The sequence below is a fragment of the Nyctereutes procyonoides genome, unplaced genomic scaffold (assembly GCF_905146905.1).
Source record: "Nyctereutes procyonoides isolate TBG_1078 unplaced genomic scaffold, NYPRO_anot_genome, whole genome shotgun sequence".
In the NCBI taxonomy this organism is placed as follows: Eukaryota; Metazoa; Chordata; class Mammalia; order Carnivora; family Canidae; genus Nyctereutes; species Nyctereutes procyonoides.
In genome coordinates this window covers 35,194,242-35,266,330 of record NW_026575030.1, presented here as the reverse complement: position 1 = coordinate 35,266,330, position 72,089 = coordinate 35,194,242, and the positions used below count along the sequence as shown (strand labels likewise).

Genomic DNA, 72,089 nt, shown 5'->3' with positions numbered 1-72,089 from the left:
GCCTTCTATGGCAGTTTCTTGTTGTGGTGAGGGTAAAGAGAAGTCCTAAACTCATATGTTCCACCTCCATAGGACACTCATCAAAATCAAACAGCCCCATTTCACACAAAGAAGACATATGGAAAATACACGTATTTGGAAAGTATTTCACAGAGTAAATAAACCAGCGAAGTTGACCCATATGTGAGACAATTTGGAGGTTCGTGCCCATATTGTTGACCTGTGATCAGATCACATGAAGTGCAAGCATGTCTTCTGGTTTCAGACAGGGGAAGTGAACTGCCTTTTGCCTGTTTCTCTAGCATTACTCTAGCTCTTACTTTTCACCCCACACCTCGTAACCAAGAGCAATTTGTCCTGAAGGTTTTTGTTTGTCTGAGTCGTTGGGTTGGTTTCGGTGTTTTGTTTTTAAAGATTTTATTTATTTATAAATAAATACCTATGTCCAGAGACATAGGTAGAGGGAGAAGCAGGTTCCCTGCATGGAGCTTGATGCAGGACTCGATCCTAGGACCCTAGGATCACACCCTGACCCAAAGGCAGATGCTCAACCACTGAGCCACCCAGGCATCCCAGCTTGGGTTTTTGAGATAAGAGCTTTTAAGCTCACATTTTCTTTCCCTTGACCCACTCAGCCCTGCCAGTGATTGCAAGTTTGCCTTTAGCACCATCCATGGAAAGAAGGGCCCTTCCCAGTTACCCAGCCACCCCTCCCCACTTCACTGCCCCATTCCTTGGAGAGTCTATATTTCTGGATATAGTTTTGCTTTATTTTATAATAACTCATTCTTAATTTTATCTACTCACTTTGGCTTCAGATTGATTGATGTTCTCAAGAAAGCAAGTAGTGAGAATAACCTGGGAAATATCTCAGTTAGAGAAAAATATCATTGCCTATGACTAGATCCGTTGAGCTCTCTGGGTGTTGCTGAAAAACCATCTATTTTCCTGCCCACAATGCATCATTTGTCATGGCACTGGAGTTGGAAATTCCATCAACACACACAGGCAATGACCCAGAAGGGGTTACTATTGACTCATATAAAACACTCTTTCGTGAGTTACACATTTCGCTGCCCACAAAATCAAAAGTTAATAAAAGATCTACCAGGTCCAAAACATGCCTCAGGGAATGACATGGTGGTGCATGTGAGCACGTGTGTGGGTGTATGTTAGCACGTTGAGAGCAGGTCAAGACAGACTGAACTCCAACTCAAGCAACACTAGCTCCTGTTTACTTTGCAAAGTAGTCAACACACCAGCAATTGTAACGTCACTAAAACCAAAGTTCCCTGAGTTAAAAGTTCATTTACAAAAGCATTTCATTAACAGTTTAGTAAGACCATGGGATTTGAGAGCTGGTCCCGAAGTTCAGTGTCTCTTTCTTCCTTTCCAGCTGACTTTCATTCCATCCTGCCCTCTGTCTTTTTACTTCTCTGTTCCCTTTCCCCATGGCTTTTCACCTTTCGTAACCTTTCATTTTTGTAACTTCCCTTCTTTTGTCTCTCCTTTCTTTGATTTCTTTTCTTGATTTCTCCTGTTTCGTTCTTTCTGTCTCAAACCCCAAATTTCTTCTCTCTCATTCTCTCTCATTAATTTTAATCTCAATTGCAGCAAAGTGAGAGAGCCTATTACACTAAATATAGCTCTTCTGTCTTCTGCCATAAATTTTTGGGTCAGTGATGAAGATTTAGAGTGGGAAGAAAAAGATAACTATTCTATAACAAAAATTATTTACTTAGCCCAGAGAATAAAAGATTCGACTTTAAACATATGAACCTAAACATGACATGTACTTGAATCACTCACAAAATTATACAATTTCTCCTACACTTAGAGCGATCTTTGAAAATTTTGCCATATTGCCAAGATGCCTGTATATACTTTTTCCTGATCCTCTTTTGTATTAATTAATGGATTAATCCCTAGTGACCATTTATACTTTGTTTTAATACTTAATTTATGTGCTTGAGCATTTATTTCGTCTTTTTTTTCTAAAGACCTAGACATGTTACAGGAAGTGACTAAAACTCAGTGCAATAAAAATAGTAAATAATAACTGTTATTCTTTAATTGCTTATGCTGAATGCTAAATGCTTTGTTTTCAGCATCCCATACCGAGTATTTTTAAGCTTGTAGCAGGACTGTCATGCTTATTCTCCATCTCTGGCACCAGGCATCAAGTACCACTACAAATAGTAGCGTCACCTCACCTCTCCGGGAAATAGCTAGCTATGGCCCATCCTGTGAATTTGCTGGGCATTTTTGTGTCTTCTACCCCTGCTAAATCCCACATTTATTCACAGACATACAATTCCTTCCCTCATGTATCTGCCTATGAATATTCACAGCTATGGCTTTCCAGGGATGGCAGGCTCTTATTGGCTGGAGTGCCCAGTCTGTGCTATATTTTTTTTTTCCTATTTCTTAGTGAGGCTGTGAGACAACAGACCTGTTGTCTGACACATAGAACTCCTGTCCCCTTTCTTGGCCTGCTTTTGATCTAGTTGAAAAATAAATCAAAGATGATCATAGAAGGCAATCAATTCCCTTTATTACTGGGAAAGGCTAACTTGGAATATATAACAGTGTAAGATAGAAAGGGCCTGCTGACTGGACCCCAGAATTTGGCAAATTTCGTCTCCGGTTGCAGGTTGTGGAACCAGAAGAGAAAGTGTGATCTCTGAGGGCAGCTAACTCTCAAGAGGAAGAAGTAGGAGCTGACTGGACATGCCAAGTTTTGCCTCTTGGACCTACCAGTTACCTGGGGCACTGCCCCTTCCGAGGGGCACTGTCTACAAAGGGGAGATGAGTGGTTAGAGGCTACTCTAAAAGAGCTCCCTCCACAGAGAAGAAAACAGGACTCTGCCCTCAGACTCTGTCCTTGGATTCTGTATCTTAACATTTCACATCAGGCTTTCTGGAACCTTTTTAGCAGATAGGTTCCTACCACGAGGATCATCTTCATGGTCACGTGCACAGTATAAAGACTATTCAGTTATGACTCCGCTATCAAATTTAAAGACTCTTTTTCAGCCCTCCCTGGGTGATAGCAAAATAGGGAATCATTCCATTTCTAACTATACATCTTCCATTACCAGCATGCTGCTCCTCAGCCCATGATGGGTTCTCATCTCTGTGTGTAACGTGAATACATTTTTACTTGTATTGCTTTAATTATTGGCTAGGTCTATTCTGACTACTCTTTCACTTATTTCTGTCTATCTCAGTGCTGAATTTCTCAGCATGTGAGCTCCTTGACAGTACTAGGAGCTGTACCCATTAAGCAAATTCTACATGTTTTGATGCCCTAATATCATGCAGAGAAAGTAGTTTTCAATTAATGACCTATTGATTATGAATACATTCCAGTTAAAAATATCAGAGCTACAAGACATCTTAGTTAGCTTCTTATGATCCAGCCCTGTTTTACAGAATAGGAAACGAGGGTGGGGGGTAGGAGTAACCAACTAATGACCCAACTAATCACTGGCAGGGCCAGGATAAGACTTCCCATCTCTGATCCTTCTTGGTTTGTGTGGCAAGAGCTGTGATCTCCAACGTCTCCATATTCTGAAGTGTCTGCCTCATTTTGACTTACAGAATTTTCTGCAGAGGATATTTGAGACACGTTTAGATAGCAGAACTAAGCTTGACAGATCCTATTAAAACTACTATGATATGGGATGAAAGGAAGGAGGGTGTGTAGGGAGTTGGAAAGAAAAAAGAGGGAGATTTTTTTTATAGCTTATGATTCTAAAGTTTAAAAAAAGACATTAACCTGGCTGATACTGCCTACATTAAAAAAAAAATTTAAAAACCAACAAACTAATAAAATTCAGGGTTCAGTTTTCAAACCCCAGCAGTGTTATATAGGCTTACAAACACAAACTCTGATCTTGCTCTCACTAACTTTCAAGGTTTGTCAGACAGGATGAAAAAGGGAGGAGAAGTTTCTCAAGCAGAGAGGATAATAGCGTGCCCTTCTGTATTACTTGCATTTTATTTCCAGCCCTGCCAATGACTTACTAGGTGACCTTGAGTGAGTCATTTCATCTCCGTGTGTCAATTTTCTCATTTGTAAAGTAGGACAATAAATACTACTTTCTGTCTCTCTTGTGGGTGATGCTATTATCACCATCAATTAATATTTATTGGATGCCTGTTGGGCGCATAATGCTGAGGAAGGCGATTTGTTCATGGGCAGGGGGGTGGGGAGGGGGAGATTATATCAGTGAAACATTTTCCATGAGCAAAAAGAGAGAAGATTTACAAAAGACAGAATTATTAGAGCTGAAAATAGCTATGACTTATATTTTAAAGCATGCTTCTCTGTCAAGATTTATGTCATAGCATTTTTTTTTCCTTAGCGATTATACAATGCACCGGGACAACCACGGTACAGAATATTGGTTTTACTTTTGGATGATTCCAAGTAACACTACCTTAAGTGGTTACTTTAGTGGTACTTTATCTTGCTATAAATTATATTGTAAGCATAATTTATGTAGAAACATTTATTAGAGGGGCGCCCGGATGGCTCAGTCAGTTAAGTGGCCAACTCGATTTCAGCTCAGGTCATGATCTCCAGGTCATGAGATTGAGCCTCTCTTCTCACTCTGCGCTCAGCAGGGAGTCTGCTTGGGTGTCTCTCTCCCTCTCCCTCTGCACCTCCCCCTGCTCCTTCACACTTTCTCTTTCTCTCTCAAGCAAATAAATAAATAAATCTTTATTTTATTTTTATTTATTTATGATAGTCACAGAGAAAGAAAGAGAGAGAGGCAGAGACATAGGCAGAGGGAGAAGCAGGCTCCATGCACCGGGAGCCCGATATGGGATTCGATCCCGGGTCTCCAGGATCACGCCCTGAGCCAAAGGCAGGCGCCAAACCGCTGCACCACCTAGGGATCCCCAAATAAATAAATCTTAAAAAAAGAAATATTTATTAGATATTGATATTGGATCTTCTTTGCCTAAATGCTCTCTTCGTTTTGAAGCCACCCCCTCCTTTTTTTTTAACAGAATATGAACACACTACACATGTCACACTGTAATTGACACCTTTTCTTCAAAGAGAATGAAGAGAAATCTGAGAAGTCAACTATGAACACATCTCAGTTAAAACCAGAACTTCAATGCTGGTGGTTCTGCACCAGCGAGCCCAATGGATGAGTTCTCTATTCTGTTCCAGTCAGCCCTGTCTTCCCATCCCTGGTGTCACTCACCTGATTCAGGCCCTACTTATCTCTCCACCAGACCATTATGAGAGGCTCCAACCTGTGTCTTTCACTGTCTTCCTTTTACCATCTGCTTTCTAACACCACTGACAAAGGAGTTTTCAAAAGTATCTGTGAATGGGTAAACAAAATGTTGGCATATAGGTACAAAATATTATTCAAGTTTCAAAAGGAATGAGACGGTTATATATGCTTCAACATGCAAACCTTGAAGATACTCTACTAAGTAAAATAAATCAGACACAAAGGGACAAAGAGTACATGATTCCTCTTACATGAGGTACCTACAATAAGCAAGTTCATGGAGATAGAAAGCTAATGGTGGTGACCAGGGGCTGGAGGAGAGAGTGATGGTAATTGTTAAAGGGTACTGAGTTTCCATTTAGGGAGAAGTTCTTGAGATAGTGATGATGATTGGAAAACACTGTGAATGTGCTTAATGCCACTAAACTATGCAATTAAAAATGGTTAAAATGGTTTTATATAATGCATATTTTATCATAATCAAACAAAAAAATTGCAAGTAAATCTGGTCCTATCATTTTCTTGTTCAGAAATATTACTTGAAGAATAAAGTCCAACCTCCTTGATATGACAGTAATAATCCTCCAACATTCTCTCTGACCACATGCACACCTCAGCTCTACCCTGCCATCACATTGGCAAAGTCGGGGTCACCAAATCTGAGCCTTACTTTGCTTCTCCGTTCCTTGGCTCGCCAATCTTCTTCAGCCCAGAACACATGCTCTTTGCTTCCACTCCCTTCTTCCTAACTGTGGAGACATTCCATAAGCATGAAAGCTCAACTCAAAACCAATTTCTCCATGCTACCTCCATGCCAATATCAGAACTAATCACTCCTCCTTCAAACTGTGTGGTCATAGTATATTTCCTTATAAATTATTTATGAACTCTGAATATCATGTGAGTTCCTTAGCGGCAAGGGTTGTTTTTTTGTTTCTCTTTCTATGCAAAGAGGATTATCAGAGCAAGTAGAGATCTCATGGCACAAAATTTGTGTAAGCTTAGAAGCCAGTTTCTTCTTCTATTTGTGGACTCACTTGCTTCATCTGTGGCTCAGGTCTGGTGATTAGCAGTTTATCCTGACATCAGTAGGCACTCATAATGCATTGTATTAGTAATCTACTACGACCTAACAACCTCTCCAAACCGTAGCAACTTAAAATAATCAATGCTTATTATTTTACAGTTTCTAGGAATTTGGGAGTGGCTTAGGTCACAGATTGTGACTCAAGCTCTCTCATGAGATAACAGTATAGACGTCAGTGAGGACTGTTGTGATCTGAAGGCTTAACTGGAACGAAAGCATCCAGTTCCCAGGTGGTTTGTTTGTATGACTATTGGTGGGAGGATTCAGTTCCTTGACAGGCAGGTCTCTCTTCAGGGCTGCTTGAGTGTCCTCACAACATGGTAGTGGTCTTCCATTAGAGCAAGTGATCCAAGAAAGGCACAAGGCAGGAGCTGTAACACCTATTTTGTGCTAGCCACAGAAAGCACACACTGTCATTTCCACAGTTCCAGGGGTCTGCCCTACTGAATGAAAGAAGACCACAGAGGATATGGATACCAAGAAGGCAGTGGTCTTTGGGGGACATCTTAGAGGATGGCTTCCCCAGGCATGCTAGCTTAGTTATATTGAATTAGATGACCTAGAAGCAGGACACTATTGCTTCTATCATCTGTTACTAATATCTTCTGAAAGTTGACTTTTGCCTTTCTTTTTAAACCATGAATAACTAAAATTGGTAACTTCCTATTCATAGAGAATATGTGTAAGTCATTTTTATACCCTCCATCACTAGTGTTTTGTACCTAGAGGCAGCCTGATTGATGTATATAATAACATCCATAGACGTTGTCATTTTCAATAAGTAGGTAGTTAAAACTAGAGCTTAGCAGGGTAACAAATTAAACTAAAAGTAATAGAGCTAATAATTAGAGCCCTGCTTAGTACTCAAGGTCAAGCTTGGAAAAGCATATCATGGGAAATGTATAAGTAATGATTGTCTCTTTTCTATAAATGCATAAGACTAATATTATTATTATTATTTAGTAGTAGTACTACTACTACTATTACTGCTGCTGCTGCTGCTTTTCTTTGGCTCCAAGCCTTCCCGTCTCTTAGTTATAATATCGCACAGTGGCTTTAAAGGGAGAATTCCATCTCCCCTTCCTACTAGCTCTGTGGCCTTGAACATAGTATTTAACTTTTCCTGTGATATAGTTACCTTGTCTGCAAAATGAAATGATTGACAGTGCTGCTCCTTAGGTTTGTTGTATTAAATAAGGTAGTTCAGGTAAAGTATTTTTTAGCACAATGCTCAATAAATGTCAACTCTCATTATTATTTGTGTGTATGTGTGTATATATATATATATATATATATATATATATAGACATTGATACACACACACACACACACACGCACACACACAAATAATTTAGCCACCTCTAACCATTGTCTTCAGATATCTGTTTTACAGATTCCCAGTGCCACACCATTCCTCCAGCTTAAAATCGAAAGTCTTTCTCCTTCTCCTATCCCACTAAATTTAATCTTTTCTTTAAGGAATAGGTTCAGCAATTTTTCTGACCATGAAAATGTCTGTTGGTGCCCCAGAGCCCCAAAGCTCAATAACGACACCTTCTCCTAAACTCCCTTGGCACAATCAAATCCTATGTTGCCTTGTTTTATTTTGAATCTTAGACTCCCTCATACTCTTCCCCTACAGAGGGGAGGTTTCGTATCTTATAGTTCACTATAACCCTGGTCAATAGAGTCTTATTAATGATGAAGCTTGGAGTACCGAACATAACATTTGTAATAAACGCTTATCACAAGCAATGAACAGATTGTATTGTTACCACAAATAGGTCAGGAGTGTATTCTTCCTTGATATTGATTCAGATTACAACTCTGAATTGGTTGTGTTTTATCTGGAAATGAAAATACAATATAGACTTAAAATTTCAAGATACTAAAAATGTCTAGGTTTTAAAAACAATCATTTTTCTTCCTTAATCCTGGAGTGGGAAGGAATACAAAATGCAAACCTCTTCAATTCAATGACAGACCTATCAATACTAACAATTTAAGCCATGGTGCCAGATTTGGAAGCAGTCTACTTCAAACTGAAAGATATGTTTCTCTTTTGGAAGGCTCGGAAAGGAAGACTAAGATTGTTGACTGCCTGGTTTGAGCCAAATGGTTTTCAACCGTTAATAGAGCCAGTCCTTTATGGTAATCCTATATTATTGTGTTACTGTGTTATTAGTATGATTTTTTTTACATGCAAGAAAATTACAGCTAGGAGAAATTAAGCAACCTGTCCAAAAAAAAAAGTGATAGAGCTAGAATTTGAATCCAGGTGTGTGGGCTCCCATGCAGGTACAGAAGGCTCTAAAAATTTTTTCCCATCTAGCACACAGCACTAGCTTTGATGCTGCACTATTTTGAGGACGTGTAGGGTGATGATAGCACAGTGATAGAAGAAGGCTGAGAAGCAGTCACCTTTCTCCGTGTATAGCTTTCTCAGGGCTCGCTCCTCAGGCACCCAACCTCCCAAAGGCCACAGCTGTGTCTCTTTAAAAAGATAAACATTGAGATGTAAACTACTGCCCTAAAAGATGCTGTGCTCTTGGACTCTGAATTACAGGAGCGTTGGGAGCACCATTTTTGTCGGAGGACCCAGCAAACCAGTTCCTACATCTCAAAAGACATATATATTTGCAGAATTACTGGGACCCAGATCACAATCCAAATATGTGGGGAAACACGCTGGCTGATCAGGTATTTGCATTAGAAACAACGCACCATCTCTATCTTGCTAAGTAGGCACTGCCACAGCAGGCATCAGCACACCACCAGCCCAACCTATGATTTTTTTTTCTCTCTAGCCACTCTGAGCTATACTTGACCTTTCCTCACCATAAAGTGACTTTTGTGCAGTAAACATCACGTCTTCCTCCAAGACTAAAATCAAATGCTTCCCTCCTTTCTGAAGCCTTACCCTTCTTTCCTGGGCGACATTTGCCCTTCTTTCTTTTCTCTCCTTTGCATGCCATTCACGTGTGAATAGCTCTGTAACTATCACCCTGGGATTAACTTGCCTTGTGCACCCAGCCTCCCTTACCTCGGCTACAGAAGTAAGGTGCACAACTTATCCATCAAGGTCATTATTCTCAAGAACTATCAAAATGACTGTTACTCGGTCTAATCTCAGTAGATTACTGCACGTTTGTGTAGGTGGATGAAAGAATCACAGTCACATTTTAGTTCCCTTTCAGTTATTCAACAGCTTATTTTCCACTGTGATAATTATGCAAACCCTTAATGTCATTCCTTCATTTGCTTGCCTTTGTACAGTTTTCTATTCATTTGGAAGTCTCACTTCAAGAGAAATAAAGAAGAAATATACCTTAGCCAGTTTTATTCCATGTTTACTTTTTTGATGAAAGAAAACACTGAAACTCCAGGCCAAATGAAATTGCTGAATTGTCTGAGTATTTCAATTATTCATGATTTCCCTCTTAAAATTGAGCTGTTCAGAAAATAAAATATAACAAATTAATTAATCCCTTCACTTGTTTGCCCTTTTTCTCTTTACTCATGTATCAGGTTCTATCATTACATTAGAGGGTTGTATAAAGTCATTTAAAAAAAAATGACTGTCTTTGTTTTTCTGGGGCGGGTCCTGTCCTTACTCTGCATGGTTGAGTTTTAACTGGTCTACCAGGATTGGCTCATTGCTGGTTAGCATTTGCTGATGCAAACCACCAGCTTGAATAATACATTTAGTTTTATGCATGTTTTTCTCCAACAAGCATCATTTAGAGATATTAAAACCAGACATTTGTTTATTTGGCAAATTAAACATTACATAAGCGGGTAGACTGTGTCTTCTTTATGGAATACTGAAATTTTCAAGTGTACTCCTGCCTATAATTATAGGCCAGTGCTATGATCAACTGACAAATATAATAGGACGCTGCCACATTGGTTCTTCCTACAGTGGCCCCAAAATACTGGGAAACACTTAAGCACCAAGTATACAGGTCACTAAAACTATGTTAACCAAACCTTATTTGGTATTACTCTTCCACTCTACTTCCTAATCTTTTAGGATTATCTGTACAATAACCCAAACACAATTGATATAACATACACTCTCCATACTCAGAGATCATGACTTGAAGTTTCTTTTGTTGCAGGTTCATGAAACATGGACTGCTTTGAAAACAACAGCAGAGTATTATCTGAATATGAATTCCTTCACTCTTGACGTATCCACTGCCCAGTAAATGTGCTTTGATGGTTCAACCAGGAGAGCAAAAATAGGGGAAGTCAACATGGCAATGAACTTTGGAGACCTGGAGGCAAATCCATGCCACTCACAAGATTATTTCATACCTCTGTCTCATGGAGCTGTTAAAGATTATTTAATATGTCCATCTCATAGAGCTGTTGAAAGGAGTAAATATGAAAACCCAAGTAGAATTAGAAGTTCTCAATAAATTACAGAAAAACTAGAATTAAAAGTCCTCAATAAATTATAGCTCTTAAAATGAGAACTAAAATAACATTTATAAAAAGGGGGCTTTTATGGAGAAGGAAATTAAAAACAAAAACATAATGTCATTAAAACTCACTGTTGATAGTTTACTTTCCATTGCTTCCTTTTTGAGAGAGTTCACTATTTAATTAAAGGAAGAGAGAACTCTCAAATGGAGTTGGTTCTCTCCTTTTTCTTCAATACTTTTCACTTTCTAAAGGCAGCCTATTTTAAAATAGTGCTTTTGAGAATTTTCCATCAAATGTGTATTGCTGAGGGCAGTAGAGAATATCATCTTAACTCCTATTTGGGAGCAGATGATGACTGGGAACCCATTGGAAACATTCATCTGTAAGTGCAAAGCCCTTAGGAGTTTTGTAAAATTTTGCAAGTTTTGCATTCTAGTCCATAATATATTGATATTTATTTCAATTTGAAACAACACTTTTAACTTGCTGGCTAGGGATATTTATTCTGGTTTTCAATAAAACTGAAAAAATTGACTCTACAGAAAAGTGAACTATATTTATGCTATAGTTTTCCATATGCCCATAAAATACCATTTCAGTACTCTAGTTGGGGACTGAGGAGATGATATGACCGGTCACTTAGATTGCCCGCCAAAATCACAGACAGATGGAAATTTTGCTTTCTCAAAGTCAGTTTCTCTCTATGTACCTAGGTCAATTGTTCTCTGAGGGATTTCTTTTGGTAAACAGAAGCATCCCCCAAGACCATAGTGGGTCTTATGTGGTTTTACAATAGTCCTAAGCACTTTTTCAGCAGCAAGTATGTCAGAAAAATCAAACATTAAGAGGCTGCAATGTGAAGACTTTAACCCAGCACTCTCCTCTTCAAGAGGACGCTGGCAGCTATTTGGTATTCCCCATTTCCTATTCCATGCCCTAGAGGAATTTGCAGTGAGAAAGTTGAGGTTGATAAATAATTTATCCACTTAACTGTTACCCTTTTCCAATATATAAACATAGATTTTTCAATCAAAACACAACTGGATGGACAAAAGAAAGAAGATAAATCATTTGGGTTTGCAGTAAGAAAGTTGAGATTGTATATTAATACATCTCAGGGTTTCAAAGATAATATACATTTGCTGCCACAAAGTTCCATTCAGAATGCCTATGTATTGATCAGGATTCTCCAGAGAATGAATCAATAGAATGGGTATATACAGAGAAGAAGATTTATTTTAAGGAATTGGCTCACGTGATTATGGAGGCGGGCAAGTATAAAATCTGTAGGATGGACTGGCCAGCTGGAAACCAGAGAAGAACCATTGTCACAGTTCACGTCTGAAGGTCATCAGACCAGAACTCCAGTCAAGAGCTGATTTTGCTGTTTGAGTCCTAAGGCCTTGTATTGTCAGAATTCCTCCCTCTTGTGGAAGGTCAGTGTTTTGTTCTATTTAGGCCTTCAACTTATTGGATGGGCCCATTCACATTATGGAGGGCAATATGCTTTACTCAAAGTCCACCAATTTAAATGTTAATCTCATCCAAAAACACCGTCACAGAGACATCCGGAATAATGCTTGACCTCACTCACATTGGGCATAGTGGCTCAGCCACGTTGACACATACATTAACCATTACAACCTATTTTAAATACATGTGCACATGCACATACACACTCACGAAGCTGTGATGGAGGCAACATGTGGAGGAGAAAAAGAAAAGGACTTTAATTCATTCATTTTGGTCAGCATAAAACAAGGAAGATGCTGGGTGAGTTGTGGGCCACCAATAATATGAAATTATAAGTCAGCTGCCAAGGTAATTTTGACTTAGCGAGCACTAAAACGCAGTTCTACAGTTAGGTTGTTATCGGATTAAACAAGCCTGGAAAGGAAGTTTCTTATCCAAACATAGTTTCACAAGAAATTACTGGAAATTTATATGATATTAGAAAACAAACAAATGAAAAGAATCTTGGTCTATATAAGATAATTTCTCTAGAAATCCAGCCATTAAACTTCCACACAGCTGAGCAGGAAATGGGAAGTGTTCCATTTTTTTTAGAGTATTTAGTTTTTTTTAGGAATTAAGAAAAACTAAGTGCCACATATTTAGTGTCTGCATGCAAATTTAGTTTTGACCGGAACAATTTTTAATTCAGTGTTTAAAGACATTGATTGTACTGAGGGACCAATTATCTGGCTGACTCAATTTAACGGATTTTTTTTTTTCTCAAAATGGTAAGTGATTTGTGGGGGGGGGGGTGTCCTCTGATTTGCTCTAATCTGTATCTAATTTATAAACTCCATGTAAAATCTGTTTTTTTTTTGAAGACTAAAGACACATTCAACATTTTTTAAGAGCCCAGAACAAATTACAGCAATCACACGATATTAGTAAAAATAGGGAGGATCAGAAGCTACCCCTTTTCTCACTTCCTGAGACTATACAGCCTCTGCAGTCAGGATGTTCTCAGGTTCTACTGCAGTATTAAAAAAAAAGAAAACAAGAAAAGAAAGAAGAACATAAATGCTCTGGGTGCCTAGGATGCTCAATCAGTTAAGTGTCCACCTTCAACTCAGATCATGATCCCAGGGTCCTGGGATGGAGCCCTACATAGGGCTCCCTGCTCAGTAGGGAAGCCTAGTTCTCCCTCTCCCGTTCTGCCCACTTGTGTGCTCTCTCTCTCTCTCTCTCTCAAATAAATACAATCGTTTTAAAACAAACAAACACACAAACAAACAAGCATAAATGCCCTGCGGAACCTGGGTGGCTCAGTCAGTTAAGTGTCTGCCTTCAGCTCAGGTCATGAGCCTGGTATCAAGTCCTGATTCCTCTGCCCCTGCCTGTGCTCTCCCTCTCTTCAAAAACAGAACACAAATGCTCTGCTGACTCTGAATTCTTCTGAAGTAAGTTTCCATTCTGAGGTCTAACGAGGAGCAAGCTAAGGCATGTCCTACAGATCCCATTTTACAGATAAAAACTAAAAACCCAGAGAGTTCCCTTGACCCTTACACAATGTGAGGAGTTAGCAAAAAGACACTTATCTATGAACCAGAAGGTTAGCCCTCACTGGACATCAAATCTCCTGGCACCTTGATTTTGGACTTCCCAAGCTCCCAAACTATGAGACATAAATTTCTATTGTTCATGGGTCACCCAGTCTATGGTGTTCTGTTATAGCAGCCTGAACACACTAAGACACTTTCTTATATCAGTAGCAGGACAAACAAATAAGATGTGATATAATTTATCCACATGCTGTCCAGTGAATCGATAAAAGAACTGAATAAGAACTCAATATTTTTCATTTCTGGACTTCAGTTTCACCAACACATCAGACCCAATCTTAAAAGATATCCATCTTCCTCTACCAATTCATTGTAATTTAAATAGAATAACTAATGGATGGGAGTACCGTACATATAGAACAAATTAAAAATGAAGGTATTTATTTTCATCTGTTGATTTTATTTATTCCATTTATTTTCCCCAAATTGATCTAAAACATCTCAGGCAACTGAACCAGGCAAAGAATATATATATCTCACACTGTTATCTTCAATGATAGAGACAGCCTGAATTAATTTTATTGAAAGTAATTTAGCATTGACTGGTTAAATATACAAACTACCAGTCTGAAGCAGAGATCTTGCCAGACTCTTTCAAATTAGAGACAAAAAATAAAAAATAAATGTTTGGAGATTAGATCACAAATTGGAACTGTCTTAGAAGGCAGTTCAAATGGAAAAAAGAAATAAATTATCTGAATTCAAAATATTTCATCCCATCCATCAGTGACAAAAGCAGCAGCATTTTCTTCTTCTGATCATAATATTAAAACCCAAGCTAATTATTTTTTAACAGACAATTTCAGGGAAGGTATGCCTTCATAGCCCTATCCTGTTTTGCTCCATCATAGAGTATATTTTACAAGGGATTCTTTGATGATCTTTAATCAGACAGTAACTACAGAGAGAAAAAAGTTAACAGAACTTGTAGAGGTGAAATTTTAAATCCCTTTAAATACCATACATTTTCCTGAGAGACTTTATGTTTAATTCCTGGTTCTACCCCTTCCTTGGGGGAAGGGAGGGAAGTAACCTGGTATTTAAGAATGCAGCTTCTGGAGCAAGAGATCTGGGGTCATATTTCCCCCTGTGGCTGAGTTTCCTATCTCTGAAATGGAAATGATAAAAGCACCAGCCTCAGCCTCAGCTGAGTGGAGTGGGGCTTGCTTGAGATAAGCTTCTGGCACATAATAGGCCCTCTACAAATACTTGCTTGTAATAATAGAATGCGCATTATCTCCACTTTGGTTTTCAAAATAGTTCTGTTAGGAAAATTTTTTATTTAATAAACACCCAAGGGCTATTGCTATTTTTTAAAGCTAGAAATAAACCTGATTATGATAGCAGTGTTAAAGAAAATCCCACCAGGGACCTCAGACAACAATTTTGTTTTATCATCTGAATTGCTGCTTTTTGATCTACCATACTACCACAAATCACTTTTCCTTAATATGCCCTAAAATGGTTACCCAATGATGACAAGCAAGAAATTAAAATTCAGAGAACTCTCAGTAGTTGGTAATGCCAAACAGATTAATCTTATTATTGTTCTGCTTTTCTAAAGAATCTCCAGCATCTATCCCACAGCTGTACATTTGTGCTTGTATGTTTGAGGCCCTACAACAACTTTATGCTGGGTGGGGGGGGGGGTCCAGAAATGAATGAGACTGGTCCCTGCTCTTCAGGCTCTCAAGGGACTCACAGTGAACTGGGGAGGCTCCATGTGTGCACAATCCCATGATGGCAAAACCACAATGGAAGTTAAAGCAGCAAAAGGCTCTTGACAGCCAGGGCCTGCCTGGAGCTCCAATCTCATCCTGGACTGCTCTCCCTCTCACGAACACATGCCAGCCATTGTGGCCTCCATCTCATTTTAAAGCATACCAAGTTTGCTCCAACCTCAGACACTTAGGCTTCCCTAAGTGTAGTCTGGACTACACTTCCTTTGAAGTTCATGAGTTGGTTTCCCGCTATCATTGAGCTCTCAGCTCAAGGTTTCCTCCTCAGAGAATACATCCCTGATTACCTGGTCATAAGTAGCTCAATTTAGTGGCCTCCACAACATACATTTATAATCTTACATTCCTGTAGGCCAGAAGACTGACACTGGTGTCACAGGTGCTACATGTCAGCAGGCTGCATTGCTTTCAGGCCCATCCTGGGGAGGATCCGCTTCCTTGCCTTTTCCACTGTGTAGGACATTTTGTTCTATGGTTCATGGTGCCATTCCTTCATCTTCATAACCAGCAATTCTGCTCCTTTTTCTATCATTCTCTTTCTCTGACCAGAGTTGGGAAAGCTCCTCCTTGTTTAAGAACTTGTGATTTGATTGGAACCCCTCGAATAATCCACCATGCTCTCCCTATCTTGAGGTCCTTAACCTTAATCACATCTGCAAAATCCTCTTTGCCATGCAAGATAACATACAGCCCAGGATTAGGAGGTGGACATCTTCAGGGACTCATTATTCTACCGGCCACACTTCAACTTCTAGCAGTTTCTGTCTATTATGCTTTTTACTTTCTTGTTATTTTTTATAGCACCACATGAAATTCTCTTGTTTATTTATTTACCTATAATTTGCTTATTAGCATGTATTTCTTTATTAGGTGAAAATTCCCCCTTCCACCCATTTCCTCTACACTAGTCTATATTCTTGAGAATGAGAATTTGGTCTGCCTTGATCACAGCAGCATCCCCAGGCCCTGGAGTGGCATCTGGCACAGTGTAGGCTCTCGGTGAATTCTTGTTAAGTGAGTAAGTAAACTCTGCCTTCATAATTGGCACAAGCTATAGAAAGGACACGCTGCCTAATTTAAGTCCTGATTATAAGGGGATTGTCAAGTGAACTTCACAGCATGTGCAGGAGAGAGCAGACTCATCAGAGAATGACAGCACTGCTTTTGAAGGAGTAAGCCAAGGATGAGAGGCTGGAAAAAATGAGTCCGAGGCAAATCACCAAAATCTTTCCAGACTCCATCTTGCATGTAATGAGAGCCATTGAAGGATTCTAGATGGAGGAGTAATTTGATTGCCTCTGCATTTGAAAAGATACTATGTCACCAGTGTCATTGTCAAAGAAGATCATTTGGGGGATGCCTGGGTGGCTCAGTGGTTGAGCGTCTGCCTGCGGCTCAGGGCATGAGCCTGGTCCCGGGACTGAGTCCTGCATCAGGCCCCTTGTGAGGAGCCTGCCTCTCCTTCTGCCTGTGTCTTTGCATGTCTCTCATAAATTAATTAATTAAAATCTTAAAAAAAGAAAAGAAGAAGAAGAAGATCATTTGGAGGAAAGCCAAATGGAAGGCCAGAAAGTGAGTTTTGTCCTATTTTCCATGGTTTTCACTGATGAATCTGACAAATGAATGAATGCCAAAGTGTTAACAGAAAATTGTTAGTGGAAAATCCTTCTCTTTTTTCTAGGTAATGTATATTATAATAGTGACTATTGGAGATCATTTTCTTCTTTCCCCTAGCAACTGGGCAAGATTTGGGGAAGCATATTCAGTTGCCTTCTTAAGATTTCCTGAAATCTTAAAGAAGACAGGGTATATAAGAGAGAGAGAGGAAAAAAAAGAGAGAACTAAAAGATTCAGTTTTAGATGTTCCAGTCTAGCAATGTCATCCAAAGTTACATTTGGCAAGACATTGTAGCTGTCTTTTTTTCATTTGCTCCAACCATGCAATGGTATAATCAAAACAAAACAACATTGCTGTACAAAGACAGCTTATAACTAAGTGGTAAGGGAGAGAGAAGAGAGTCGAAGATGACAGCACAGTTTCAAATGCGGGTGACATGGGTAATGAGGTTTCAAAAACAGAACGGAGAAATGACAGCAGGAAACTCTGATGGGTTCATGAGGTCAGGAGATGATGTGTTCGGTTTTAAACATTTGGTTTCATGCTCCATTCTCATTTCGTTCTACTATCTACTCAGATCATATTAAGCACAAACACAGGTGTTAGATTTGGGGAGTTATAGACTCACTTCCTAATCAAAATTTTCATATGAAAAGCACAATTGGCTAGTGCTACTCTGGCAAAAGCAGAACAGGTAAGACATCAAACAAATAAAAAACCCAATGTATTTGATAAGTAGCGAAACCTTTCCCTCGCCTCTCTCCTTTTGTCTCTCATTTCTCAAGTGATTAATTTTGAACATTTAATAAAATATGTGAAAATTCAAATATTAATAGTTTTGGATTCTGTTACTTTCCGGTTTAAGAAAAATAAATTGTTTTAAAAACAATAGTTTCACCACCCCTAGTTCGTTTCCCAGAGTGATGGAAGGGGAGGAGGGCGGGGGGTGGGGGTGAATGGGTGACGGGCACTGAGGGGGGCACTTGATGGGATGAGCACTGGGTGTTATTCTGTATGTTGGCAAATTGAACACCAATAAAAAATAAATTTATTATTTAAAAAAATAAAAAATAAATAAAACCACTCTTGTACCAAAAAAAAAATAGTTTCATAGAAACCACTAAATCTGTATGCAATTCTTTGAGCAAAAATAATTGTGACCCTCCTTATTGTTGATGTTTAAAACTGTCTTTTTAGATTAATCATGATTGATAACATTTCAGGAAGTTAGGGGGTTAGAAAGTTAGGGAAGGGGATTCAACTAGCTTAAGCACAAAATGATTTATACAGTTAAGGAATTGCTAGTTGTATATTGAGGACTGCATGAATTAGTGATGATCTGTGAGAAACAAAAAGAATGAGGGAACTGCCTAGTTTGAATCCTGGTGAGGATATCAAGCAACAGAGACGCATTCATTGCTGATGGGAAGCCAAAGGGTACAATCACACTGGAAAACAGTTTCTTGGGGATCCCTGGGTGGTGCAGCGGTTTGGCGCCTGCCTTTGGCCCAGGGCGCGATCCTGGAGACCCGGGATCGAATCCCACATCGGGCTCCCGGTGCATGGAGCCTGCTTCTCCCTCTGCCTGTGTCTCTACCTCTCTCTCTCTCTATGACTATCATAAATAAATTAATTAAAAAAAAAAGAAAACAGTTTCTTTTCTTTTTTAAGATTTATTTATTTATTCCAGAGAGAGTATGTGTGTGTGTGTGTGTGTGTGTGTGTGTGTGTGTGTGCATGAGTCAGGGGAGCAGTAGAGAGAGAGAATCTTTAAGCAGACTCCTCACTGAGCGCAGAGCCCAGCCCAAGGCTTCATCTCATGACCCATGAGACCATGACCTGAGCCAAACCTAGAGTTGGACAGTCAACCAGCTGAACCAGTCAGGTTCCCCTTGACAGTTTCTTACAAAGCTTACACATAGTCTTGTTATGTGATCCAGCAGTCACACTCCTAGGTTTTTTTTTCCAAGTTAAAAACTTATATCCACATGAAAACCTGCATATGAATGTTTATAGCAGCATTATTCATAATATCCTCAAACTGGCAGCAACCAAGATGTCTTTAATGGGTGAATGGATAAACAAGAAGAGTAATAGTCAGCAATAAGAAGATAGAACCTATCAAACCATGAAAAGACATGGACGAATTTTAAATGCATATAGCTAAGTTTAAAAAGCCAGTGTGAAAAGACTATAATGTTGCATGATTTCAACTATATGAGACAAAAAAAAATCTGTGGCTGCCGGTGGTGGGGGGCAGAGTGGGATAAATTGGTAAACCACAGGGGATTTTTAGATGTTGAAACCATTCTGTTTGATATTGAAATAGTAGACAAACATGACACTACGCATCTGTCAAAATCCATAGAACTATTCAACACAGAGTGAACTTTAGTGTAAATCATGTACGTTCGTGAACAATAATATATCACCATTGGTTCAATACTTGTAACAAATGTACCACACAGATGCAAAATGTTAGTAGCGGAAACTGGTGTATAGGGTGGTGGTATATGGAAACTAACTCTATGTACTTACCACCTCCTTGATCTTCTGTAAATCTACAACTATTCTAGAAACTGGTCTGTTAATTTTTATTAATTAAAAAGAAAAAAAGCACTATTCTGACATTACAAAATTATGTCAGTACCAATGCGCAGCTGCCTTCCAGAATAGTTTACACAAAGGGCGATCATGCACCTGGATTGCCCAAGATGTTCTCAGCTTACATCAGGTATTCAGGTATAATTATTAACTGAGCCTCTCCTTGTTCTCAGAAATATTTCATTTGGGATGATAAATTACAGTCGCTGTACTTAGAAGGAAAAAGGGAAGTAATGTCTCTTTAACATCTGTCTTTGAACGCGAGGAACTGGTCTATGCCCTTTCCTTAGCGTCTCATTTAAGCCTCACAATGTTCCCGCGAGGATGATTTTGTCTTCCCCAATTTGCAGGTGGAAAAGCTGAAGCTCAGGAGCTCATTTATCCAAGACCATACAATTCATCACTGGCAGATCCTGCAATTACACTTCATCTCTATGACTCCAAAGCTCATGCACTTTCTACTGTAGTATTAGAATGCTGGAGAAAAGCCAGGTGATCTTTGAACATTCTTTCCAGACCTTATAATTCTTGAAAGAATTCTGTGGTAGCTACACCTCATGGTACTGAGGTAGTGGAAAGTAGAGATTATTTGTAAAGAGAGTCTTCTTTATAAAACTCCCGAGAAATTTTGTCAATAGATTATGATGATGTCACAGTTATTGTCTGCACCATCCCTGGACCATCTGACAATAATGACATCTGTAACCCATTTTTCCCTTAAGTACCATGGATGGCACCCAGATTTATTACCTGGTCTCAGTAAAGAAAAGCTATTAATTTGTGCCACTACACCTCTGCAGCCAGAAAGGAATCCTTGGGGGAAATAGAGACCTCTGCAGACCATGGCAGCTCACTATTCTCACTGACCGGAAACACCAAACCAACTTTTTTCCTTATTTGATCTCAATACAGCTAGGCTTGTTTCAAAGACTGTCATCTCCTGGTCAGGTCATGTTCTTCACTTCCAAATTCTCAGAGTACATCAGCCATCTCAGCCACTTGCCATCCTTCAAAAACCAAAACAAAACAAAACAAAAGGCCTGCCTAGACATCATATTTTCAGTTATGACAAAAGAATAGTAGCAGCTACTGGATTAGAACTTGTTTTGTAAAGAATCTCTTCAAAAGATGGTTGAGCTTTCCTGGCTAGGTGGGATTTTCAAAAAAGTAGTTAATGAACTTTGCTCTTTGTGTGGTGCATTAGGAAGCAGCTTGTATAGCAGATACAAGTATCGTCTCAGGAATCAGTCACACCTGAGTACCAGCTCTGCCACTTTTAATTCTACCAATAATACCTTCATATTATATATTTCTCTGCTCCTCGGTTTCCCCATGTTGGAAATAGAGGCAATAGAAGTAGTTATCTTATAGGATCATGGGCTTAAATACGTCATAAGAGAGACTTAGCCTTACAATGTAAGGTCCCTACGGTTAAATACCCAATGTAATATGACAGTTTGTAAAGTGTGGTCTGCGGACTCCTGGGGTCCCTAAACTTTGGAAGGGGACCCATAGGGTCAAAACTGCCTTTAGTACGAACATTAGGACATTATTTGCCTTTTCCACTCCCATTCTCACAAGTGTAAAATGGAGTTTCCCAGAAACTACATGTGAGAGATATTGCAACCGATAGAATGCAGACACAGATATGAAAAAGTCTAGCTGCCTTCTTTTAAACCAGAAGAGATTTGCAAAATTATAAAGCGAATACCACTCTTCTCAGAATTTTTTCCTTTTGGAAAATATAGTTATCTTACATACAAAATATGTTATTTATGTTAACATGTAATGGGCTTACATTATTATAATTAAATGAATTAACACATATTTTTAAATATCCCAGTTTTAATTTTGAATACAGTAAGTATCAATGGCTATAACTTACATAATCAGAGCTCTTTGAGGCCTTAAACAAATTTTAAGAGTGTAAAGGGGTCCTGGAACCAAGAAAACTGAGAACCACTAATCTAGTACAAGCCTGGCACATGATAACCATTTAATAAATAATTATTGAATGACTAGCATAAGGCTTGGCTTAAGGTAGTTGCTCAATAAATGATAGTGTTATTGCTTCTGGTGGTGGTGATGTGTTGATGGTAATAAGGAAAATCATGATGTGGGGTATGCTGGGAGTTTTCCACCTGATTGAAGTTAATATAATGGTAATTTTTTATGAAAATCTTACCTTGCCTTATGCATGATAGATGTGAGTTAGAGTTTAATGTAATACAAAATTATTTTCAGTTTTAGACTCTCTTTTTCTTAGCTTATTCTTTTCTTTAAAAAAAAATATTTATTCATGAGAGACGCACAGAGAGAGAAGCAGAGACCCAGGAAAAGGGAGAAGCAGGCTCCATGCAGGGAGCCTGATATGGGACTTGATTCCGGGTCTCCAGGATCATGCCCTGAGCTGAAGGCAGAGGCACCCAACCACAGAGCCACCTAGGCGTCCCATAGCTTATTCTTTTCTTGATGGGGATCCTCATTCTCTTCCTACCTGAAGCACTTTGGAATTGAGCCAAAGTCTGAAAAATCCAGAAAGCTGTTGGTAGCACCCAACTGAATAATCTGGAAGTTAGGATCTCTTGGTTCTACAAATTAAAAGGCAATGGACATATACTTAATATTTACCATGAAAATTGGATGAGAAAACATGCCTTGAAAACTTCTCAACAGACTGCACAGTGGAGGCTCCCATTTCCCCAGTCCTCCTCTCAATTTTTCCTTCCTCCTGCAGGGTCTAGGCCAGTTACTGGAGTGTAGATTTTCATTTTGTCTGGATATGGTGGCTCCTTGGCTCTCCAGGAACAACAACAAAAAAATTCCTTGTTAGTAGGGTTTGCCGAGTTCCATGGTGTAAATACTCCCACCATGGCCAGTTTCAAGCTGCTGATGTGATGTTACTCAACTCTAAGTTGGGACAAGAAGCTCTGACAGCTGGTTTCCACTGGTTCCCAGTTCACCACCAGTTCTGGCTCTGAGCTATGACTTTGAGTTCAACTCCTTTCCTGGCTTTCCTAGATTTTTTATTGCTGCCCCCACCTTCTCACCCAATTTTGCTGACCAATCGTGCCAGGTACTAACTGTCCTCAGGTCTCAGGATAATCTCCTGCTACTTTTGCTCTTGGAGCTTGAGCTAACATTGCCATCTCTGGGTCCTAAAAACCTTCTGCAGATTCATTTGCTACTCAATTTTTTATGGACAAACTAAAGGCCTCTTTCCTCTACAAAATCTTCTCAGAATGCACACAGGTATCATTCATGTCTCTCCCAAAATGACAAAGCATATTGAGGGACAATATTTAATCTTAGTAATGGTAACATTACTGGTTGTCCAAAAGATAGCAATATGGTATCAAGGAAACAGCTCTTTTACTGCAAAGAGAGAACCACACTCCTAATTTTGCTACTCATATACTGAATGGTCATGGGTCACTGTGATGCTGTGAGCCTTGACTTTCTCATTTGTAAAATGAAGGTCATGAAACACATGATTTCAAAGAATATTTTCCATTCCTTAACTTCTACTTTTCTAGAGTTGAGGTACTTTATATAAACAAAAATCACAGAAACTACTCCTATTGTTAAAAATTCAACATCCTTTTGATTTAGAAACAAGTCACTATCACCATGTTCTATTTTATATTCACCTTTTCATAATATTCCATATTAAATATAATTCGGCCCATCACCAGCCTTCATCGCAATTCCTCTGTAAGATCAACTTCATACCTTTCCATACGATAAAACGATGGATAGGCACTTTTGAAGAGTGGATTAAGCAAGTATAAAAGTAATGATTTTTAACTAACTTTATAAAAGTGATCGTGTCTCAAAGAATTAAAAGGGAAAAAGTACCTAGGTGGAAAACTCCTAAAAAATGAAAGTTTGACTCTCTCCTCCAGAAACCCAAGGAAAGAAGGGAAAGGAGAAGGTGGCGGCCCTGGCCCCTGCTGTTGTGAAGAAACATGAGGCCAAGAAGGTGGTCAATCCCCTGTGTGAGAAAAGGACCAAGTATTTTGGCATCGGACAGGACATCCAGCCCAAGAGGGACCTCAACCACTTTGTCAAATGGCCCCACTACATCCAGCTACAACTGCAAAGGGCTATTCTCTATAAACATCTAGAAGTGCCTCCCACAATTAACCAGTTCACCCAGGCCTTCAACAGCCCAACTGCTTAAACTGGCCCACAAACACAGACCAGAGACAGCAAAAGAAAAAGCAGAGCTTGTTCCGGGCTGAGAGGAAAGCTGCAGGCAAAGGAGAGGCTGTCGGTCCTTCCAGCTGGGGTTAATACTGTCACCATCTTGGTGGAAACCAAGAAGGCTCAGCTGGGAACGATCACCCATGCTGTGGATCCCATTGAGCTGGTGGTCTTCCTGCCCATCCTGTATCATAAGACCGGGGGGTTCCCTACCGCGTTATCCTGGGGCATCTAGTCCACAGGAGGACCTGCACCACTGTTGCCTTCACACAGGTTAACTCGGAAGACAGAGGAGCTCCGGCTAAGATAAGTCATCAGGACCAATTACAGTGACAGATATGATGGCATCTGCTGCAACTGGGGAGGCAACGTCCTGGGTCCAACGTCAGTGACTCTCATCACCAAGCTGGAAAGAGTAAAGGCTAAAGAACTGGCCACCAAACTGGGCTGAGTGGACACTGTCGAATTTTCTGTACATAAAAGTATTAATGATTCTCCGTCAGCCGGGGATGGGGAGTGGTGGTAGGGGTAGCTAGGGGGATGAAGTTTGTGTGGCACCTGGGTGGCTCGGTCGGTTAAGCTTCTGCCTTCCGCTCAGGTCATGATCTTGGGGTCCTCAGATTGAGCCCCAAGTCGGGCTCCCCGCTCAGCTAGGAGCCTCCTTTTCCCTCTCCCTCTGATCCTCCCCCTGTTTGTGCTCTCTGGTTCTCTCTCTGTCGAATAAATCCATACATTTTTTTTTAAAAAAATGAAAGTTTGTGATTCTTAAATATTTTTTAGCATGCCTCTGATGAAGTGTTTTCTGTATAACTACACCTTCAAGGTCTAAAAGGAGCTATTAGGAAAAATGATTTGAGAAAATATTTTGTTCACATCTAGCTTAATGCAGATTATATGATGATATAGTGAGATTAAGTTTTATAGTCAGTGAGAAAGCAATCTTCTTTTTTTTTTAATTTCAGCTTCATTGAAGTATAACTGACAAATAGAATTGTTAGATATTTAAAGTGTACATAATGGTGATTGGATATACGTATACATCGTGGAAGGAGTTCCCCCATTGAGTTAATTAACACATTCATCACCCCACACCCATATCTTTTTTTTTTTCCTCCTTTGGTGAGAACATTTAAGTTCTATTCTCTAAACAAATTTCGATTGTACATACCGTGTTATCAACTATAGTCAGCACATTATTATTACATCCTCAGACTTTATTCATCTTATAGCTGAAAGTCTGTACCTTTTACCAACCTCTCTCTATTTCCCCAACCCTGGCAACCGCTTTTCTACTCTGTTTCTCTGATTTTGACCATTTTTTCTTTATATTCTGCAAACTCTACTCTTAAACAAAAGTAATCTATCATTAAGTCCCATAATTCTTCCCTTTATATCTTTCCTTCCAGAGATTACAAGGTTTCTTTTATCATTAAGTCCAAATCTAGTTCCATTCTTTCCAAAATCTTGTGTGTACTTTCTCCTTGCTCCTGTTAACTCACAGTATGTGGTGCTGTCTTTGCAAAGCAAGGAGGTGTGTACAGTCATTTTTCTGCAAGGTCTGAGTTGGCATTCTAGAATACCCAATTTCATCACTAGGGACGAGCAGAATGACTCAAGCTGGTACTGAATGCAAATTTTCAGTCATTTTTCTCAGCACGATAGGTAGTAAAATCAAGGAACTACCAGTAAATTTAGAGGTCATCCATTTCCTTGCAACCTGCGGTGTGGTTAGGTACCAGCAGGATCATCAGCATCAGTTTATTTAATGTAGAACCTCAGACCTCATCTCAGACTTGCCGAGATGATCCTCTACAGCTTAACAAAATCCCCATGTGATGTGCCTTCCTGCCATCTACCACTGCCCACTAAGGGGCAAACCAGCCTCTAGGTGAGTGTGTGCGGTCACAGGAACTCATTCCAATTCCTTCTTTCTCCCAAACATCCTAACAAGCACTTACAATTTATTTAAAAACAATGTTTTCATGATAACTTTCTCTCAAATGAACCACTTGATATCCAAATTTATTAGTTTAGAACTTGTAGCCAAATGCAGACTGAACCTTTCCATCCGTGTTTTCTAGTCTTCTTTATATGATGCCTCTCCTCTGACAAAATGGATCTGTATCCCTTTCCCAGCCCTAGCAGTCGATTCTGTCGGCAGCCTCCTCCCTACCAGGCTGCCTCTCTCATACCCTCTGTCCTCATCTCTCTACTGTGTAGATTCTATTCACTCACGAAACCCCCATATCTGTGCTCTCTAGAGGACGATCCAACTCACCAGTACTTCCAAAGACATTTGCTAGAGCAGGGTCACAGGACCAGTATCCTCTTGATGTGTTCTGTTTAGCCTGTATGGGGACTTTGGAAGATTAGATTTCAGTGTCTTTAAACAGGATGTGTACTGTCTGGTTGACCACAGTCCTCTCATCCTTGAGCAGATTCACAGATGTACAATATCAATGTTTTATTTGATGTCCCTTGATCTAATTCTCCCATAAACAGAGGGCTCCTCTACTGTTTTTAGTCTAATTCCTAAATTATACACAGATTTTTTTTTCTATGCTTAATCTTGGGAGCACAGCCTTTATTATCTGTATTAAATTCCCAGACCGCCATAACAAATGTCACAGACTAAGTGGCCTAAACAACAGAAATTTTATTTTTTTCAGTTTTGGAGGCTAGAACTCCAAAGCTATTGTGCTCTCAGGGTTGGTCTCTGGCAAGGACTCTCTTCCTGACTTGTAGATACCCACCTTCTTGCTTTCTTCTCACATGGCCTCTTCTCTGTGTATGCACAGAGAGAGAAAGAGATCTCTGGTGTCTCTTCTTCTTCTCATAAGGACACCAGTTCTATCATATTAGGGTCCCAACCTTATGACCTCATTTAATATTAGATACTTCTTAATAGCCCTACCTGCAAATAAAGTCACACGGGGGGGTCAGGGCTTCAACATACAAATGGAGGGGCTATAATTCAGTCCGTGGCATTGGTAAAACATATTTATATCTTGTAGAATCACACACACTATTGTGCAAAGCTCCTCTAAGACTTTATCATCTAAGACACTTATGCAGACTCGTAAGCTAAACTGAAGGCAATATTAGGGTTGCTTTCTATACCAGTGGCAATTCACAGGAAACAGAATCAAGCTGACTTCAATTTAGGTGCCACTGACATGGAGGCAACAATAACCACTCAGATTAACAGAGGACTTACTATGTGCTAGACACCATTGTAAGCATTTTAAAATTCATGTCCTGATTTTCAGCCTCATGACACCCTATGATAAAAGTACCATTTTTATTGTTCCCATTTTACTGGTGAGGGAACTAAGACACTCTAGGTAAATAAATGATCTAAATTTACACAGGTAGGACATAGCATGGCTGGGATTTAAGTCCAGGCTGTCTGATTCCTAAGTCAGTGCTCTTAGCCACTATACTGTATTCTGCTTCTCCACAATGGAGACAAATGAATGGGGTGGACTGTATTGCAAAGGATTACAACACAGCCCCAACATAATCATGTATTCATTTATAAATATATTTTATTTTCACACATATTTAAGTAGTGATCAGTATAAAAAGTTCAAAAGTACATTTATTATAATAGAACAATTTATTGCCTAAACTTCAAAATTTAGGGGGGAAAAAGTGTGTTATTAATAATGATGTTAGAACAACAGGAATAGTGTTCCAAGCAAAGAAAGATGTATAATCATACTATTTACTGAACACCTACCATACACCAGTACTATGCTAATAACTTTACATATGTAATCCTTATAAAATCCCTCTAGGATAGGTATTATTATCCCCATTTTATAGATGAAGAAATTGAAGATCTAAAATGACCAAAGATGTAACTAATAAGTAATAGAGCTAGTATTTAAACTAAGTCTGTCTAAATCCAAAACAGCGCTCTTAACCAGCACCCAATATTGCTATGCTATTCCTACAGACAGCAAACAAGCTATGGATGCTCATGACAATTATATGTGATTACAAGTACAGGGAAATAATTCAGTATTTATTGGGTTTGTTTGTTTGTTTGTCTGTTTGTTTGAAGAAAACAGCCAGATTTGCAATTTTGGGCTTGTCACAGTCATACAAAGTGACCTGCAAAGAGAAAGTTCAGGAGTGCCTGGGTGGCTCAGTTGCTTAAGTGTCCAACTCTGATCTCAGCTCAATTCTTGATCTCAGGGTCATGAGTTCAAGCCCCACATTGGGCTCCACACTGGAGATGGGATCTACTTAAAAAAAAAAAATAGGGCACCTGGGTGCCTCAGCTGGTTAAGCTTCTGCCTTAGGTTCACATCGTGATCCTGGGTTCCTAGGATCAAGCCCTGCATCAGGTTCCCTGATCAATGGGGAGACTGCTTCTCCCTTTCCTTTTGCCCCTCCCCCTGGCTCCTGCTCACTCTCTCTCTTTCTCTGTCTCTTTCTCAAGTAAATAAATAAATAAAAATATTCTTTAAAAACAAAAAAAAGGGGGGGGAGGTAGAAAGTTCAGGAAAAACAAAGTAAGATCTTTGTAAGTTTTGGGTCAAATTTAGTAAGTTACATTTGTTCATTAGTTCATTAGTTATTGGAAGATAGAAATTGTACACCTGAGAAATTTATATTTCATCTGAAGAACAAGAACATACACAAGAAATTTAAACAACATTATTGTGAAGTGGCATATATCTAAATGTCTAGATGTCTCTAAATGAGAGTCATAGGCAGTGATATTAGATGTTCATAAGAGGATAAGGTCATTGTAAGTTGATGGGATCAGAGAAAGTCTCGTGGAAGAACCATACCTCAAGATATAGTTTCTTGTGATTTGCCACTCAGTATAGCATGCATTCCTGTTTAAAATGGTTTTATTATTACTTAGGGATGCTTAGGCCAACAGATTCAGAGACCATAGCCATTGAAATGATAGTTACTCATAGTTCTCTCATGTCTCAGGACATGCCACGTCATGGAGGGCTACATGGAGAAGCACCAGGGTCAGTTAGGAGGCAGAGGGAGTGGTGGAAAACATGGCTACAGTCTTTATTATGGTTTCCATGGGAAGGAACAAGAGAAGCAGAGTAAACAGGCTTAGAATCCACTACGTTGAATAATTTCAATGGGCTCTGGGGTATAGACGCTCTCCCTTGTTGTCTGGTATCTGGGCCTGAGGTGATTAGTAGATAATGTCCCATAGTTTGAGAGACTGATAAGGGAAGTGATTAGGACTCTGGGCTCTGAAGTGGTTGGTTTGCATTTGAAAGGCATCCTCACAGGCCAGTTGCTTACTCTGCCTAAATTTTCTAGCCCTGCAAGGGGCAGTCCTCCAGGGTCTGCAAGACCTCAAATGTCAAAGCATCAGAATTCAGAAAACAGAAAGCAGAGTTAATGTACTTCCAAGAAACTCAGTAGTGCTTTTGTCTTAGTCTGCAGCAGGAACACTTGTCTCCATACTTTCCATAGGAAACTAAGAGAGGGAAATTTGAAAAATTCAATCATCCTGCAGGAGTACTTCCAGCTTACACTCTTCAAGATAACAGTGCACAAGGGCATCATGGGTGGAAAGGAAGATTAATGGGAAAACCGAAGCTATGATAAGAAAGTCCTTCTTCAAGCATTTCTTTCACTCTCTCTCTTTTATCCTATAGTAAGCTAGAGATACTCTTTAGAGATTGTATCCAGGCCTTAATTCATCAGCCATGATGTTCACTGATGACAAAACTGGCAGAGTCCTGCTGAATGACCACATGGATGGCTCCACGTTCATCAAACAGGGCATTTCTTCTGGGGTTCTGACTGCTTTGCCAAATTACTGATTTCTTAGGGAAAAAAGGCAAGGTGCACCAGCAGCTGGTGTATTTCCTTTCAAAAAGCTTGACAAACACTCACTGGTTTGCACTGGGGCATAGTTATGTGTGCACACCTGGGTGTATAGGTATGTACACACATACACTCACAAACACACACCCATATATACATACTCAAAATGGCAGATGATGGAATATTCCAACTTTGGCCCCAATCACAATGTGTCTGAACCAAATGCAATAGTCTCCTGTTTTAGTCCAACTGGAAGCCCCACATCGTTACCGGAGGTTCTCAGCTGATGGAAATGTGATGAGGACAGGCCACCTGCTATAGAATTGAAGTTAAAAGAATACAATACAAAAAAAAAAAAGAATACAATACATTTTCTCCATATTTAAGTTTCATTTGCTCTCCTGGAGCGAACACTTGTGAGATCATTTTAGCCAAGGAGATGTAGGACACTAATATTAGGGAATGTGGTGAAGATTGACATGGATCCTCATTCATGTAAAGATCAGAGAGAAAATCTTAGACAAGGGAAAGAAGACAAAGGCATGGATAATTCAGAACAGCAAATAATCCAGAATCCATTTTTATAATGTAAAATTATTATCCAAAATGGATTTCTGGTGATCCTTGACTACCCATGTACATGCAAAAGTGAGTTGCCAAGAAGCCAATTGAAAGCTCTGTGTTTCGGGAACAAGTTGGCTTGCTCACTGTAGGTGGTAGGGCAGGACCTGACCATTTCACTGACAGATTCCCCAGTGGTCACTATCCAGAGGTCTTTTCTCTTGCTGAGTCAGATTCTCCAATGTCTTAATTGGGGATGCAGGTGTAGGTATAAACCCAGTTGATAGGGTCCTAGAACACAAGAAAGAAAGGAAGCTGAAGAGATGCACCATTGAATAAGACTATTTTTCTCTATTTACCAGTTTTCAGATGGCCTTATTCCCACTCCAATCAACTGTGATCTTCCATTCTAGAAAGTAAAACTTCTCAGCTTCCCTGACACTGAAAGAAGGGAAGCTACCTGACTGCATAGGTTGGAGGAAGGGACTCCAGGTTGAATCTGTTCTTTGGGTGAAATTTCAATCAATCCCATTTCCAACTGTACCTGCATCCCTGCCTCCAGACATACCTGGGGTCTCTTGTTGCTGAGTCTGTTGACCTTCTATAGCAAGAATCAGCTTGCTTCTGGTTATTTTCCACCATTCATGTCTCTCTTGAATAAATAAATCTCTAAAAAAAATTTTAAATGTGCAATTTTATTTCATGTTTATGAATTTAAATTTTTACAGTTGGTATGGTTTTATTGTTCTTATTCAATGTCTTTTTTCATTCAGCATCATATTTTTGAGTTTCAGCCACATCACTGTGTGTATATCGAATGATTTCTATCTTTTCTTATTCTTTTACTGGTATTTTCTTTAATTATGCTTATACTGATTGGAGTTCCATATTATTTTTCTTTCTTATAGCATATCTATAATCCACCTCTATAATTTCCAGCTTTATGTTTCTGGTTTTTGTTTGTTTGTTTGTTTTTAATGGAACAAGAACTTGTAGATGTTTTTCTCTTTAAAAAAAATATTTTATTTATTTATTCATGAGAGACTCACAGAGAGAGAGACAGAGAGAGAGAGAGAGAGAGAGAGAGACAGAAACACAAGGCAGAGGGAGAAGCAGGCTCCATGCAGGGAACCCAACGTGGGACTCAATTCTCTAGGATCACACTCCACCCCACCCACCACCCCACCCACCCCCCACCCCACCTGGGCTGTCCATGTTTTTTAAACAATTCAATTGCTATCCCAGATTTCTGTTACTTCACCCCAATCTTCTATAGCTACTTGTCTAAATATAATCCAATAGTAATTATTTTTAAGATTCATTTTTATATTCCTGAGTATCTATAGCTTTTATTGTGAAAAACAATTTTCAAACTCATTTTAACAAGTTTTAGCAAAATTTCATCAAATTAGGTAATTATAATAACAAATACCAGGAGCCTAATCCAGTTTGAAGGTAAACACAACAGAATCTTGGTAAACAGGGACGCCTGGATGGCTCAGCCTTGAGTGTCTGCCTTTGGCTCAGGACGCGATCCCTGGGTCCTGAGGATCAGTCCCTGCATGGAGCCTGCTTCTCCCTCTGCCTATGTCTCTGCCTCTCTCTCTGTGTCTCTCATGAATAAATAAATAAAATCTTAAAAAAAAAAAGAATCTTGGTAAACATACAACTCAATTGGTGGGAGAAGTAAATAAACTTAATAAAGAACAGCAAGTGTTCAGCAGGCTATGGACATCAGTTGGGATTGTTTACACAGTGAACATGAACATTGGTTAATCCAGAGAATCATCTGAGAAAACTTCTCCAGTAGTTTTTGTTTGTTGCTTGTTTTTTAAAACAATTTGATTCTTTTTTTGGTCTGATTTGCTTAGGTTCTATTATGGTTCAGTGAGAGGAGCTCCACAACAAGCTAGGATGGAGAAGAGATAGAAAGTGGGTCTCCATGGGGTGCCTGGGTGGTTCAGTTGGTTAAGCATCTGCCTTCGGCTCAGGTCATGATCTCAGGGTCCTGAGATAGAGCCCCACTTCAGGCTCCCCTGCTCAGAGGCTGCTTCTCTCTCTTCCTTGGCCCCTCCCCCAGCTCTCTCTCTCAAATAAATAAAATCAGAAAGATAGATAGATAGAAAGAAAGAAAGAAAGAAAGAAAGAAGAAAGAAAGAAAAAAAGAAAGAAAGAAGAAAGAAAGAAAGAAAGAAAGAAAGAAAGAAAGAAAGAAAGAAAGTCAGTCTCCAGGAAGCTGAAGGAAGATACAGGTACCACTGTGAGATGTATTTATTCCAAGTACGTGGTGTCCAAGATACCAATATGTGGTATCAAATCAAATCTCTTCTTTCATCTAGGATTTAAAAGGGGATCGTGACTGAAGAATAACTAAAGAGATGTTTGAGCTGAAAAGCTAGTGGCACAAGGCTTTGGGTTGCTTACCATCGTCAACCACCTAGGCAGGTTCATTTGCCCAGTCTGTGTTCTCAGTGGGGGTTCCAGTACCAGCTCGGGTGAATCTTCATGTTTTTCCAGGGAACTTGTCCTTAAAATGCTACCAAGAACCTCTCTTCCAAGAAACATAAAACATGACACGCTGTGGACATTATTTCATTTCTCTCTTTAAATGTCTTCCAAAACGGATTGATAAATAACAAATTTGACACTGTGTTTTACCAAAAAAAAAAAAAAAAAAAAAAAAAAAAAACATTGAGGCTCACAAAGAAATTGGCTAATTAGAGACCAGACCACAGAGCCAGCAGGAGTTCACTCACAACAGCCTGGTGCTACTGGTATGGAAACTCATCTTTTCATTCCACTTTAAAAAAGCAACACATGATAAAGTTAAGCACATTCGTGACCCTAGTGTCACAATCTTTATTGTTTTAATCTAACATCAGTAAGCTGTGGTATCTCCTGAAATAGGGTTGAAGTCTCTTTTTCTCCTTAGCCAAAAGAAGACATTACTTTGTTGCTATTTTTAATTGACACTTAGAAAACAGAAATGGAATAATAAGCTCAAATGAATAAATAAACCAGTAACACATGGCAAGGTTTTCTTTTTCTTGTGTTCCTGGCACCTAGAATATTTCTTGGCTCATGGAACCTTTATCTACCAATGATGAACTAGCAAACAACCAGCCAAAAAGGGTTCAGGAATTTAAATTTCAAAGGCAAAGTAAATATAAATGGAAAATAATCATCCTCACATTTGCAAAAAATATTAAATTTTTCATTTAGGTCAGGCCTGGAAGGAAGTTTGCAACGAAGAGGAAACAAATATTTATAATTTTAGTCTATTTTAAACCCAACTGGGATAAAGTTAAACAGAAATCAAATCTATTTTTATGTGTAGCAGGGGCTTCAGTGTGACTCTCAACTGTGTTTGTTTTTAGATTAATTCCTCTCTTGATAGAGCTGAAGAACCTGTGGTCTAAGACCCAAGAGTCTTATCTACAGACAAGCCTGAAGAGGAGAGGGCTACTCATCCTAAGGGAAGACCTATGTAGAGCACTCCCTTTTGGTTCCAGAATAATGGGACAGCCACATCTACCAGATGTCCCTTCCCCCATTTCCATACTAAGCCCATCCTGGTCCCCACTATGTCACCACCTGTGTGACACCTGTGCTTTTCTCCTGCTTGGTGGTCCTAGAGCTCCACTTATTAAACTACCTGTAGCATTTGAAAAGTATATATGAACACATGTAATATGGATAGAAAAATGCCTTGAATGTGATATAGAGCCATGTGTTGTCAGTGGTCATCTCCTGACTATGGGAATACCGATGATACTTACTTTCCCTATTACAGTTTTCAACTATATTCAGTTAAGAAATAGAAAATGCAATAGGCTCAGCCACTCCCCTGAAAAATCACAGAAAATAAGTGTGTAAAAAACAAAGAAGAGGAAGAAGAAGAATGGGACAGAATGTGAGAGGATGGAGTCTCCCTCCGATGCCAGGTCAGGTTCTAAGATTGGAGGCCCCGCAAGGTCAGAATGGCTGGAGGCAGAGCCGTCATCTACTGTGGCTGTGACAAGTCATCATCAGATGAAAGTTATTTCTCGATGCTTTTGGTTCCCACCATGCTGGAAAATGCCAGATTTTAATATAGTTGCAAAACATATGAAAGCGATATATAGTTTACGATTGCATAGTCCATACTGTGCATTGCTATGGCTCCCATTTCTAATTGTTGCATTTTGTTTTCTCTCAAGGACAAGAGTACACAAACTCCTTCTCTAAAGGGACAGAGTAAATGTTTTAAGCTTTGTGTGTCACGTGAGTCTCTAGAGCATATTCTTCTTTGTCCTTTGTGTTTACCACCTTAGCATAAAACTCATTCCTAGCTCATGGTCGGACAAAGATAGGCCATGGGCCGACCTCTGCGCCAGACATTGGGTATCCTGGGGAGCATGTTGCGATGGGGCCAGGGGCTTGTTATGCCTCCCTTCCACCGGACCTCTCTATTCCACAATCATGACTCTACTCAGATTGTCCAGTGGCCTTGATCCAATCCTGGAGATTCACATCTGAGACCTCAAGATGTGGTTAAGAATGGATAAACAGAGGGGCACCGGGGTGGCTCAGTCAGTTAAGCATCTGCTTTTGACTCAAGACATGATCCCAGGATCCTGGGATCGAGCCCCGCATTGGGTTCCCTGCTCGGCCAGCTGCCTGCTTCTCCCTCTCCTCCCTGCCCATGCTCTCTTGCTATCTCTGTTGCTATCTCTCTCTCTCTCTCTCTCTCAAATAACTAAATAAAATCTTAAAAAAAAAAAGAATAAACAGATAATTCTGCTGTACTTCAGGAGCCGGAGCCGGAACAGCAATACTCTGTCCCCTGAGATCCAGAACGTGGTGCTAGAGTTGAGGAGGTGCAGGAGACTTTCACCATTTCAGGTTACTATAGGAGAATGGCCTCCACACACTGACTCTTGGGCCAGGAGCCAATCAGTATACAGGTATCCTAAGGAATAGAGCCGGGCCTACAGCAGGCCTGAGTGGTGTGCAGCAGCAGGAGGAGCACTTGAGGCTCTGCAGGTGTGCCAAGCCTGCAGACGCGCACTAGGAAGCCCTGGCTGTGGACACCATGCTAGAAATTGAAGTAGAAAAGGAATGCAGGGGCACTGGGTGACTCAGTGGTTGAGTGTCTGCATTTGGCTCAGGTCATGATCCCGGGATCCAGGGATCGAGTCCCACATTGGGGTCCCCGCAGGGAGCCTGCTTCTCCTTCTATGTCTCTGCCTTTCTCTGTGTCTCTCATGAATAAAAAAAATAAAATCTTAAAAAAAAAAAAAAAAGGAAAGAAAGGAATGCAATGATAGGTGCCCTGTGGGAGTTGGAAGGACTGTGTGATTGCAAACACATCTTACACATCTCTACACATCTTACACATCTTGCTATCTCTGTTGCTATCTCTGTCTCTCTCTCTCTCAAATCACTAAATAAAATCTTAAAACAAAACAAAACAAAAAACCAAATAAACAGATAATTCTGCTGTACTCCAGGAGCCGGGGCAGCAATACTCTGTCCCCTGAGATCCAGAACGTGGTGCTAGAGTTGAGGAGGTGCAGGAGACTTTCACCGTTTCAGGCGATGCCACCTACAGACACCCAGTAAAAAGATGTCACCTAGAGACACCCAGTAAAAAGAGACCCCAAGGACTTTGTAGGATGGTGGGGACAGAGCCAAAGAAACAGTTTCCTATTGTTAGTGTTAACCAGTTTTATACTTAATTTAATTTTTTAAAGATTTCATTTATTTATTTGATACAGGGAGAGCACAAGCAGGGGGAGGGGCAGAAAGAGGGGGAGAAGCAGACTCCCCGCTGAGCAGGGAGCCCGACGGGGGGCTCTATCCCAGGACCCCAAGATCATGACCTGAGCCAAAGGCACACACTTAACCAATGGAGCCACCTAGGCACCCCAATTCTATATTTTAATCCAGAGGCTTAAAGCGGCTGGGAGAAACCCCAGTTTGTCAGGTTGGTCCTGGTATTGTTTACCTGGCATCTAAATGGAAGTAATCACTTTCAATTAAGGAAATAGTGCTATGTGATGAAGGGAATGTTCTGGCTCTAGTCAGGTTACTCAGGTGCTGCATGACCTTGGAAAAAGTCCCTCAGTTTCTCTCAGCCTCAGCTTTGTTCCTCAATGTAGTAAAGAGTTAAAATAAAAACACCTAAGGAACCTTCTGGCATTAAGTGCATTACACATTAGTTTGATATTACGGCCATTAATTAATTAACGGTGGTTTCTTCAGTTACCTACTATGTTCGAAACGTGGCCCTTGGTAATGAGATGGAGGGAAACAGAAGTCTCTGCCCTTAAGAATCTCTCTAAAAGTAAACTAACACTCACAACAAAGGTTATTGAAAGTTAAGCTAGAGGTATGCCCTGGTTGCTATGGAATTTTGGAGGATGGACACTTCTGCAGAAATAGAACCTAGGCCAAAGCTCCTGCATTAACCCTTTACTGAGCACCAAGAAGAGGAGGAAACAAAGGTGATGCATTTAAAATAAAACACGGTTGCTATCTGGTCACACTAGACATCTCCAGACAGCTGTATGAAAACCTCGGTGCCATCGAGTGTCTGAGTGGGGCTGGCATACAGGGAAGAGGAAATAGGAATCTACCAGTCTCTCCTTGGTTACAGTTGAGGGAATCTCCTCTCTTGTACTTCTGAATTACATAGCATGGACCAGGACTGGGGGGGTCAGAACTCAGACCCCACTGCACCGTGCTTCATCTGCTTCTGGGAGTGGCCAGAGCAGCTGGAGGGGAGAGGGCACAGTGTGTTGGGCCCGAGCTCCAGGGTCTTCCCTGTGCTCTCATGGTGGGTGTCATGGAGCCATGCCACAGAGTCCAGCCCTCCCCTGGGCAAGGCTGAGAAAGATGGCAGGGCCAGGGGTTGTGTGCAGAGGAGGTACAGAGGATGGTAGAGGAAAGGCTCTCAGCCAGGCAAGCGACTGAGGCCTACGAAGTAGAAGAGTCCAGCACATCTGGACAGGTACCAGGGCCAGAGACAGGCAGATTTGAAAAGGCTTCCCAGTGGAGGTGAGCTTGCATCACTGCTGGAAAGAAAGCCGCTTCCAGGTGGACAAGCTGGAGGGAGGTGAGCAGTGGTGAGGTTGACAATGCGGAGGGTTCACAACAAGCAATTTTCCAAAGAATAGTACTTGCACAAGCCCTGCCTGGCCGGGGAATCATGATGCCTGAACAACTAGAGGCCTCTTCATTCTGACCAGCCTTTCTACCATCCTCAATCACCGACCAGAAATTGGGCCAAAAAACTCAAAAAGACATTGAACCTACACAGAGCAGGCAAAACAGGAAATTTTGTTATATACAAATGTCATGTTGGAAAAATGACTCATGGGATGCCTGTGTGGTTCAGCACTTGGGTGTCTGCCTTTGGCTCAGGGTGTGATCCCAGGATCTGGGATCGAGTCCCACATCAGGCTCCCTGCATGGAGCCTGCTTCTCCCTCTGCCTGTGTCTCTGTCTCTCTCTCTTTCTCTATGTCTCTCATGATTAAATCAATAATAATCAATAAATAAATACAATCTTAAAAAAGAGGACTCATCATCATTTGTGTATTCATTCCTTCAACTCATTGAACAAATACTTGTTTTATGCCTACTGTGTATAGGATATTTTATTGTATTCCAGATTTAGACCGCAGAAGAGAAGTCTCCTGCATTCTGCACAAACTGCTTTTTTTAGATATTCTGACATGAGGATGTTTCCAGCAGCTGCAGCTCAATCATATATATATATATATATATATATATATATATATATATATATAAAGTAATATATATATATATAATTTATATAAAGTAATAGATATAAATAAGTAACATATATAATATATAAAGTAATATATGTATGTATGTATATATACATACATATATAGTATATAATATATACATACATACATATATTTATATGTATATAAAGTTTATATATATATAAAGTTCCTTATATATATATAAAGTTCCCATGTTTTCCTGACAGGGATTCATTAGTTCTTCATTCTACAGATAACCTTCTCATATCATGCCATCTGTGAAATGAGCATGGCAATTTGTTCATTAAATATTGACTCAGAGTACTTTTAAGCACCAACATGTTTAGTCATGAACAGACTACTGCTGTTTTCTTGCCTTGAGCAATGATAACACACATCCAATTGTTGTTCCCTATAAGAAAAAATGTGTAAAAGGATTTTAACTTGTAACTTTGAATATCATCATCTGAGTTCATGTAAAAGATACTACAATGAGTCTTGAGTTTTTAGTAGGCTTGTGCTGCTGGATTTAGATGTCTAGAGATGAAGCAGAGTTGGTATGCCTACTGTATTCACTGCCCTTCCCTCCTTGCTTCCCTCTTTTCTAGGCTTAGAAGTCAGGGTCCATCACTGTAACACTTCCTCATCTATACCCACAATTCTGCACATGCTCTCCCAGGCTACTCATCTGAAAAATATCTCCCAATTCTGATGAACCCAACTCTCTGCTTACTCCACACCTGTACCTGTGTTGTGGTGGAGGAAAAAAAAACACAGAACTATGCCAATAGATCTCACTTTAAATTCATGATGAGGGACACCTTGGTGGCTCAAGGGTTAAGAGTCTGCCTTTGGCTCAGGTCATGATCCTGGAGTCCCCAGATCGAGTCCCACATCGGGCTCCCTGCAGGGAGCCTGCTTCTCCCTCTGCCTGTGTCTCAGCCTCTTTCTCTGTTCTCTCATGAATAAAGAAATAAAATCTTTAAAAAATAAATAAATTCACAATGAGTAATCTCTCACATGGGCCCATGGCACTGCCTAAAAAGTCAACTACATTTCCCTTATCCCTTGTTTCTCTCACTCTTCTAGTTAGGCTTTTATTTTTATTTTTTAAAGATTTTATTTATTTATTCATGTGAGACGGGGTGGGGGGTGGCAGGCAGAGACACAGGCAGAGGGAGAAGCAGGCTCCATGCAGGGACTCTGATGTGGGACTCAATCCCAGGTCTCCAGGATCACACCCTCGGCTGAAGGTAGTGCTAAACCACTGAGCCACCCGGGCTGCCCTAGTTAGGCTTTTAATATCCTCCTCTTTGGCAAACCTCCAGGATATCCTTCTCCATCCTTACTCTTGGCCAGTGGTTTTTGTTTCTATTTCTCTAAGAAAATAGAGTTAATATGAAGAAAACTACACACTCCTAAACACATCTACCAGCCTACCGAGATCCATGCCCCGTACACTCTCATTCCTCCTGTTACGCAAGGTATAAACTGTCTGGACTCCTACCCAAGGACAGCCCTTCACTTGCCGCTGGACTCCATCCTCTTCACCTGTATTCAAGGCTATCACTACAGACATTCTCTTTTCTTTCTCCTGCTTCATCAATGTTGTCTCTTTCTATGGTTCTTACCATCAACCTATAAACCTGATACATTTCTCCCATTTCAAAAGAAAGGGGGAGAAAAACCTCTGTTGATCCCATATTTCCCTCCCTCTCCTTTCTCCATTTCTCTGTTTCCATTAATTCCTATTCCTCCCCTCTTACTCACCTATGAAACTCTCAGTGGCCTCTTCCTTCCCAATACCATCAAAAAAGTTCTTGTCATGATGACCAATTTGTAAATCTGATGGTCAGTTAGTGATTATTTTACTTTACCCATTAGCAACGTTTGACAGAATTGATGACTTCTGCTTCACAAAGCATGGCCTTTACATAGTATTTGGGGCATCAGGTTCTCTTCTTACATCACAAATTCCCCCTTTTCAGTCTCTTTTTGCTGATTTTTCACATCCCTCCGACCTCTATGTGTTCTACTGCCCATAGACCAAGTTCTTCTCTTCTCATTTGCATTCTTTCCCCACGTGACTTCACCCTGTCTTGTGGCTTTAAACAATTGCCACATTCTGACAATGTCCAATTCCTATCTCCAAACTGAAACTTGCCCTGGCATTTCAGATTCGTACATCCAACTACATGCTAAGAGGCATCTCAAACTATATATCTACAACTGCTATTCCCTTCCTTTTTCCGCAAAAATCTGTTCTCTTGCCCTTCTTTCCTATCTCAGTGATTGCCGATAGACTCTTCCAGTTGTTTAATACAAAAAAAAAAAAGTTCAGCAATCACTACCTCTCAGTTGAGATATAATTGATGTGCCATAAAATTCACTCTTATGAAGTATATAATTCAGTGGCTATTAGTGTAGTCACAAAGCTGTGAAGCCATCATCTGTCTACTTACATTTCACTCATTCTTTTTTGTTGTTGTTGTCTTATTTAGAGTTTTTTAAAAGGGAAATGCAAATTGAAACCATAATTAACTATCAGAAGGGCTAAAATAAAAAACAGTAATAAAGCCAAATGCTGGCAGGGCTGCAGAAAAAGTGGATTACTCGTAAATCGCTGTGCTCATGCAAAATGATACAGCCACTTTTTTTTAATAAATTAATTTTTATTGGTGTTCAGTTTACCAACATACAGAATAACACCCAGTGCTCATCCCGTCAAGTGTCCCCCTCAGTGCCCGTCACCCATTCACCCCCACCCCCACCCTCCTCCCCCTCCACCACCCCTAGTTCATTTCCCAGAGTTAGAAGTCTTTATGTTCTGTCTCCCTTTCTGATATTTCCCACACATTTCTTCTCCCTTCCCTTATATTCCCCTTCACTATTATTCATATTCCCCAAATGAATGAGAACATACACTGTTTGTCCTTCTCTGATTGACTTACTTCACTCAGCATGATACCCTCCAGTTCCATCACTCGAGCAATGGGGTATTTGTCGTTTCTAATGGCTGAGGAATATTCCATTGTATACATAAACCACATTTTCTTTATCCATCATCTTTCGATGGACACTGAGGCTCCTTCCACAGTTTGGCTATTGTGGACATGGCTGCTAGAAACATCGGGGTGCAGGTGTCCCGGCGTTTCATTGATACAGCCACTTTTGAAAAGAGTTTGATAGTTTTTGGTTTTGTTCTTGACTCCTATTTCTCACACACTACACATCCACTCTATCAGCAAATTCTGTTAAATTTACACTCAAAATATATCCAGAATCTAAATGTTTACCAACACTTACACTGTTATAAAATTGTTAAGTGCTATGAGGATTATAGAAACTGTGTCCTAACCCTTGTCCCCTTTCTCAAAAAAGCAGCCACAGGGAAACTTAAAAATCTGTTGTTTTAATATGTTAAATCTAATCCATAAGCACAGGATGTCTTTCTATTTGTTTCTTTGATTTCTCTCATCAACGTTTTGTAGTTCTCAGTTTACAACTCACCTCTTAGTTCCTTTCTTATCACTTCTTCCTTTCTGATTTGGATGGATTTTGTTTCTTTTTCTCGCCTAATTGCTCTGGTTAGGAATTCCAATAGTATGTTGAATCAAAGTGGCAAGAATGAGCATCCTCACCTTGTTCCTGATATTAGAGAAAAGCTTTCAGTTCTCTACTATTGAGTATGATTTTAAGCTATGGGCTTTTCATATAAGGTCTTTATTATTTGTAGTACTTTCCTCCTATTCCTAGTTTGTTGAAAGTTTTTCATCATGAGAAGGTATTAAGAATATTTTTTTCTGGGCAGCCCTGGTGGCTCAGCGGTTTAGCACCGCCTGCAGCCCAGGGCCTGATCCTGGAGACCCTGGGTCAAATCCCACGTCAGGCTCCCTACATAGAGCCTGCTTCTCCCTCTGCCTGTGTCTGTGCCTCTCTCTCTCTGTGTGTCTCTCCCATGAATAAATAAATAAAATCTTTAAAAAAAAAAGAATATTTTTTCAATATCTACTGAGACAATCATGTCACTTTTATCCTTTATTCTGATAATGTTGTACATTGATTTGTGTATGTTGAACCACCCTTGTACCCCAGGGATAATTCTTATCGGTCATGGTGTGATCCTTTTAATGTGATGTTGGATTTGGTTTGCTAGTATCTTGTTGTTGTTGAGAATTTTTGCATCTGTATTCATCGGGGCTATTGGCCTGTAGTTTTCTTCCCCTCTTCCTTTTCCTCCTCCTTCAGAAGAAAAAAAAGAAAGGGAAAAGCATTCCCCTTATCTTTAAGGACATGTACACCTCTAATTATATCTTACTGACCAAAGCTTACAGATAACCATATGTAGCAATCACAAGGGAAGCTGAAAAATGTGGTTTGCATTTTCTTTCCTTGTAGTGCATTTGTCTGGGTTCTGCATCAAGGTAATGCTGCACTTATAAAATGTATTTGAGTGTTCCCTGCTCTTTATATTTTTTGGAAGAATTTGATAAAGTTTGGAATTAATTTTTCTTTAAATATTTGGTAGAATTTACTAGTGAAGCTATTTGGTCCCATGCTTTTCTTTCTTGTAAGATTTTTTATTAATGACTCAATCTCCTTAATCATTATTGGTCTATTAAGATTTTCTATTTCTTTTTTTTTAAGATTTTATTTATTTATTCATGAGAGACACAGAGAGAGAGAGGCAGAGATATAGGCAGAGAGAGAAGCAGGCTCCTCGCAGGGAGCCCGATGTGGGACTTGATCCCAGACCAGGATCACAGCCTGAGCTGAAGGCAGACACTCAACCACTGAGCCACCCAGGCATCCCAAGACTTTCTATTTCTTTATGGCCCTGTCTTGGTAGATTGTATGTTTTTAGGAATGTAACAATTTCTAGAATCAATCTTAAGGAAGAACAAAATTGGAGGCTTCATACTTCTTGATTTCAAAATATGCTACAAAGCTACAGTAATTAAAACAGTATGTTACCAGAATAAAAGCAGACAGACCAATTCAATAGAAGAGAGAGTCCAGAAACCAACTCACACATAACGGTCAACTGCCAAGAAGGTTACCAAGAATACACGGTGGAGAGAAGACAGTCTCTTTGACAAATGATGTTGGGAAAACTAGATATCCACAAGCAAGGGAGTGAAATTAGACCCTTATCTTACACACCATCTACACAAAAATTACACCCTTCTCTTACACACTATCTACACAAAAATCCAACTCAAAATAGGCTAAAGACTTAAATGTAAGACCTAAAACTGTAAACTTCTGGAAACTTATGGAAGAAAACAGGGAAAATACTTCATGACATTCATTGTGGCAATGATTTTATGGATATGATAATGAAAAGCACAGGCAACAAAAGCCAAAATAGAAAAATGGGGCTACATTAAACTACAAAGCTTTTGCACAGCAAAGAAAACAATCAACTGAGTGAAAAGACAACCTAAAGAATGAGAGAAAATATTTACAAGCCATGTATTGGATATGGGATTAATTGCCAAAATATATAAGGTACGCCTATAACTCAATGGCAAAAAAAATAATAATAATAACCTCATTTAAAGATGCTCTAGAGACTTGAGAGTTGTAGCAACAACAACAACAACAAAAATCTATTTTCCAGATTAAAATCAGAAGAAAGGTGAATTTTCTGGTAAGAGAGGTGGGGAAAGGGAAACTGGCCACCAATAAGATAAACTATAGAAAAGTAATCACTAGTGAACCATTTCCAGAGTAAGTCAAAACTAACCTGCACATTTGAAGATCTAGGCACCTGCAGAGGAATCCTAGTTCTAGAACAGTAAAAAAACAATAACGTTAACTTTTATTGAACGCTGGCTATGTGCCAGGTCCTTACCTGAGGCTTTTATGGATGTTAATTCATTTAATTCTCACTATAACTTTATCAAAAAGATATCACTATCTCTGTGAGGCAGAGAGATTAAGTAACCTGCCCAAGGCCACATAATTAGGAAGCCAAGGGGCCAAGAGCTGAACTCAGACAATGTGGCTCCAGAGCCCACATTGTTTTCTTTTGTTTTGTTTTTAAGATTTCAACTTTCTTATACTTTTCAAAAAGATGCTAAGATATTTAGAGACAGTTTTTATATCATAAAATTCACCTTTTTAAATATACAATTCAATGATTTTTAATATTGTGGAGTTGCACACTGTCAACTGTAGAATATTTCATCACTCCAAAAGAAACTCTAAACTCCTTGGAGATCATTTTCCTTTCCCTGTTAGCTCCCCAGCAAGGCAATCACTAATGTTTTTTTTCTGTTTCTGTGGATTTTCAAATAAATTGGAATCATACAATATGTGGTCTTTCGTAATGGGCTTCTTTCACTTAGCACACACAGTGTTGTCAAGATTCATCCATGTTATAGCATGTATCAGTACTCCAGATCTCTGTATTGTTGAATATTTCATTGCATAGATATACCACATTTTATTTATCCATTGACAGTTAAAGAACACTGGGTTGTTTTTACTTTTTGGCTATATTGAATTTCGTTGCTATAAACATTTGTGTAGAAGTTTTTATGGAGACATGTATTTTCATTTCTTTTGAGTATATATGTTGGAGTGGAGCTGCTGGCACATATGGTAACTCAGTGTTAAACCCCTTTTGGAATCCATGCTCTTTCTCAGCCACTACCCCTCTGGCACCTGACAGAGGGTATCTCATCCAGCAGGTATGAAGTTACAACCATCTCTAAAGAAAGATATTTAGATTACTATCACCTCTTGCATTCCAGAAATTTTGTGTTTTCCTTTTTTTTTTTAAGATTTTATTTATTTATTCATGAGAGAGGCAGAGACATAGGCAGAGGGAGAAACAGGCTCCCTGTGGGGATCCCAATGAGGGACTCGATCCCAGAACCCTGGGATCATGCCCTGAGCCGGAGGCAGACACTCAACCACTGAGCCACCCAGGCATCCCAAACTCTGTTTTTCTTCTTCTGATATTCAACATCCTATTTATTCAAAATAAAATGGATGTTGGCTAATTTGAATTTTGAGAAAGGCAAATATTATTGAATCTATGATACATGCCATGGGCTATTATAAGATCTATAAGAGACTTAGAAAAATATATATTTATTCTGTCTTTTAATAAATATTTCCTTATTATCTAGCAAGTGCCATTCACCAGTGTTAGGGAGTAGGAATCCAAGCATGAGTTAAACCCTGATGATGAATTCTATCCATGAAGAATTTTAAAACTTCTGGAAAAGACAAATACATAAAAATGTGAAATGTTATAAGTTCTACTAAAGAGAAATATGAATGTTCTGAGACCCTGTAACAGGAGCACTGGACTCAGGTGAATCCACAAAGGCTTCCTTGAGATTAAAAAAAAAAAAGTAAGTGAAGGTCTGAAGGGCAAGAACGAGTTAACTTGTAAAATGCAGGAAGGGAGAGGGTTACAGACACATGCACTGGCCTGTGCCAAGGCCTTGATGCAAGAAGAAAGCATGCAGGAATAAGGATTCAAATAAATGTGAGAATAGAAGGTGCTGGCCATGGGACATGGGAGGGGCCAGTCTAACAGGTTAGGTTACAAAATTTGTTTTTAAAAAGTAAATTAAAAAGAAGACAAAAGAATTGAAAACAGGCATTCCAACAGATAGTTGTAGCCCAATTTTCATTGCAGCATTATTCACAATAGTCCAAAAGTGGAAACAAACCAAGTGTTCATCAATAGGTGAATGAATCAACAATATGTGCTATATCTGTATAGCAGAATATTATTCAGCCCTAAAAAATAATGAAATTCTGATAGGTACTATGACATGGATAAACTTCAAAAACATATTAAGTTTAAAAACAAAAGCCAGACAAAGGGACAAATATCATATGATTCCACCCATATCAAACATCTAGAGAAAGTAGGTTAGACATTTCCAGGCACTGGGATAGGGACAATGAGGAATTATTGCTTAATAGTTACAGAGTTTCAATTTGGGATGATGAAAAATTTCGGAAATAGTGTCTATATGGCATGAATGTACTTAATTTCACTGAATTTGCACTTAAAAATGGTTAAAATGACTAATTTTGTTGTATATATATTCTTTACAATAATAAATTTCAAAAGAAAAAAAGAAGCCACTATTAACAGGTTTAAAATAGGTTGTGTAGAAGCTGATCATCATAACATGATCAAATTGATAGTTTGCAAAGATCATTGGTTGCAGAAGACTGGATGGGATCCAGTAAGTTTGAGTAGACCAGTTAGATTTGCAGTGGGGATGGACACATTTTGTAAATTTGAATTTCAGGTATGTAAATTTTGTATTGGTGATTGGGGTGAGAACTAGGGAGTTAAGAAGGATGTCAGTCCAACAAATCCAAGCTTGAGTATGCCAAGATAAACTAGAAATATAAAACAAAGACTCAGATTTCTCTTCTAAAAAATGGTCATATTTTTGAGGCCATAAGACTTGCCTGTAGAGACAAATCAGAAGAAAATACAAGATGGCAGGTGATCAAATGCCAAAACGTTTGTCAACAGCAATAATTTTTAAAGCTCTGGAGACATAGAAAAGAGAGAGACAACGGCAGTTCAGAATTACTGGGATACATTACCTAAGATAGGATTGGACGTGCCTTGGGAAGATAAGAAAGATTTGGTGTGTCTGGAGGAGAAGGAGCACAAATTTGAACAAGGATAGTGGCGGAAAAGCTGTACTAATTAGTGAGAGATTTTAGAGGCTCAGCAAAGATAGAATTAAAGAAACAGAACTGAGGCTATTGATGGATGGAATAACAATAGGCTAACAGGATTATACGTCACCACCCACTGAGCTCTTCAGCCCATCGACTTAAGTCCAGAGAAGCCAGGTGTGCTGGCCTCTCACCCCAGTGCCTCCGAAGCAGCCTGGCCTCATAGCAGGACTCCAGCTCTCCTGCTGAACTTCTATTCGGAGAGCCAACCACCATGCCCAACTTGGCACTAACTCCCCACTCTGCAGAGCACTCATGCTGTTCCCGGTAGGTAGGGCCACCTGGCCTCGGGAAGGAGCCATTAGAGACCTAGGGCTATCAATGACTGCCACAGAGCCAGCTAATGGAGGTGAGCCAATGAGAAAGCAACGTTCAAAGATGAGCACCACGCTGGGCCTTTGAGCATAGCACATCCCTTTCACGCACACGGCCTCACAATGCATCCCCACTTCTGAATCGCGCTCACATGGTACTCCTAGATCCGTTGGTTGGAACATGGTAAAATGAAGTTTTGGTGCAGCAGAGTAGGTTTGGTGCTTCAACCCATACCTCGCTTTTAATTCTTGACGGTTTTGAGGTGGGAAAATACACCAAATCAGCTAAAATTTCAAAGAAGAAAGAGAATATCCATTGTTAAAGAAACTCTGAAACTGGTGCTTCTATATTTTTAGGCAATCTGCCAATATAGTAAATTTTCCTTAAAATGGGCGCAGTCACTCTATCTCAAGGAAATAATCCTAAGGACAAAATCTAAAATACAGAAATAAGTTTTATGCACAAAGATGTTCATTATAGAATTATTTAAAAGAGCAAATGTTGGAGAAATTTTACTGCTCAGCAATTAGACAATGGCTAAGTAAATCAAGATATTACCATGCACTGTAATGGTCAACAGAAATCTTTTTTTTTTTTTTTTTTGTATTTGTTGGGCAGCCCTGGTGGTGCAGTGGTTTAGCGCCACCTGCAGCCCAGGGTGTGATCCTGGAGACCCTGGATCGCGGCCCATGTCAGGCTCTCTGTACGGTGCCTGCTTCTCCCTCTGCCTGTGTCTCTGTCTCTGTCTGTCTCTCTGTGTGTGTGTCTCTATGAATAAATAAATAAATAAATAAAATCTTTAAAATGAAATAAAATAAATTTGTATTTGTTGAACTTTAACATTTTAAAGCCGCAACAGTAAAATAGGAAAGTTGCATCATAGAGAGGGTGAACTCAACGTTGCCAAGAGGGAAAAGCGACAACAGATATTCAATAAAACACATCGTAGTTCTCACCATGGTACATGGGGTTAGAGATGCTTTTTTTTTTTCCCAAATCTCCAGCTGCACCTTACGGAGTGTCTGTAATGAGTTTATCTTGTCATTCTGAATCAATGAACATCATATTAGAAAGAACAGAAATGAAAACAAAACTGGGAGGGGAAATCGGAAATTATGACTGAGTTCCCTTCCTTCCGTGGGTTTCAGAATGCTGTCGCCTTCGGCCCTGTTGACCCCAAACGCCACACACCCCCCTCCCGCAATCAGCCCCCAGGCCGCGGGGGTCAGCGGAGGCCCCTCTGTCAGAGGAGTCCCGGGCGGGCATCCTTCCAGCGCCACCGGGGAAGCTGGCAGGTGCGCCTTTGGAAGGAAGCTTTCTTTCTTTTTCTTTTTTCTTTTTTCTTTTTTTTAAGATTTTATTTATTTATGCATGAGAGACACACAGAGGGGGAGAGAGAGAGAGAGAGGCAGAGACCCAGGCAGAGGGAGAAGCAGGCTCCATGCAGGGAGCCCGACGTGGGACTCGATCCCGGGTCTCCAGGGTTATGCCCTGGGCTGAAGGTGGGTGCTTAACCTCTGAGCCCCCCGAGGATCCCCTGGAAGGAAGCTGTGGGGCCTCAGGGTGTCACACTGTTGCTGCAGGGGAGGGGGGGGTGGACAGCCGGCCGAGCCCGAGCCACCAGCCCGCTCGCCAAGGCGCGGGGGAGCAGATGGCCTGCAGGGCTGCTCTGGCCGCGGGCGAGGCCATCTGGAGAAAAGGAGATTGGGCCGCCGCCTGCAGGGGAAGGTGCAATAAATAACCCGGAGCCTCCTCACATTTTACAACGTGCGGCGTCCGGGAAGTCCCCCGTTGGGTGCTGATGGGACCCCGGCCCCAAGCATCTCAGCTCGGATGGACCCAACGCACTCGGCACTCCGGGAGGGCCGGCTTCCTGGAGGAGGGGCGCACAGGCCTCCGCCCCCGCTCACGCGTCCCGTCACTCAGGGTCACAGGGGTCGCCAATGCCAATGCCAGAGAAGCAGACGCAGGCAACGCAGAAGGCCCCTTCTTGGCCCCCGACGGCAGGCGGGAGGATCCTGCGCCCCCCCCAGGTGTGCCCTCCCCCCCAGGTGCGCCCCCCGCCCCCCAGGTGTGCTTCTCGCCCCCCAGGCCCTCCTGCCACCTGTCGTGCCTCTGAGTCAAGAGGCAGTTCCGCATCCAGTTACCCCGTGTGTCTTCAGATGCTCCCCCCCCCCCCCCCGCTTTGACTTAAATCTCTGGCTCCCCAAAGAGAGATAATAACCCTGGCTTTTAGCGGTGGAAGCCTGTGTTCTGGAAGTTGAACTGTAAGAAAAAGGTGTGCTTCGGGGAGGGCAAGAGGAAGAGAAGAGCTGGGGAGATGAGATTCTGCTTCCTGCTTCCCGGGCTCAGCATACTGTCCCTTCCCTGCAGCCCAGGGAAGAGCCAGGTGGAGCAGCGCACCCGGGTTAGTGACCTCCAACGCCTCTGAGATCCCCCAGGGCAGCCTGGTGCGGTGGCCACAGGGCGACTTCGGCCAAAGAAAGTGGCCCGTCTAGGCCCAGGCAGCCCTGCTCCAGGGTAACCGTCTGGGACAAAGAGCAAGGGCTGAATTTCAGACCTCAGGCATCCCTTTGGTTTTTTGATGCAGTAAACAACCAGCACAACCGTGCATAGAGACCCTGACCCTGGGGTGTCTCGCCAGCCTCGGGTTCAGCTCCCACCCAAAAATAAGGCCTGGACTTATCACGGCCTGAACTGCCATTCATCCACCACCTCGGGAGCACAGTCGTTTTAGGCACACAGGCAGGCAGTGATTCAACAAACATTTACCAGAGGCTCACTGTGCGCTAGATGCCAAGATCAAAAGTGCCAACTTTTATAAAGACTACTATAAAGTAGATGTCAGCTTTTTTCTTTTTTAAGATTTTATTTATTTATTTATGAGAAATAGAGAGAAAGGCAGACACAGGCACAGGGAGAAGCAGGCTCCACACAGGGAGCCTGACGTGAGACCCGATCCCGGGTCTCCAGGGTCACGCCCTGGGCCGAAGGCAGCGCTAAACCGCTGAGCCACCGGGGCTGCCCAGATGTCAACTTGTATAAGGTTACTTATAGGGATCCCTGGGTGGCTTGGTGGTTTGGTGCCTTGGTGCCTGCTTTTGGCCCAGGGCGTGATCCTGGAGTCTCGGGATCGAGTCCCGCATGGGGCTCCTGGCATGGAGCCTGCTTCTCCCTCTGCCTGTATCTCTGCCTCTCTCTCTCTCTCTCTCTCTCTATGTCTATCGTGAATAAAATAAAAAAAAAAGACTTTTTTGGATTTGCAGAGATGGGGGACTTTTTTCTTTAAAAAAAAAAAAGACTACTTATAAAGGCTTCCTATGGTAAGAGAAACAGAAGTTTAGATATATGTATTTCTCATATATATGAGATACATACCAAATGTTTGGTAAGCACGGGAAAGTTCAGGAACAAAGAAAGGCATTTTAGCTGGCTTTTAAAGTTGTGAGTTGGACTCTTCTTTCCTATCAAAAACCTTGTATTTATGAGGAATTGGCAAAATAGCCAGCTCAGAATCTACATTTTGCATCTTCCCCAGCAACTCTACACAGCAGTCTGTCCCATGTGTAGGTGATGTGAGACTTCTGAAAAGTTTCCTTAAAGGAAAAGGAAGGACTATTTTTCTTCTTCCCCATATCAGCCTGGAATTCAAATAATATGAGCTCTCTCTCTCTCTCTCTCCCTCTCTCATCCCTCCCCCCAAAAATTAGTTCACTGTTTTACAAAACAGTCAAATTCCTATGGTGCTGTGTTAGGCAACATCTCAAGGGTCAGAAGCTGCTGATTCATCTCAATGTACCAAGATGCACGTCTCCTACAAAGCATCCAAGGAAGTATCCACACACTTAGTTGATCCTATTCTTTTAGAAACTGCATGTGTTAGGGTGCCTGGATGGCTCAGTCAGTTGAGCATCTGACTCTTGGTTTTGACTCAGGTCATGGGATCAAGCTCTGAGTTTGGCTCTGTGTTTAGCATGAAACCTGCTTGGGATTCTCTCCCTCTCCCTCCTCCTCTACCCTCCCCTCACACTGTGGTCTCTCCCTCAAAAATAAATTATTTAAATCTTTTAAAAAAATTATATAAGTTACCCATTCATTAGCAAATCAATGGATTCATACAAGTCATTAAGAAAACAGACTAATAAATAATATTCTAGAGGTTGAAGCTCCTAAGAAAAAACATGATTTAGCTCACTCAATATGGCTGGAGGGAAAAATACATTCAACAAATCAATGTCATGGAGATTAATAGATTGTCCTCACACTTATTCTGCTCATTAGAAAGGATCTGAAATAAAAATCTAGGAATGCCTGGGTGGCTCAGTGGGTTAAGGGTCTGACTCTTGATTCCAGCTCAGGTCATGACCTCAGGGTTGTGGGATTGAGCCCCATGATGGTCTCTGTACTCAGCGGGGAATCTGCTTGAGAGTCTCTCCCTGGCCCTCTCCCTCTGCCTCTCCCCTGCTTGAGTTCTCTCTCTCTCTCTCTCTCTCTCTCTCAAGTAAATAGATAAATCTTTGAAATTAAAATCTAACATGGGGTCTCTCCTTATAAAAACTCAGATTTTGCCAAAAAAAAAAAACCTCAGATTTTGTAGATTACTTTTTTTTTTTTTTTTTGACATCTCTGTCTTTTCAGACTCATGTCCCTAAATCTAGACTCTAGCACTTTCAATTACTACTTGTTTCTTTAGGTACATTTTTTCCTTGAGATTTCCAATTGAATTTTTCTGCAAGGGTTTTTCTGATCTTAAGTGTAGACTGTGAGTGGTGAAGTTGAGGTATGGGAATTTGGAGTTAATGTTAGAAAATCCTTCCAGCTATGGGACTCTTGCCTCAAAAGACAACTCTATCCAACCATCCATCCACCCATCCATCCAATAAACATATATCAAATATCTTTCATGTGTCAACCACTCTTCCAGGTTCTGGGAAATGGAACAAAAATTAAAAGATAAGACTCCTATTTTCACAAGGTTTATATTCTAGTGTGGATGAAGTTCATGGATAAAAATAATAATAATAAATAAATTACATATTCTGTGTTATAAGTACTAAAGAAAAAAATTAGCACAAGAAGTAAGGAGTATAGGTATTACAGAGGAAGACTAAAATGCTAGACAAGAGTTCCCAGAATAGCCTCATTGAGAAGATGACCTGAAGGATGTGATGCCTGTATTTGAAGAAAAAGCCATCCAGGCAGAGGGAATGGCAAATACAATGTCCCTAAGGTGGGAGAGTCCCTGACATGCTTGAGAAACAGGAAGGAGACCCACACAGCTGGAGTAGAGTTGGGTGATGGAGGTGAGCAGGTAAAGTTAAAGCCAAAGAGGTGACAAAACAGAAACTGCGATCAGGTGAAGCTAAAGTGAAGCCTGAGGGGTTTCCCTCCTATTGTTAGGGACACTCATATTGTTTCTAATGGCCTAGCAGGTTACAAATGCAGAAGATAGGTATCAGGTTGAGGTCATGGAAAGCCACACAAACTTCAGGGAGCTAAATTTCTTTGTGTGTCAGGGAAAAATCCATTTTCTGCTAGACCTTTTCATTTGCATCCTGATTTGAAATTCAGCTATGAGAATAAAACCAAAGAGAACTGATTTCAGGGACTGCCGGGAACTTGGTTCTGTTGAAGAGTCTTCCTAAGGAAGATACACAATACTTTTCATTTTTATTTAGAATAAACTCAACAGTCTTGTCCACAGATGAATTATGACCTCTAACCATTACATACAGAGCTGTGATCCTACAAATGATCTACTCTGGTGTTTTCCCAATCTGCTTCCTCTTTTTTCCTTTTTTTATTTTTAAAAATAAGCCCATTCCATCTTCTCATTCAGCCTGATTCCCAGGGCAATCAGTTCTCAGCCCACAATGAAATTTTCATCAGCTGAGCCATTGCAGTTGAATAGACATAGTCGTGTCCCCAGGAAGTGGACAAGATGACCTAATCGGACTTTTTCATTTCTAGCCCCAGTGATACATTGAATACAATGCCCGCCAGCAGCGTGCTCAGCATTGTGAAAGAGCAGAACTTCTATATTTTTAAAATAATCAGTGCTCATTAGAAACATGGTGAAAATTAGTGACTCTAACAGTAGAAGTTAGAATATGAACATTTTATTCCTAGTTTATTATTATTTTAGCACCAGACCTTAATTGATAGGCTGCGTCTTCCTTGATCCTATTTTCTGTAGCTGGAGATCTGAGCCTGCTTTCAGTCGGTAGCTCCTGATTATTGGCGCTATCAGAGATGAACAGGAGTGTAGATAATCAAAAGTCATTTCCATCTGGCTTAAGAATTATTAATTTCCTTTTGTGAAATTGACTTTGGGGGAAGTCGCCGTGTTTGAAACCAGAAAATAAAGCCACACTGTAAAAACTGACTTAAGAAAAATTCGAACATTTGTATACATATCTTTTGTATCTCATCACTCAGCCATCCTTCTTTCCTCCCTCTTTTCACTACTCCAAGTAAATTTGCCCTTCCTCTTCCCTCCAAACCAGCTTTCTAGATATCTCACCTTTTCTGCAGGCTGGAAAACAAACAAGTTTGTTTTTAGAAGGAAGTTCAAACTTTTCGGGCTTCAAACGCTCATGTTTATGATATATGTGTTCCCACTTAAGGTAGCCTGTAAAAAAAAAAAAAAAAAAAAACAGGTAACCAGATCAGATTACAAGTACCAGGGTCCAAGGTCAGAAAAATCAATGTGCACTCATTTCAGTGGCTTCTGCTTTAAATTATCTCCAGTTAAGCAGCCAGAATGGGCTGGCTCCTTGCTGGACACGGTGAGTACAAGCCTTGCTTTTGGATTTAGTATTTTCTTTAGCATTGTAGCTCAAGTCTAGATTAGTTCTAGTACTTTCCTTCCCCAAAATCCAAGTCACAAAAAAAAAAAAAAATCCAAGTCATCTACCTTCTAGACCTCTTCAAACTAAGGAACATTTTAGAAAATACAGTGCAGAAGTATTTAAGGACAAAGGACAAGGATGTGCAAAGCTTACCCTCAAGTGGTTCAGGGAGTGGGGGAAGGGGAGCTAGATCATTGGATAGGTAGTACAAATTATAAAGCAAACTAAGTCAAAAAATTAACGGTAAGTGAATCTGGGTAAAGGGTATATTGATGTTATTTGTGATATCTTTATTTTGTAACTTTCCTGTAAGTTTGAAATTATTTCTAAATAACATATTGTAAAAAGCAAGTTTATAGCATGAGTGTATTTTATATATGTATATATTCTATACATATGTATGTAAGCATATGCACGTACATATTTTATACACAGAGAAAGTTCTGAGGGGACAAGCATGAAGGTATGACAAAGGGATCTCTGGAGGAGGGAATGTAAGGGTTTCATTTGTGCCTGCCCATATTAACTTTCTGCAACACAAACATACTACTTCTGTAATGATAGACATTTCTGAAAGAACAAACAAAGCCCCCATCTGTCTGGGTTACCCTCTGATAGGGCACCGTTGTCGGTGCTTAGTACAGCCTCCGCCACACACAGTTCTGCTCTGCTCCAGGCTTGCAGGAAATATTGAAGACCCTTGGAGATGAAGTAGAACCTCTTGGGGCTTTGCTCCACCCTGCCTGCCTTAAGGTAGTGAGGCTTGCCTCAGACATTGAATTATTGGGGACAGGGAAAAGCCACCCAAATTTTGACCATAACCCCTTCAAGAGGACTTCCAGCCCCTTCTGAATCATACATTGCTTTGGCTCTTTTCAAGCAGTACTTTTATCATCCTCTATAAAGTGTCTTTGGAGATGTGCATTCACATATCTTGATGCCAAGGCCTGATTTATAATAAACATTGGAATGTGTTGGCTTCATGGACCACCTGCCATGGAGTCCAACTTAGCCTGAACGAGCATATTGCTCATGTCCCATACCTCAAAAGCCACCCCATTTACACATCCCTGAAATTTGTCAGTAATGGTCCATCCTAGGGCCAGAAAACAGAAACGTGTGAGTGAGTATCAGGTTGCAACCTAACAGACGATGGCTAGTAAACCCCATAGCCTTGTTTCCTCTTTTTTGGTGGAAAGCGCCTGAACCCACACTTAACATCTATATAGGTAATAAGTAGGTAATAGGTAATAAAGGCATAGCAGGCTGTGTGAAAGCCTAGTTAGGTTTCTGTGATTGCCTGGTCATAGGCTCTCAACGGGTAATCCCTGAAAAATTGTAGAGGCCACATGGCCCCATGCTGGGCGACCCAAGGCCTTTCCTGCCTTGAACCTTTCTTGATGGGGTTAACTGTCAAGTTGTTAATAGCTTAGCAATTAGGGAATACTCTTCACAGTGTCCTGTGGTCATCACTAACCTCAAAGAAAGATTTTAATTTGATGTCACGGGGGCGAGCAGGTATTTTTTTCGGGAACAGTGCACACCATGCTGTGTCACTTCTTGCCTATCATAATTCATGAAGCTTTGTCAGCGCGAATACTTGTCAGGGAACATCATCAAACCTGCCCTTCCTAACTTTAAGAAGTCTTTGCTCTGGCTTTTCCAGAAGCCTGCCAAAATTGATTATGTCATCTAAATAGATAAACGCCTCTAGATAATTTATATTCCCCAATTGCCTTCTCCATTAAACACAGAAAACTGCCAGAAGCCCTGGAAACACTTTTGGACAGACTTTCAAATTAATATCCCGCCCCCTTTTCAAACATAGGCAGATGAAGTCCATCTTTTTCTTGGTCCACCTTAGCTAAAGATTTTGATCATTCTTAATTCTCAAGTCCAGGTGTGACCTCCAGTGTCTTCCTGCAGACAGTCAGGGCAAGGTACTGGTTTATTTTAATGCACTTCCTCAGAATGCTGTAACCCATGGAATTATACTTTTCCAGATTTCTTTCAAACCCATGGAGGACCCATATTCAATATTTTTGGTGGCGAACTTTAATATGCTCCTAATATGCTTAATTTCACACCTTACAACCTATATGAAAAGCGCATGGATCGTTTTTATTCTATTCTTTTTTTAAATATTTTGTTTATTCATGAGAGACAGAGAGAGAGAGAGAGAGGCAGAGACACAGGCAGAGGGAGAAGCAGGCTCCATGCAGGGAGCCCAATGTGGGACTCGATCCCGGGACTCCAGGATCATGCCCTGGGCAGAAGGCAGGCGCTAAACCACTGGGCCCCCCGGGTGTCCCTTATTCTATTCTTTATTGTCACTCTGAACCCAACACATTTCTTACTCGAAGGACAAAAATTGCTCCTGTCTGAAAAACTTTTCCTCCCATTTTCTCCTTCCCCTCATTAGGTACTAAGAAATCTTCAAAATCAAATTTGGGGCTTTAATTTAGGAAATATTATGGATGAAATTCTAATTAGAAAGGCGAGGGTTTTGGTATATATTTCTGCTTGGCCAACGTGTCCCCCCCCCCTTTTTTTTCCAATAGCAGCAAGTAAATACGAGTAGAAAAGTACACTTAAATATGCAAGGTGTGTCTGCTGCTGACACTACTGACCTGCCTCCATAAAAATTGGAATTCATTCTCATAAGTAATGACACACCCAACAGGCTTCCTAGATTGATGCCTATAATTCTAGATTATCTACCACCCAAATGGTAGATAAATGAACCAAGGCCACTGAGACAAAATCTAGTCTAAAATTAAAAACAAAGGTGCCGGGATCCCTGGGTGGCTCAGCAGTTTGGTGCCTGCCTTTGGTCCAGGGCACGATCCTGGAGACCTGGGATCCAGTCCCACGTCGGTCTCCCTGCATGGAGCCTGCTTCTCCCTCTGCCTATCTCTCTCTGTGTGTGTGTGTGTGTGTGTGTGTGTGTCTATCATGAATAAATAAAATCTTAAAAAAAAAGTGCACCTTGGTGGCTCAGTTGGTTTAGTGTCCAACTCTTGATTTCAGCTCAGGTCATAATCTCAAGGTCCCGGGATCAAGCCCCAGGCTCCTTGCTCAGCAAGGGGTTGCGGGGGTGGTGGTACTCTGCTTGTCTCCCATTCCCTCTGTCCCTCACTCTGCCCTTGCCCCTGCTCAAGCTCTATCTCTAAAGTAAATAAATAAATCTTTAATAAATGAAGTTAAAAACAAACAAAAAAAGATAATAATTCTCTGAACTTAAGTCACACAGGCTCACAGTGTCCCCTCTGCATTGTGGGATGGCATCAATATTGCCCCTTGGGCCTGGATTCAGGTTTTTAGGGAATTCAATCTTATACAATTTAGGAGCTCTCTTTAAGAAGAATTTTTTAAAAGATTTTATTTATTTATTTGAGAGAGCGAGACAGAGAGCACAGTAGTGGAGGGGAGGCAGGAGGAAAAGGAGAAGCAGGCTCCCCACTGAGCAGGAATCCCCGCTGGAGACTTGATCCCAGGACCCTGAGATCATGACCTGAGCCCTGAGCTGAATGCAGACGCTTAACAGGCTGAGCCACCTGCATGCCCCCAAGAGGAATATTCAAAAATTCATACGCAAAATCAAATATGAAAGGGAGTACTTATTTAGAATGAGAAAAAAAAATCACAGTGAATTAAAAAGTTCAAAAAAAACTGACTGTGGTAAGACAAAGATGGTCCAATTTCTTTGCTACTCATCCCATTAAGAGGTGAAATATAGTTCCACTCCCTTAAATGTGGACTAGCTTTAATGTCTTGAAGACCAACTCACTGTAGTGTAGGTGACATTCTAGGACTTGTAAAATTAGAGCTCAAAACATACCTTGCACTTTCACTCAGGCCTCTTAGAACATTTATTCTTAGAACCCACTCATCCACCCACCATGTTTTATCCCCAAGAGAGGATGTCCAAGTCCAAGAGGCCCATGAGGACAAAACTGAGGCTTCTGGTTGAACAGTTCTAGTTGAGCTGTCAACCAACAGCCAGCACCAACTTGCTAGGCCATGTGAGCTGAGCCATCATAAAAATGGACCCTCTAAGCCCATTTGAACCACCCCACCTGAAACTGAGAAAACTATTTCCTCCTGAGCTCTGCCCAAATTGAAGATTTAGGAGGAAATGAAATGTCTATGCTTTTATTGTTGTTTTAAGCCAGTACGTTTTGAGGTGATTTGTTTTATAGCAATAGATAACTAGAACACTGACAAATATTATAAAATCCAGAAAAATCATAATGCATCTTTTCTATTATTAACTATCTAACACACCCCTATAATATTCTTTCTACCTTTTTGGCCTATATTCTATTTGATCACCTCTTCCTATGGGAATTTAATAATATCAATTTCTACAGCAAGAACAAAAAACAATTTAGATCTTTCTATGACGTGACTGATAGAAATTTGGTTTTTATTTTTTATAATTTTGTAAATGTTCTTTCAGCTTCACGACTTGTTTGAGTTAATGCTTCATGTCCACCTTCACCCACAGTTTGTCAGATGATGCTTCTTACCATGGGCCAACTCTTGAGGGAACTCTAGCCTTTTTTTTTTAAGATTTTATTTATTTATTCATGAGAGACACATGCAGAGAGAGACAGAGAGAGAGAGGTGAGGGGCAGAGACACAGACAGAGGGAGAAGCAGGCACCATGCAGGGAACCCAATGCGGGACTCGATCCCGGGACTCCAGGATCATGCCCTGGGCCAAAGGCAGACGCCCAACCACTGAACCTCCCAGGGATTTCTGAACTCTGGCCTTTTGATCTCATTGGACCTGGCCTCAGATTGCCAGCTGCTGCAGAGATGCTGGTCCAGCTCCACCAGAAATCAAGCCTTTGGTCCTGCCCACCCCTACCATATTTTTATTCTCCCTACTTCTAGATGAGTCCTTGGTCATAGTGGTCCCCAACTAGGAGCAAATCTTATTCTAAGGGCTTCTCCTTGGGTTGTAGTCCATGGGAACCAGTAGTTGCTAGAGGCCCACCAGGGGTGGAGGTGGTATTGATAGCCCTTTGGCTACACCCAGAGCCCAGGACTACCAGGCTAGGGAAGTGGTCCCAGGTGGGGCTCTGTGCATCTCCAGAGAAGAATCTACTAATTTGGAGAAGGTAATGCATGTGAATGAAAAAAACATGAAATTTTAACTTCATTGACTTTATATAAATCTACCACTATTTCTCACTGAAAGATTTGTTCCCATCTTCTCATAATCTGCTAGTTACGACCAAGGATCTCCAATGCCTGCTCCCCTTCTGCCTTTGCAGTAACCTTTACATTGGACCCTATCAGTCTGTGAGGTAAGAACACTAGTGCTCTAACCAGGTGTGGACTACTCAGGAAGAGGCTGGAAAAGTCTTGGTCATGGACCCATTTGCCCTTTCCTGATTTAATTCTTGGACCCCAACCTCCAAAATAGATTCTGTACCCTTTTCTTATCCTATCCCTCCTATGTACCTTTTGGCCCTCACAAAAGGCAGCATCCCCAGTCTACTGTGAGCAAGTACTAAGTCTACTATATCTTGGCAGCCTAGCTCTTGAGAGGCTAACAGCAGAGCTCTTTCTCTGAAATCCAGTGAAGCTGCAATTACGAAATGTGTTCTTTTAACTCTCACATCCTCAATATCTAGACTTTGCCCTCTTCCAAGATGTCTTTGTTTGGTTCCACTCACCTGGCCACAGCTCTCTTATCATTCTCCTTTTGGGCCAACATCATTAACCAGAAAAAGTTAGAGAAGTAAAGGGTATTGCTCAGATCCTATATAGTGAAACTTAAAGCAGAGGTTTGTTTAGAGTATTTTCAGCCTACCAGTGGTCCAAGCAATACCAACCTGTTTCTAGAATCTGAACATTACCTGCCTAGTGCCTTCTGTCCCTCAGCATCCAGATAGCATATATGTGACTTTTGGTGGAAAGTCCTCACCCTACAGTAAAAAGAGAAATGGCTAATGCGGTTGGTTAACCCTTCACCATCATGTAGAAATTTCCTCTACTGTTAATAAATGGTCTATACATATTTGCAATAATGATAAATGGTGGTTAATGAGGCTCTAATACCAGATAGCCCAGCTTTAAATCTCTGACCCCACTTAAAGCTGTATGATTCTGGGAAAGTTATCTAAGTGCCAACCTCAGTTTCCTTGTTTATAAAATGGAGAAATAATTCTTCCTACCTCACACATTATTGGGTTTATACAACTTGATTAGTTATATATATATATATGTGTGTGTGTGTGTGTGTGTATGTATATATATATATTAGAACAATGCCTGCCATATAGCAAGTACTTAATAAATGTGAGTCACTATTATTGCTAGGTGTCTTCTAGGCTCCCATAAAACTCTGGGATGCTGGCTATCAGCATGTTCAGGAGCCCCCTAATTCTAACCCAGTCCTCTTCTATGTGATTCTCTGAAGTCTCCTATCCAGTCTCTTCCCCAGGGACCTCCACTCAACCTTCAGTCCCAGGAAGGAGGAGTAGCTCAGGCTCATTATTGCTCTCCAGGTGCATCTTTCTGACATAAATTCTGTGCCTTTCTTCTTCAGGTCTTCCCTTTTGACTCTTCACAACTTGTTAGTATTTTAGTCATGCTATAAAATACTTATTTCTCAAGGCAACATGTATGATCTGATCAAGGGAAAGATTTCATTCAAGGATGTTGGCTAAAGAAGTGCAAAGATGAATACTTTAAGACCTTTTCCCCCAATTCTTAAACAGGAAGTCCCCATCTTCTTTAAACTTCCTTCTCTGAATCCCAGCCTTTCTCATCCTCTTAAGAACTTTGGTCCTGATTTGTATTTCCCTGATGGCAAGTGATGTAGAGCATTTTCTCATGTGCATGTTGGCCATGTCTATGTCTTCCTCTGTGAAATTTCTGTTCATGTCTTTTGCCCATTTCCTGATTGGATTGTTTGTTTCTTTGGTGTTGAGTTTAATAAGTTCTTTATAGATTTTGGAAACTAGCCCTTTATCTGATATGTCATTTGCAAATATCTTCTCCCATTCTGTAGGTTGTCTTTGAGTTTTGTTGACTGTATCCTTGGCTGTGCAAAAGCTTCTTATCTTGATGAAGTCCCAATAGTTCATTTTTGCTTTTGTTTCTTTTGCTTTCGTGGATGTATCTTGCAAAAAGTTACTGTGGCCAAGTTAAAAAAGGGTGTTGCCTGAGTTCTCCTCTAGGATTTTGATGGAATCTTGTCTCACATTTAGATCTTTCATCCATTTTGAGTTTATCTTTGTGTATGGTGCAAGAGAGTGGTCCAGTTTCATTCTTCTGCGTGTGGATGTCCAATTTTCCCAGCACCATTTATTGAAGAGAGTGTCTTTCTTCCAGTGGATCGTCTTTCCTCCTTTATCGAATATTAGTTGACCATAAAGTTCAGGGTCCACTTCTGGGTTCTCTATTCTGTTCCATTGATCTATGTGTCTGTTTTTGTGCCAGTACCACACTGTCTTGATGACCACAGCTTTGTAGTACAACCTGAAATCTGGCATTGTGATGCCCCCAGCTATGGTTTTCTTTTTTAAAATTCCCCTGGCTATTCGGGGTCTTTTCTGATTCCACACAAATCTTAAAATAATTTGTTCTAAGTCTCTGAAGAAAGTCCATGGTATTTTGATAGGGATTGCATTATACGTGTAAATTGCCCTGGGTAACATTGACATTTTCACAATATTAATTCTGCCAATCCATGAGCATGGAATATTTTTCCATCTCTTTGTGTCTTCCTCAATTTCTTTCAGAAGTGTTCTATAGTTTTTAGGGTATATTTTGAGAACCATTTGAATGGTAAATGGTTCTCCAACCTTTTATTTTCAGGTTGTAGGTGTCCTTCTGTCTAAAATGAGTCTCTTGTAGACAGCAATAAGATACCACCTCACATCAGTGAGAATGGGGAAAATTAACAAGGCAGGAAACCACAAATGTTGGAGAGGATGCGGAGAAAAGGGAACCCTCTTACACTGTTGGTGGGAATGTGAACTGGTGCAGCCACTCTGGAAAACTGTGTGGAGGTTCCTCAAAGAATTAAAAATAGACCTGCCCTACGACCCAGCAATTGCACTGTTAGGGATTTACCCCAAAGATTCAGATGCAATGAAACGCCGGGACACCTGCACCCCGATGTTTCTAGCAGCCATGTCCACAATAGCCAAACTGTGGAAGGAGCCTCAGTGTCCATCGAAAGATGATGGATAAAGAAGATGTGGTTTATGTATACAATGGAATATTCCTCAGCCATTAGAAACGACAAATACCCACCATTTGCTTCGACGTGGATGGAACTGGAGGGTATTATGCTGAATGAAGTAAGTCAATCGGAGAAGGACAGTGTATGTTCTCATTCATTTGGGGAATATGAACAATAGTGAAAGGGAATATAAGGGAAGGGAGAAGAAATGTGTGGGAAATATCAGAAAGGGAGACAGAACATAAAGACTTCTAACTCTGGGAAATGAACTAGGGGTGGTGGAGGGGAGGACGGCGGGGGGTGGGGGTGAATGGGTGACGGGCACTGAGGGGACACTTGACGGGATGAGCACTGGGTGTTATTCTGTATGTTGGTAAATTGAACACCAACAAAAATTAATTTATTAAAAAAAATAACTTTGGTCCTTCAGTTATCCCTTCTCTCTTCTGCATCAACCAAACTTTCCTCCTGCTGGATCATTCCTCTCATGCAAAGATGTGCTACTATCATCCATCCTTAAAAACAAAACCAAAGAAAACACCCCCAAAGATCCCAAAGATCCTCTTCAATTACTACACCAACTTTCTTTTCTCCTTCACAAGAAAACAGATTGCAAACATTTTCTACATAAATCATTTCTACTTTTTCACCTTCCATTACCTTCTCAATCTACTTTATTCTCAACAATAACCCAGAATGCCTTCGTGCTAAGGTCACCAGCAGCCATTTCTCTGACATCATCTTACTCGACCACTCGGAAGCACTTACACCACTGTATACTGTCTCATTCTTGAATTACTCTCCTCTTAGGTTCCCTGACATCATCTCTCCTAGTCTGGCCACTTTATTTCAGTCTCCTTCACCTGCTCCTCATCTAAAAGTTAGAAATTCACCTGGATCTCTTCTCTTTGCTTTACACATTTTCTTTGTGTGATCTCATCTATTTACATAACTTTTGAAAACATCTTTATGCTGACAACTCTGAAATTTATGTCTCTGTTCCATTCTCTGAGCCTCCACAGTTGTATATCCAACAACCTAGTTGACGTCTCTTAGCAGTTTTGCATGCATCTCACTATACCAAAATAAAACTTGATTTTTCTCAGGGATTGGTACTTGAATGAATAAAAAGAACAGGTTTGTGGATAAGATATCAACAAAACAGAGGAACCACTCCAAAATTTTTTAAAGAATGCATTTAATAGGGCAGCCCTGATGGCCCAGCAGTTTGGCTCCACCTTCAGCCCAGGGTATGATCCTGGAGACCAGGGATCAAGTCCCACATCATGCTCCCTACATGGAGCCTGCTTCTCCCTCTGCCTGTGTCTCTGCCTCTCTCTCTCTCTCTCTCTCTGTGTGTGTGTGTGTGTGTGTGTGTGTCTGTCATGAATAAATAAATAAAATCTTAAAAAAAAGAAAGCATTTAATAGGCAATATTATAAAAATAAAACTATATATGTGGCCATTACAGTTAGGAATCAATTAGACAGCTTTTCATTTGTCATAATTTGCTGTTGTTTTTATTTTGTATTATGTTTAAAGAAAGGAGGCAATACGATATTTTTTATTGTATGAGATCTCTAAAGATCCTAATCTGCTCCCATCCTACCCAGTTTGGACACTACAGTGAGCCATGACTTACTAGCTTTTGATCACAGGATACAATAGAGAGTCAAGGCTATAGACTGTTCTTAGTGAATGATGATGGAATGGATGCAAAAATGAATAAGCAAGTTACTCTGGTCTTCTGTTTCCAATAAAATGGAAACAATAATATTTCAAGACCCCTGGAAGTCTCCTCAGACAAGAGGTTTAACCACAAGTCTGGACTCTGCTTCTGGAAAGTTCCTAGCAAATTTAGTCCTTGAAGTGCTATAGAGAGATTATTATGAATTCATATCAATGTCTTCCTGTCTCCATCTTCTTTGGTGATATTTCATTGTTTATTATTACATGAAAATGGCGGGGGGCTTGATTAATATGAGATCATACTGATCCTCTGTAAACACTGATGAGCCGGAGAGGTGCTTATAGCTTATCATATGATCCATATAAATGCTTGGTAACGTGTCTATTGCAAAGTAAGTCTCCAATTAATGTTAATATATAAAAATTGTCTATATATATTGACATATACATCAAATTCACATAGTCTAAGATACAGGAGATATATCCAACATGAAAATTTAAAAAGCTAGTGTTTTAAATTTTCTACCCTAATTCTCTCTGAAGAAGAAACATCACAGACAGCTTTGAAAAATAATTTAGAAGCACAGATTTGGCCTCCCTAACTAGGTACACTTTCTGTTTTGCTACTGTGAAGATGGCATATTAAGGAGGGTGGGCAAGCTGACAAAATTCAGTAAGACATTTAACAGCTTCTGATGCATTTGGACCCAAGGTTTTTCAGAATTAATATTCTAATTTCCATAGAATATTTTATTAGGCTTTAGTAAATCCATTTGATATGTTAAAATTCAATCACACAGTAAATGTAGCATGGCTTTTAGACTGTTAAATTCAGCCCCTCTTTAAAGGGTGGGTATTTACTCCAAATGACCTATCACATTAAATAAAGATCACTTTCTAAAAACACTTTTTAGAGCTTCTCATTGGTGTCTACTGAATTAGTGGTCAAATAACTAAACCATAAAAATCATCCATTAAAAGCTGGGAAATATACAACCCAAAATGGAATAAACTTGGTAATTATTTTGACAAAGGTGAAATTGAAGGAAAAGACCTTGCTTAATCCATTGACCCAAACGTGAGGAAGTGTGATAAAGACACCACCCCTTGGTGCTGTACTTCACCAGATTCCTGTGTCTGGGGAAGAGGAAATGAAGCCACCAGAAGCAGCCTCACTCCATGTGGGGATCGGTATTCCGCTAAGCTTTGAACAGGCTGGCACCCAGTCCCTACTTGGGCACAGGCACACAATCTAAAATCTGCTCTTAGGCACAGATGCATTGGCACACAATCTGTCCTTAGGCCCAGAAACTGGGAATTTTGGCTTCATTTACATAATATGTCATTCCAACAAAGTGATTGAAACTGCAGGGGTGGGCAAATTTGATAAAATGCAGCAGGCAGAGCAAGAAGAATTCAAACATTGTTGGCAACAGACCCACAGTTTTAAGGAGAAAATAAATAATTTCTGTGGAAAATTTCTGGAAAAATGTATTCCAAATCATTCATGGTAGTTCTCTTTTAAAGAAAAGATTATTGGAGATTTTTTAATTGTTTATTTCTATAATTCTGAATTTTTACTAAACATGTATCATAAGAAAAAATATGAGTAATTATGAAGCAGGAAAAACACCACACCCATAATTTGATCACTAACAATCAACCCCCAGATCTTTACTTTTTTTTTTTAATTTTTTTATTTATTTATGATAGTCACAGAGAGAGAGAGAGAGAGAGAGAGAGAGAGAGGGGCAGAGACAGAAGCAGACTCCATGCACTGGGAGCCCGACATGGGATTCGATCCCGGGTCTCCAGGATCGCGCCCTGGGCCAAAGGCAGGCGCCAAACCGCTGCGCCACCCAGGGATCCCCAGATCTTTACTTTTAAATGACTGGCAGGGAAATTTGGAATTTCCCCCTTTTGACCTCCACTAACAAGAAATGGTATATCGTCTCCCTCATGAATGCTAAAAGATTCCCTATTCCTTTATGGGATAAACTCCCCACAAAGTGGATTTGCCTGATATTCAATATGAGGCTGAATCATGTTTATAAAATATTTTTAGTTCATTTGCAGTGAAATCGAATACTCCTTAAACCAGTAGTGCTAGGAAGAAAAATGATTTCATTAATAAAAGTGTTTAGCCAAGATACTGGATGGTACTTTTCACCTGCCACAGCAATTAAAATGTCTCTAATAAATACCATTGAGATAAACGATAGTCCTTTATTCAGAGCTCATCAGAGAAAATCTAATTTATAGCATTGACTATAACTTGTTAAAAAGTCTCTATTTGAAAGCTAATTCCATGATAAATTTTAATTATGTGGATAGAACTAGCTTCAAAGCTATATTAATTATACATTTAAGCTCTACATACAAACTCGTACATTACAGTACACCCAGAACATGTAAAATATAGTCTGAACCAAATTAAAATATGCCAATTTCCTCAGCAGTTATTTGCTTTTGATATACTGTAGCTATTTCAGTCCATTCTTCATAAACATTAAATTACTGCTGTACTTTCTTAGCCACTTTGCTTCCCGAGAGAGAACTCCGGGCTCTGGTTAACTTTCTGGCATGATTTTCTATTTCTGCAGGTTACAAAGTAGGTATTCAAAAGGCCCTTTTCCATCTAAGATAAATGCTTTAATAAAAGGGATGAAAGTTGTTAGCAAGTTTTACCTTCTTATCCCAACATCTGGCAGCTAAGTCCACCACACTCTACAATTCCTGGTCTCACCCTCCCGCTACTGGCTAGATTTAATGTCCAGCATCACCAACACAGGTCAAGTCACCATCATCCCAGTCCATATAAGCACACATTCCCTGTTTCAGAGACAGTCTAGACCAGCAGCCTGTCCACAAACTAACCAAGATAAAAAACTTGGACAAGATAAAAGCTTGTGCCACCTGTAAATGAACATTGCATCCTCCACTGAGAAAATCTGGGTACCAAGAAATGATCACCTGAACTGAATAGTCTACTGGTGCTGTAGTTCAGTACTATATATGTAATACAGCATGCAGTAAAAGATTCAAATAAAAGTTTATAGATCAAAAATTCAGTCTAGGGATCCCTGGGTGGTGCAGCGGTTTAGCGCCTGCCTTTGGCCCAGGGCGCGATCCTGGAGACCCGGGATCGAATCCCACGTTGGGTTCCCGGTGCATGGAGCCTGCTTCTCCCTCTATGTCTCTGCCTCTCTCTCTCTCTCTCTCTCTCTCTCTCTCTCTCACTGTGACTATCACAAATAAATAAAAAATTAAAAAAAACTTTAAAAAAATAAAATAAAAATAAAAATTCAGTCTATTTCACTGCTCCTTTCCCTTAGTTTCCTTGTTTCATTCCTTAGAAGTAACTTCATCAGTTTATAGATAATCAGTGCATATAAAAGCATATGTGTATAAAACAAATAATTACATACTGTATACAATTTTCTTCACTTTACTCTTTTAACACTATATATTGGAAATTGTCTGAAATCAATACATATAGAACAGCTTCATTCATTATGAAGTTTCCATGGTATCCCATACCATACATGTACATAACTTTTTAACCAGTCCCCTAAAAGAGATACTTAAGCTATTTTCAATCTTTCTTTTCTTTTCTTTTTCTTTCTTTCTTTCTTTCTTTCTTTCTTTTTTTTTTTTCTGTTTCAAAGAATGTTATGATGACTATCCTTGTATGTTTGTTATTTAAGACATGGTGAGGATATCTGTGGATAAATCCGTAGAGTAGAATTGCAGGATCAAAGAATATGTGCATTTGTGATTTTGATAAGCTATTGCTCAATAGCTTTTTATAGAGTTTACACCAAACTAAGAGCAGTAAATTAGATGCCTTTCTCCCCATACCTCTGTCAATACAGTATGCTCTCACAATTCTTTTATTTTTGCCAAACTGATAGGAGAAAATGGCACTTCATTTTGGTTTTAATTTTTAAATCAGTATTTTTCTTACTATGTTTAAAGTGAATGTATTTTCATTTAAGATCTGTTTATACTTACTTTGACACAAACTGTTCATCTCTTTGTAGGATTTTTGATATTTTTCTTCCATATTTGTTTGTGTAGACTGAGAAACATATCTTTTGGTCTATGTCATGAGCTGGCACACGAATACTTTTCCCTGGTATGTCATTTATGGTTTGTCCTTTGTTTATGGTATTTAATGCTGTGAAATTTTTAGTTTAATTTCATATGGTCAAATTAGTCTATCTTTTCATTTATGATTTCTTAGTTTTGGATTAACCTGAGAAATGTCTTTCCAACTTCAAAGTTATTTATACACAGAGATACACATGTAACATACACATCTGTGTGTATACATATACATAATATTTCCCTAGTATACTTATATTTTAATTTTTCTATTTCAATCTTTGAAACATTTGGAACTTTGATATAAGTAATGAGGTAAGTATCCAAAAATAATTTCATTTTCCAGATGACTATCCAGTTGTTCTAATACCATTTATTCAATAATTCACTTATCCACTGATTTGCTACACCTTTCTTGCCATATACTAATATCTAATATATATTTGGGCCTACTTACAGACTCTCTTGCCAATTCTGCATGTCAATTCATGCATTATTACATGAGTATAACTACTGTAACTATATATTTTAAGATATGAGAGGGCTTGCAACTTATTATTCTTCCTTTCCCAGAATATTCTTGAGTATTTTTTCAACCTTTCAGTTCAAAAACAAATAAATGAATAAGTAACTATCCTATCGTACTTATTGGTATAGAATTAAATTTATTGCTTATATTAGAAAGACCTGACATCTTTATATTGAATCTTCCTATTTAAGAAAATGTATACTTTCCAAAAAAGAAAGAAAATGTATAAGTTCCTTGTTTGTAAAGGTTTTGCATATTTCTTGTTAAATTTATTTCTATAAATTACTTTTTATTGATGTAAATATGATCTTCCTTTCTATTAAATCTTCCAATTGGTTATTGTTTGTACTCATGAAAGCTGTTGATTACTGTCTATTATTATTCTTTGCCATTTATAAATCCCTCTATTGTTTGTTACAATTTTCAGTTGACTCTTTTGTATACTCATGTAAGCAAGTATAAGATTTGCAAATAATGATAATTTTATCTTCTCTTTCAAATATATATGCCTTGTTTCTTCTCCTTTCTCGTTGCATTAAACAAGTACCTTCAAAACCATTTTTATGGGGCAGCCCGGGTGGCTCAGCGGTTTGGTGCCGCCTTCAGCCCAGGGTGTGATCCTGGAGACCCGGATCAAGTCCCACGTTGGGCTCCCTGCATGGAGCCTGCTTCTGCCTGTGTCTCTGCCTCTCTCTCTGTGTTTCTCATGAGTAGATAAATAAAATATTTTTAAAAATTATTTTAAAGATCTTATTTATTTATTCATGAGAGAGAGAGAGAGAGAGAGAGGCAGAGGACACAGGCAGAGGGAGAAGCAGGCCCCACACAGGGAGCCCGATGTGGGACTCAGTCCTGGGACTCCAGGATCAGACCCTGGGCTGAAGGCGGTGCTAAACTGCTGAGCCACCTGGGCTGCCCCAAAACCATTTTTAAGAAGCAATAGTGACAATGGACACTCTGGTGTTGCTCTTGAATTAATGGGAATTTTTCCAGTGTGTTTTCATTAAACATGATTCTGGCTTTTAGATGGCAACTATTAGTTTAAAACATGACCATACAGTACTTAGTTTATTGAGTTTTTTCTAATACTTCATTTTTATGATTGTATGATTTCTCTTATTTGCTCTCTTCCAGGTGAATTGTATTAACAGAGTTGCTAATGTAAAATTATTTTCCTCTCCTTGAAATAAGCCCATACTGTTTTTCCTACTACGATCAGTCGGGCAGCCCAAGAGAAGGAAGTATGGTCTTGGTATGAACACCACAGCGCTGTGAAGAGGTTGGCAGCTGAAATCTGTCATCAACTATATTCCTCATGCCAAGTTCTCTTGAAAGAGATTTGAGAAGCACACTTCTGCAACCACACAAGTCAATAAAGGACTAGAAGTCAGAAATTTTGAGCTCCAGAACTATGATTGCCAACCAGCTATCCATGTTATCTTAGACAAGTAATTTACTCTCTGAGCCTCACCTTTTTCCTTGCTTAATAAAAATAGACAAATAATAGGCCACATGCATTTAAAGTACTAGAAAGAAATTCTGGCACGTAGTGTGCAATAAATATTAACTGTGATTATTAGTACTATTATTAAAAATTCCTTCAGGAAGGAACCCCAGAGCCTAGAAAATAGTAATAGCTGCCACTTATTGAGCACTCACTGTATTCCAAACAGTCTGTGTGGCAAAGTAGACAGGATCAGAAGGGTAGGCAGGACAAAAAAGGAAGGGACTGTGGCACTTCATTATTCTTACCACCTTTAAAGAAGAGACTTTCCAGCATTTAGAATTTGCTAGAACAAAAAAAGAAACCTTTGGGGAAGAGACAAGTGAGCCAAAAAAATTTCTTCCTGGTGTGTTTACTGAGAAGGAAAGATAGCAAAATTTAAGATACAGCAATGTTCAGTATATTATGGATACTTAGCTAGAGCTTTATTTGGCTCTATCTCCTAAGTTCCCTCAAAAAATGGGTGAAGGGAGATTCTTATGGAATCAATAGATTAAGACAGAGCAAGAATTTTGCACAGGCTAGCATGGCTTCCAATTTTCCTCCTTCTACTTACTGAATTTGAACAAAATCCTTAACTTTCCAGTCTTTATCCTTCAAATGGGATTGTGTTAGGGAGTAAATGAGATAATTATAATGTATATAATGTATTTGACCCAGAATAGTTGGATAATAAGCATAGCTACTAATTAATATTATTAGAGCATAATTCATGGTTTACAATGACCTAAATTTTATTTATAAAAGTATTATCCGAGGGGCACCTGACTGGCATAGTCCAAGAGCATGCAACTCTTGATCTCAGAGTTGTAAGGTCAAGCGCCATGTTGAATATAGAGATTACTTAAAAATAAAATCTGAAGAAAAAAATAAAATTACTATCAGAAATGATGTTAATTTTTAATAAGTATTCATAGCCACCAAAAATATTTTTCATGAACTTTAATCTTACAAGTCTTAGGAAAAAACACACGTGCTACAAAAAATGTAAAAATAATTACACTTATGCTCTAAATGTAGTTTTGATCTTCCAATGGAAAAAATTTAAAAGAACATTTTTAAAATAAATTCATCTTTTCTGGACAAACTAGCTGAAATATTTGGGTTTTTAAAAAGATTTATTTATTCATGAGAGACACAGAGAGAAAGAAGCAGAGACCAGGCAGAGGGAGCCTGACACAGGACTTGATCTCGGATCCGGAATCACGCCCTGAACCAAAAGCAGATGCCCAACCGCTGAGCCACCCAGGCGTCCCCAAAATATTTTTTTAATGATTTTTTATTTACTTAAGAAAGAGAGCAAGGGAGTGAGAGAGAAAGAGAGAGAATGGGTAGGAGGAGAAGCAGAAGGAGGAGAAGGAGAAGCAGGTTCCTCACTGAGCAGGGACTCTTGGGATGGTGACCAGGGTCATGACCTGGATCATGACCTGAGCCAAAGGCAGACACTTAACCAACTGAGCCACTCAGGCACCCCTGAAATATTCTTTTTAAATATACTCACCAAAAGCTACCCCCTTTCCAACTCCTAAGTCACATGGAATAGCAAAGTATAGGAACAAAACGTAGCTATTCTTGTGGTGAACACAGCATATTGTATAACTTATCAAATCACTACGTTGTACACCTGAAACCAACATGACATTGGGTCAACTATTCTCAAAAAAAAACAAAAATAAATTAAATAAATACTAACCAAAAGCTACTCCCATTCCAACTCCTAAGTCACATGTAATAGTGGAAAGTACAAGAACCTAAGACACAAATATCCAGTCATTATATTAACACGATCTTTTATGTAAACCTGAATTAACACATACTTAACAGACTATACTAGCTAATTTGGAGATGGATGTTATTTCAATGGATGAAATATGTGTGTTTTTGGATAATCTCTGTTAAGGTGAATTTTTTTTTTTAATCTAAGGGGAGATTTCTTTGATCCTGAGAAAATGGCAAAAATAAGATTAAAAGTTTA

General features: G+C 39.9%; 1 protein-coding gene and 1 pseudogene across 1 annotated transcript in view; both read left to right on the top strand.

Moving 5' to 3' along the window:
- CUNH3orf85 (chromosome unknown C3orf85 homolog) overlaps positions 1 to 11,209 on the top strand; it is a 14,302-nt gene extending 3,093 nt beyond the window's left edge. Inside the window, exons 2-3 of the mRNA XM_055316555.1 lie at positions 8,915 to 9,048; positions 10,470 to 11,209. Of these exons, the coding sequence (XP_055172530.1) occupies positions 8,915 to 9,048; positions 10,470 to 10,559 (224 nt within the window). The 3' untranslated portion in view covers positions 10,560 to 11,209. The remainder of the gene's footprint in view (positions 1 to 8,914; positions 9,049 to 10,469) is intronic.
- Positions 11,210 to 17,617: 6,408 nt separating this feature from the next.
- LOC129503716 (60S ribosomal protein L7a-like) lies at positions 17,618 to 24,471 on the top strand (annotated as a pseudogene).
- Positions 24,472 to 72,089: the final 47,618 nt, after the last annotated feature.